Here is a 72089-nt window from a genome sequence, read left to right as displayed (position 1 = left end):
CCGTGGGAGAGTGAGAGAGAGTGTGCTCTCGTGGGTGGCAGATCGGGGCCAAGGGAGGTCGGGTAGCTTGGTGGCGGCCTGAGGAGGCTGGACATGGCGGTCATCAGCCATGGGTGGCGGTGCACGGTGGTGCACGGCGTGCAACCCGTGCGTGCGTGAGTGAGGAGCCGTGAGGTGGAGGGAGAGCTTCTGGCCATGGGTCACATGGAGGAGCTCGGGGAAAGGGAGAGGAGGTCCATGGTGGCCATGGGTGGTCGTGGGTGGCCGCGTACGGCGGCGCACAGGGGGAAATGGGCTAGAGACCCATTTCGGGTACTTGCCGTGGAAGGAGGGGGAGGACTGCTTCATAGGGGCTGGCTTCGGTGGAGGATGATGGCCGGTGGGAGAGGAGCTCGCCGTGGGAGCGGTGGAGCCATTGGGCGGCGCACGGCGGCGCTACGCGCACAAGCCCGTTCGGGCTGTGCACTTCCGAAATGGAGAAAGGGAGAGCGTGAGGGGGAGAGGTCGGCATGGATGGACTCGCCGGCGTGAGGAGCAGCCGATGGTGTCGGCGGTGTGGCCTGGCGACGCACGGCGGCGCCGGGCTGAGGCCTTAAGCCGTTCGGCGTGAGGTGATCTGCGTACTGCGTACGCCGAAGGAGAGAGGGAGGAGAGAGAGGGTTACGGGGAAATGAGAGGGAAAAGAGAGGGGTCTGGGTATTTAACCCAGTCCTTTCGTCTGAGGGTCTACACGACGATCTAACGACGAATAATTAAAACACTGATTTGAAGATGCGTAAAACATTAACTTAATTAAAAGCACTTAGAGGAATTAGGGTAGATATTATTTTAAACTAACTTTAGTTTGTAAAATAATATTCTTCATCATTAATAAATGATGAAGTCTCACTTAACATATTTAAAAGGGTTAAACCATTTATTTAATAAAAGTTCTCAACATAATTTAAATATCATAATATCTTAAATAATTGAAATCATTTTAATAATAATATTAAAAGGATTTCCGGCAATTATAATATTTTTGGAGCTCTTCAATAATATTATGATTGTCGTATTTAAGATCAAATATTAATTCAACAATGATGGAAATACTCCTTATAAATATTTCCAGCATATTTAAAACACTGGGCGTGCCCTAGAAGTCACACGATATCTTTCGAGACACGCTATCATGGTTCGACACGCATAACGTGACTCGCAGTCGGTAGTGAGAAAGGCAGATGATCACATAATCTCTGCCTTTAGGGTTTGCTTACGTCATCAAGACGAAACATACGTTAGAAAGGGAGAAGCGTACGTAAGAAGAAGGAACTGGGTGTTACAAAAAGTGTAAGCGGCAACCCTAGTTTATCAAATTGATGAACTGCTAAACATGAGTATATATAGGTATATCTATTACACAACTTTTGCCGTGAATGTTGCGGGGATAGGGACATTCATGCCATGGAGAAACGGAAGAGTAAAACGCACTAGATAAAGCCCAGCACGACGAGAAAACTATGGGGCTAAGCGATGAACTATGAAGTTGCCGCGTGAATAAATAGATGTTTGAAACAAAACAAAAAAAAACAAAAATGAGGAGAATATAGAGGCATACGTGCATGAGATGATAAGTGCATAAATTTATATAAAAGGGCGATATGAAAACCCTAGAGAAAATGGGGAGACGTGCGTGTGCGTGGAAATAGAGTCGAAGTCGTGCGTGGAGTGGATAAAAAATACACTAGAGACGTGCAAGATCATGCATGCCATGGACAAGAGGAAAACTTGGGGGTGAAAAATAAACGGAAAAATAAAATGTGCGGGGAAGTTGACGTGTGAAAAATAAATAAATAAAATTGAGCTTGATTGGATCCGGGTGTTACACAATATTTCTTAAATAATAAAGGCAAGAGAAACAAATCGACAAAAAAAAATAAATTGAAAGAGAGAAGAACAAGAAAATCAACTTCAACTTGAAGTCCCAACATCTCCCATCAACTTCAGCTTGCCAGTCTCAAATCACAAAAGTATGTGCATCTTAAACTTGAAATGTAGAGAGTGAATTGTGGTCTCTAAGATCCAAGTAGAGAGTGTCATGTTGAAATTGGGTCTAAAATATGGAATTGAAAGTTGAGAGCTCCTATAAAAATAGTGCAGTGGTTCTTTTCAAACACTTTTTTGTAAGTAATGAATTGTAGTAAAAATGCAAATAGGAACACCCTCATATTGTACTAGAAGTATACAAGAGCAACACCCAAAAGCACAGAGTATTTCAAACTTGATTCTTAAAACACTCCCTGCTACTAGAAATCCATATGGTAGAAGGCCGACTTGCCATCTTTTGCAATCAATTTCACTACAGTACCTATTGCTCTTGCTAATTGTCTACCATTTTCATATAAGAATGCCACGTATGGACATGCCTAAGGACAAATTGGTACCCCTAATAGAATAAGTGGAAGCCAAACAAAAAAATTTGACACAGTTTGCCATCCTCGACTTTCATCAGACACCCAAAGAGGGACTCCACTAGTCAAGTTCTAGTGAAGATCATTCGATCAATACGACTCCAATAAACGTTACACAATTCCTTTCTTAAGGTTCAAGGAAATGGCAGAACACAAAAAACTTGAATAGAAAAAGACAAAAAAAAGTTAAAAAATAAAGAGGCAAATTAGTAAGATCAATGGACGGATAGAGAGAGAGAGCTTATTGAAATGGAGACTGGTTGGAGGAGTTGGCGGAATACCTTGGGCTACGGTGGCTCAGTTGAGACAACCAAATCATGGAGGCAGATAGATTTATCAGGTCCGATCGGTTAGATTTCATTAAATCTCAGTCCAAACATGGAAAAATTACAGGTTTACAACCCATAATTTCTGCTGAGGAAACCATAAGAAAACTCCAAGAAAAAACTACAATACCCAAAGAAAGGGTATGAAAATAATACTGAAAAGAGGATTCAATACTTAATAGTGAGCATTTACGGACTTTGCACCTCACTTCAAAGGTGAGAGATTTAGCGAAAAAACAAAAGAAGAAGCAAAAACGACATCAACCCTAGGTGCCATATTCAAAGCTAGAATGCGCCAAGAGAGAGCCATGTGATACTCATCGAACTCAGTTCGGGGAAGGATCCAAACATCCTTAAAAACATCTCTTTTGGACCCAAGTTTCAAACATGCACCCGTGCAATGCCAAAGGACCAGAAAAGCATCTATTTTTAAAAAAATATACTGGAATTGTATAAGGTGCCTTAGAATTCATAACCAAATTTTTTTTCTTAATCTAATCAAATTGAGTAGGGAAATCTATCTGCTCAGATTCCAAGTAAGGAAAATCCCAACCTAAAAGTTGAGAGAGAGAGAGAGAGAGAGAGCAAGAGAGAGAGAGACAGAGAGAGAGAGAATCACAGGCTAGGTGAGGAAGCGACAGTGATAGCACGGCCCCGGGCACAACGTGTGAAGCTGCGATAGCGGGATGAGCATGAGTTTAGAGAGAGAGAGAGAAGACTGAAATATAAACGGGGAGGATCGGGATGGGGGAGAGGAAATAGAGGTGAAAGTTTAATTGTGACCTTTTGCAGTGACTATTGTCGTCGCAAAAAATCTCAAAGTATGAAATATTTTAAACGACAGTTCACATTTGCCAAAAAACATTCAAATGCCAATAGGTTATTTTCGGCCAAATTCTTTGCGGCTATAATATTATCACTGAAAAAGTACCTTTTTCAGGTTAATTTCTTACTCGCCAAGCACAAAAGTTTGAAACAGTAAAAACTTTCTTTTTGTCCAAATTGTAGTTGCTGGAAACTACCGTAGCCACAACAACGACTCTTTGTTGTAGTGGAGCTAACGATCTTAACATGGACTAGGTAGATAATCATAATTTGAAGCCATTGACCTTATTATATTTACTATTTCTTCTATGTAAGGTTAGATTTTAAGTCTTTTAGAATACGTTATATCCAAGTAAATGGTGTGGCGCACTCGACCCCCACGTGTGATTTGGTGGAAATCGTGACACCGGGATGATGACCATAGGGATCATACATCCCATTGTCATGTGCAAGTGTGTGCAAACATTCAAAATGTGTACCATATAAATATTGTAGCAAAAAACTACAAGGGAATCAAAAACTAAGTACCAGAAAGTTTAACAACTATACAACCTGAAAAATAGTCCTCCAAAAGGTTATACAATCATCCGGCTGAAAAATATAAATAAAGCGATAACAGGTCATGCGACAAATACAGATAAGAAATAGAAAACATCAAGCCTATCAGTCCTCCAGCAAAGTAGGTCCCTCCGGCTCTAACTTCTGCTCTACATCAAAGTCTATAGTCCTATAAAATGAAACCCTATATAGGATTACCACAGTGAGATTTCACAATCTAAGTAAGTAATCAACATGCAACAACCGAGAGTTTTAAACATGCATTTATACAACCAACAAAGTAAGACAACCATACATACAAAAGACCACAAAATCATTTCTTCCACCCTTTTCCAAAATAACACATTTAAACAGCACACTCACGCCAAAAACCCCTTTAGCCCAAAACACAACCATCTATTATGCATGCACCATGGTCTCCTCTATGGACCATGCGCACACCCTGGCTTCCATTGTCACACCATCGTCACTACGAGCATTGTCCAGCTCCGAGCCTGGCACGTAACTTGACCAGGCAACCTCTAGCCCCCACCAGTAGAGGGGCCATAGAGTCGACATAAGATCATTACCGTCTTGTCCGAGCCCGTTGTTGCTCGGCGACAACCCAGGGGACGTCACTCAGTTTATTACGCTCTCGAGTGACTAGAAGAGCTCCACTGAGATAATACCTCATCTCTGCTTGGGGTCGTGATATGCACGCATCCACATGATTTTACCAATACACGAAAACCCAATTTTCAATTCACACAACATGGCATAACACAACACAGTTAACAATTAGAACAAATAGTAATTACGGAAAAAAAAATGCAGATGCATCACAGGCAGTATATTGGATGACATGGCATAACACACATCATACTATATACAAAATCACAACAGTCACAATATTCCAGTTTCACAAACCCAACTACAAGTGCAATCTCATCCTCTATCCGGCTCATGACCCAATTTCCAACAAAAATTATGATTATCAACCCAACACTTTGGCGAGCCCAAGGCTCTTCTTAACACAGGCAGACTGCAAACAATATTAGTGATAAATTCATATCTTAAACTTAAGGGTCACGCTGGAGAGTTACTTATCATGCAGACAGCCAAATCTGGAAGATCGAGTGTGCGTCGATCTATGGAGTTCCATGATGGGATGAGTATGCGCGTCTCTACACAGACGGACAAGGATGGTTAGACTAAATCTGAATGCATTTTGAAAATTAAAACACAAAATAAGGGCAGAAGGCTTACTAAGGTGGTGCAAAGAGTGGCAGAGGTAGCTTTGGCAGGATAGAGGGCTACCAGTGGGATTTCTCTCAAATGGGATGTCAGATCTAGGGTCCTAGTGGGTGAAGGAAGAGATTCTCGTGGTGGAGGGTGGCAGAGCATGGCAGGGTAGTGGCCAAATGTGTAGCTCACGGGTTGGGCTGTTTCGAAGGAAAAAGATAACGGGAGTGGGAAGGGGATGGCTAGGGGTGGTTGACGGTGTGGCGTCTATGAGAGACCCACGTGTGGCTTGCAACCAGTGGCATCCAGCAGGTGAGCCATTTCCACTGCTGAAACCGTCACGAGTTGCAAAGAGGAGGAGGAGGAGAATAACAGGTCGCAGAGCTCACGGGTTGGGGGGGGAGCTGGGCAGTGGTGGAGGGGCTCACTGTGGTGGATGTGTGGCACGATGTGGATGGCTGAGAGGGGTAGAGATGCAGCTCTCAGTATGAAGGAGGAAGAAAAAAGAAGAAAAGAGAAAAAGAAAGAGATAAGAGAAAGAGAGGGGTGCGATGCTGGCCCCGATTTAAGGAAGGGAAAAAATTTCACCCTTCAGGTGGAAGGGCTGGGCTTTCTCAAGCACACAGGCTGGGCCCGATTTAAGGATGGCTTGGGCTTGCTCAAGCACACGGGTTGGACGCAAAAGCTGACAACACAACACACAACACACAAATTGTGACGCCCCCAAATTCCGCTTGGGATCGGACGGACATTTGAAGCGTCGAGACATGCAACACAAGATTACCTGCCCCCATTCATGACATATAAGATGCAATATTCCTAACATGCATCTAGCATTATGCAATATTCGCAGCGGATAATTTTTTTCTTTTAGCAATACTATGCACCAAACCGAAATATCCCAAATACTTAAAACATACTTCATACATAATGACGTACTAAACAACTGAGATCACTACATTAGTCCAAAATGGTTGTGATCAAAAGAGTGCTAGCAATTGAACTCCACAAATACAAGTAGTAACCTGAGGTAACTACTGTACTACCATCTACGTCGCACCATCGCTTAGTCGATCATTTCCAGATGGTCGATTCTCGATTCTCCTTCAGATCCTGTAATAAGATCTACCATTCGGGGGGAATGGTAGTTGGGACTACCACAGTGAGATTTGATTACAAATCTCAGCAAGATAACAAGAAACTTCCACACAGGTTAATGATGCATGCATGGCAGTAAAAGCATGAATGCATAATCAAATCATAAGTAATCATAGCATAACTTGACATACAACATGACATAACTGGCATAACTTAAACTGAAATTGAAGCTTAGCATGAACGTGATTTGAAACATAACATGGATTTGAAACATAGCATGAACGTGAACTTGGAACATAACATGGACTTGAAACATAGCATGAACGTGAACATGCATAATTTGAACTTGAACTTGAGCATGACATAACATAAATGTGAACTTGGAACATAACGTGAACGTGAACATAACATAACATGAACTTGAAACATATTCTTGTCTTATGGGATTACCATGATTGCGTGAACGTAAACTTGAACATAACATAACGTGAAACATGACTTGAACTTGGAATCTTATTCAATAAACTTAATCATTAACGTGACCATATGGGTGCTACACAGGTCCCCTTGAGCCGTGTGTCCCTGCCGATTACCGCATCACATCACAGGTTTCTATACCAGCTGTGAGTGCGTTAATACGTACTCCACAGTTGTTGTGGCCCCACGTATTCTACGTGTCACAATTGCTGTGTCTCACTTAGTGTATGCTCCACAGTTGTTGTGGCCCCATACTTCATGCTCCACAATTGTTGTGGCCCCATGAGTTATCTGTTTGTGCCACACTTGCTGTGGACACACGTAACATAATGTGTGACACCATCGGCGTTAGTGCCTGGCGCGCTCCGGTGACCAGCTATTTAGGCCCCATTCGCAACCTGTTGACTGTACTTCGTCAACCAAGGGAATTTTACACCTATTTAGACACTCCAGCGTGAACAAAGGAGTTCCACTAGGATATTACCCCATCCTAGCACTTAGGGTCGTGATTGACATGAATAACTTAATTGGCATACATGACATTTCGTAACGTGACGTAACATGAACGTGACATAAAAGACAGAAATCTTGACGTAGCGTAACGTGACATGAACGTAAGACGACAAACATGACATACTTTGAAACATAAATATAACAGACAACATTTCATAACATGGCATACATGTAACAGGCAACATTTCGTAACATAGCATACCATGTAACTGACAACATTTCTTAACATGGTGTAATATGTGACCGTGAATATTACGTGACATGAAATACATGTAACAGATGGCATACTTAACTTAACATGACATACTTGCAACGTATAGCAATACGTGATAGAATATCTTGTGTACAGATGAATAATTCATGACAGAATAAATTCTGTGTAACAGATAAATATGTAATGATTTGGCATGGCACATATGATAACATGCATACATACAATTTAGTTCCCTTACTTATCACACATACACATTAAATTGATAGTAAGTTAAAAGCTAACTTACCTCAATCTTCGCGCTTCGAGACAAAACTCAAGTGCGATCACGAGAAACTGAAAGTAGCGACTTCTAAAAATTAGAACTTAATCACTAACAATTAGGAAATATGGAAAAATATCAACTTAGAGTAAAATTACCATTTTACCCTCTACATGTGGGAAAATGACCATTTTACCCCTAACATAAGGATTTTGCATCCTAACTCCAAAAATCACAAAAATTTACATACCTTATGTAAATTTAGTCCAAAACTCAAATATCAATTCAGAAAAATTTAAAACTAAACACAACCCTCAAAACTCTATATGGCCGAAACTTACAAGGCTATTTCTCTTGATTTTGTTGTAATTCTTTCAAATCTCAAAACTCATGATTAAACTAAAATTTTTCTTCTACTACACTCATAACATATTCTTAAGAATAATCATGTTTTGAATCATGAACAAAAGTCATCAAAATCACTAAAACCATACTTGAACTTTTTGGTTTCTCTTCAAAGTTCAAAACAGAATTTTGTTTCTAACTTGTTTTGATCAACCTCTTGATCCATGACTTATAAAGAAGTGATCTTCAAACCAAAACATCACATGGTTCAAAAAGGTGTCCTAAAACAGATCCAAGCTTCAAACTCAAGATCACATGGGTAAACATCAACCAAAACATAAATTTAGCCAAGAACATCATCACTTTGGCCTAACCGAATATCTCCTTGCATAAAATTTCATATCTTCGAAACTAACGTCAAATATCTTCAAAATAACATTCTAACATGTATATAAGATGCTTAGGATCTTCCAATAAAAATATCAAAGCCATTGGAGTAAGATTAAACCATAAAAGATTTAAACTTTATCAAAACAGAAACTGTTTTTCCTCTTCCAGTTTCTAAGTTTCTAGACCTAAGAAAATATTTCACCAAAACTTTTAATCATGCAACAAATCCTCAACCAATAATCATATACACATGTTAACAGTACTCCATAAAAGTTCGGACCAAGATCTATTCATTAGCTTGGTCAAAAACTCCAAAATATAACACACTCTTCAGTTTATCGCCCAGAATGACCTTTCTGGGGTCTAAACAACTTTTGACCAATCAAATGATCTCCAAATGGAACGAATAAGGTATCCACGTAAACTAGACTCCAAAAGAAAGAACTTTCATGAAGGAAGCTTTGCGAGAAAAACACTTACAAAATCTTCGAAACAGGCGTTCAAAAGAGGTACGAAAAACTGTCCGAGAGTGTCTTTTGTGTTTTATGAAGGAAAAGTGTAAAGGAGAGCTGCTTTTCGTGGGAAGTGGACTGAAGAGCCTCTTACACAAGTTATGGGAAGTGATAGTACTGAAGGAATGGTTGAGTGTTGGCATTTTCTTCTTATAAAAATCAGACCAAGATCTTTTCTTAAGGTGGAGTGTAAGAGTGAAAGAGTTAGGTGGCCCTTTGGCTTTGTCTTTCAAGAACCTTCTAGGCCCTTCTTGTACAGATCTGGCCAGCCAAGTGGGGGCACAAAACTTAGCCATGAAGCAATGCTAATGGTGACCAATTTCGTGGGCCTTAATGGGCCTAAACCGAATGGGCCTAAATTTTGGGGTTTAAAAAGGGTTTGGGTTGCTATCAAGCCCAAATCCAATATCACTTGGCCCAATCAATTTTTCAAGGTTAACAAGGTTGGATAATGATGTTCTAACACAAATATGAATGATTAATAGCATGTGGAAGTGATTTAATCAAGTGATTAAACACAATGCTAGAAATCGGATTAGAAAGGGTTTAGAGGCCAACTTTAGGGTTTTGGAGAAACCGTTTAGGGTTTCGATTTCAACAAAGCTTTTGGGCTTTCAATTGGATTTCCACTATTTAGGGTTTTACTAGGATGGAAATCCTCTTTGGTCTGGCACAATTTGATTGATCAGACGAAACAAAGTTTGCTTAGGTGGCATGATCTCACACTTTGATTCCTTCAAATCCAACAAACATTCCTCAAGGTGCCAAGTGTAACAGCCCGCTAGAAATTCATTGGCGGAATTTCTATTGACTTTAGGAATCTCATGAAAATCCCATAAGTTTTTACGAATCGACCTATTGCATAGGTTTTAGTCTGTCAACATAGTCAGTGTTATCACTCACTATGCTGCTAGAAATATGAGTTTTATTTATTTGAGGTGGTTAGAAGTGTCAGAATGCATTATGGTCTACACCATTACACTCAGTGGATTATTTAGGATTTTATGGCACAATATCCTATTTTCATAATTCCGGACGAAACGTCTGTTGGAAATTGTGAAATTATTTTTAGGGGCACTTCCAGGTTAAATTTCGGTAAAAGATTTTCACTATAGGTTAATATGAATATTTAGGAATTTTTAGTACTAATTTTATGATTCACTTTTTCGAAGTGAATAGTAACCTCGGTAAGCGCACCAATTGCAGAGTTTCGAAATCAGAGTGTGGAATGTCCAAATTGGATTAGAAAAGTTTTATTTGGATACTTGGCAAGATCTTAGCCACACTTAGTGAATAATTTTAGACACTTGGCACCATAAGGAATTCAAGGTGTGAATCATGTCCCAAAAGCATGGTTGAAATCCTAGTGAAATTCCCTAAACCCTAAACGGTTTCCCCAAAACCCTAAAGTTGGCCTCTAAACATTTTCTAATCCGATTTCTAGCATTGTGTTTAATCACTTGATTAAATCACTTCCACATGCTATTAATCCTTCAAATTTGTGTTAGAACATCATTATCCAACCTTGTTAACCTTGAAAAATTGATTGGGCCAAGTGATATTGGATTTGGGCTTGATAGCAACCCAAACCCTCTTTAAACCCCAAATTTTAGGCCCATTCGGTTTAGGCCCTTTAAGGCCCACGAATTTGGTCACCATAGGATTGCTTCATGGCTAAGTTTTGTACCCCCACTTGGCTGGCCAGATCTGTACAAGAAGAGCCTAGAAGGTTCTTGAAAGACATAGCTAAAGGGCCACCTCACTCATTCACTCTTACACTCCACCTTAAGAAAAGATCTTGGTCTGATTTTTATGAGAAGAAAAGGCCAACACTCAACCATTCCTTCAGTCCTATCACTTTACATAGCTTGTGTAAGAAGCTCTTCAGTCCACTTCCCACGAAAAAGCAACTCTCATTTACACTTTTCCTTCATAGAACACAAAAGACACTCTCGGACAGTTTTTCGTACCTCTTTTTAATGCCTGTTTCGAAGCTTTTCTAAGTGTTTCCTTGCAAAGTTTTCTTCATAAAAGTTGTTTCTTTTGGAGTCTAGTTTACGTGGATATCTTATTTGTTCCATTTGGAGATCATTTGATTGGTAAAAAGTTGTTTAGATCCCAGAAAGGTCATTCTGGGCGATAAACTGGAGAGTGTTATATTTTGGAGTTTTTGACCAAGCTAATGAATAGATCTTGGTCCGAAATTTTTATGGAGTACTGTTAACATGTGTATATGATTATTGGTTGAGGATTTGTTGCATGATTAAAAGTTTTGGTGAAATATTTTCTTAGGTCTAGAAACTTAGAAACTGGAAGAGGAAAAACAGTTTCTGTTTTGAGAAAGTTTAAATCTTTTATGGTTTAATCTTATTCCAATGGCTTTGATATTTTTATTGGAAGATCCTAAGCATCTTATATACATGTTAGAATGTTATTTTGAAGATATTTGATGTTAGTTTCGAACATATGAAATTTTATGGAAGGAGATATTCGGTTAGGCCAAAGTGATGATGTTCTTGGCTAAATTTATGTTTTGGTTGATGTTTACCCATGTGATCTTGAGTTTGAAGCTTGGATCTGTTTTAGGACACCTTTTTGAACCATGTGATGTTTTGGTTTGAAGATCACTTCTTTATAAGTCATGGATCAAGAGGTTGATCAAAACAAGTTAGAAACAAAATTCTGTTTTGAACTTAGAAGAGAAACCAAAAAGTTCAAGTATGGTTTTAGTGATTTTGATGACTTTTGTTCATGATTCAAAACATGATTATTCTTAAGAATATGTTATGAGTGTAGTAGAAGAAAAATTTTGGTTTAATCATGAGTTTTGAGATTTGAAAGAATTACAACAAAAAGCAAAGGAAATAGCCTTTGTAAGTTTCGGCCATATAGAGTTTTGATGGTTGTGTTTTGTTTTAAAATTTTATGAATTGATATTTGAGTTTAGGACAAAATTTACATAAGGTATGTAAATTTTGGTGATTTTTGAAGTTATGATGCAAAATCCTTAAGTTAGGGGTAAAATGGTCATTTTTCCACATGTAGAGGGTAAAATGGTAATTTTACTCTAAGTTGATATTTTTCCATATTCCTAATTGTTAGTGATTAAGTTCTAATTTTTAGAAATCACTACTTTCAGTTTCCCGTGATCGCACTTGAGTTTTGTCTCGAAGCGCGAAGATCGAGGTAAGTTAGCTTTTAACTTACTATCAATTTAATGTGTATGTGTGATAAGTAAGGGAACTAAATTGTATGTATGCATGTTATCATATGTGCCATGCCAAGTCATTACATATTTATCTGTTACACAGAATTTATTCTGTCATGAATTATTCATCTGTTACATAAGATATTCTGTCACGTATTACTATACATGCTATACATTGCAAGTATTTCATGTTAAGTTAAGTATGCCATCTGTTACATGTATTTCTTGTCATGTAATATTCATTGTCACATGTTACGCCACGTTAAGAAATGTTGTCTGTTATATGGTATGCCATGTTACGAAATGTTGCATGTTACATGTATGACATGTTATGAAATGTTCTCTGTTACATTTATGTCTCGAAGTATGTCATGTCTGTCGTCCTACGTTCATGTCACGTTATGTTACGTCAAGATTTCTGTCTTTTATGTCACGTTCATGTTACGTCACGTTACGAAATGTCATGTCTGCCAGTTAAGTCATTCATGTCAATCACGACCTTAAGCGCTAGGATGGGGTAATATCCTAGTGGAACTCCTTTGTTCACGCTGGAGTGTCTAAATAGGTGTGAAATTCTCTGGGTTGACGAAGTACAGTCAACAGGTTGCGAATGGGGCCTAATTAGCTGGTCACCGGAGCGCGCCAGGCACTAACGCCGATGGTGCCACACATTATGTTACGTGTCTCCACAGCAAGTGTGGCATAAACAAATAAGTCATGGGGCCACAACAACTGTGGAGCATGAAGTATGGGGCCACAACAACTGTGGAGCATACACTACGTGAGACACAGCAATTGTGACACGTAGAATACGTGGGGCCACAACAACTGTGGAGTACGTATTAACGCACTCACAGCTGGTATAGAAACCTGTGATGTGATGCGGTAATCGGCAGGGACACACGGCTCAAGGGGACTTGTGTAGCACCCATATGGTCACGTTAATGATTAAGTCTATTGAATAAGATTCCAAGTTCAAGTCATGTTTCACGTTATGTTATGTTCAAGTTTACGTTCACGCAATCATGGTAATCCCATGAGACAAGAATATGTTCCAAGTTCATGTTATGTTATGTTCACGTTTACATTATGTTCCAAGTTCACATTTATGTTATGTCATGCTCAAGTTCAAGTTCAAATTATGCATGTTCACGTTCATGTTATGTTTCAAGTCCATGTTATGTTTCAAGTCACGTTCATGCTAAGCTTTAGTTTCAGTTTAAGTTATGCCAGTTATGTTATGTTGTATGTCAAGTTATGCTATGATTACTTACGATTTGATTATGCATTCATGCTTTTACTGCCATGCATGCATCATTAACCTGTGTGGAAGTTTCCTGTTAACTTGCTGAGATTTGTAATCAAATCTCACTGTGGTAGTCCCAACTACCATTCCCCCCGAATGATAGATTTTGTTACAGGATCTGAAGGAGAATCGGGAATCGACCAACTGGAAATGGTCGACTAAGCGACGATGCGATGTAGGTGTTAATACAGTAGTTACCTCAGATTACTACTTGTATTTGTAGAGTTCAATCTCCATCACTCTTTTGATCACAACCATATGGATTAATATTGTGATCTCAGTTGTTTAGTATGTCATTATGTATGAAGTATGTTTTAAGTATTTAAGATATTTCGGTTTGGTGCATAGTATTGCTAAAAAGAAAAATTGTCCGCTGCGAATATTGCATAATGCTATATGCATGTTAGGAATATTGCATCTTATATGTCATGAACGGGGGCAGGTAACCTTGTGTTGCATGTCTCGACGTTTCAAATGTCCGTCCGATCCCAAGCGGAATTTGCGGGCGTCACATAGCATAGTGAATGATAACACTGACTATGTTGATAGACTAAAACCTATGCTATTGGTCGATTCATAAAAACTTATAGGGTTTTTACGAGGTTCCTAAAGTCAAATAGAAATTCTACCAATGAATTTCTTGCGGGCTGTTACACAAATCCCCTTCCCCAACCCATTACACCAAAAGGCCCAAACCAAAAAAGAATAATAGAAGTAAAATACAAAGAAATAAAATATAAATAAATAAATAAAATAATACTATTAAATAAATAAAACACACAAATTTTGAGTTCTCACAAATGGTTTGGGTAGCATTCTTGATCTAACATTTTCTTTCTAACAAATGCAGGAGGTGGAGAAAATGGTCCATCTCAAGGCTAAGGGAAGTACCAACAAGGATGGTTTAACTCCCCGACAATTGTTTAGGAAGAACCACGAGAACCTGATAGAAAAGAGAGAGAAATGGATGAAGGACACACCAACGTCATGCACTGTGATGGCGACTTTCATTGTTACCATTATATTTGCAGCGGACTTTACCATTCCAGGTGGTAACGACCAAACTACTGGCTTTCCAATTTTCTCAAAGAAAAAAGCTTAGAATTCTCCTCCTAAAGCTCGAACACTAACTTCTTCAGCCTCTCCACCTCCTTCGTCCGGAGGTCCAGCGACTCTTGTAAGTTATCTTATGCCTCCCTATAGAGTGCTACCTTGAGGCGGTGCTGGCCGACCTCCTCCAGCTACTTCACCAGGTCATAATGAAGTTGGGCCTTTGGGCAGCGAAGCCTAGCAATCCTCTTCTGCCCTCACCAACGACTGAGGTCCATCTTGAAGAGGATCTCCTCCAGCTCGTCTTTCTCGTTGCTCACCTGCCTGGCGTGCCGTTTGGCTATGTTGGACATGGAACAGAGTGCCCGATTTTCATCTTTATAGCTCCCTGGTCTTCCAAGATGAGAGTCACCAACTGCTCACCCCTGACAAAGAAATAAGACGAGTCAACGATAAGGAAAAGAGATAGAACGGATGGACTTAGCGCAGGCTCTCTCGAACCCAAACTCAGCCTGTGGGACCTCACCGTTGCCAGCCTTGTGAGACAATCGCGCACGCCCCAATCTGGCCCCCTGCCTAAAGGGGAGCGACCTAACCCTTTAGGCAGGGGGCCAGATGAGACCCCAGCACCGCCAGCTATGCTATCCTAGGGCGCCTCAACAGCTTTCTCCTTGGCACCACCCTCAAGACTTGTTCTGACCTTGGCCTCTACTTAAGCCATGACCGCCTCCACTTCCACCATCACCATCTCTACCTCAGTCTCGAGTGGGACCCCCAAGACCTCCCTGACCTCCACTGTCAATTTCGGCCTCAATCTCAGGCGAGACTACCAAAACCTCCCAAACCTCCACTGCTGTCACCACGGCCTCAGTCTCGGGCGGGATTGTCGAGACCTCCTTGTCCTTCACTGACATTGTCAGAGCCTCTATCAAGAACTCATTGGCCTTCACTAACGCCACCATGACCTCAATCTCGAGTACGACCACAGGACCCTCGCCAACCTCTAGGGGGCTTTTGTCGTGGTGACTTCATGCTCAGGCGAATAATCAAAGGGGGACTCAAGGATGGAGACCCTATCCTCATCAAGATTGAAGACATCCTCGCCCTCTACAACATGCTCACCAATCTCTTGGGAGGGAATCATCTTTATATTAACTTCAAGAGGCAGAATGACGAGAGGGGGGATCTCACAGACCCCCCTAGGATTGGCAGAGAGCCCCATACAACAACAACACAAGCATCTCCTCAGCCCAAGTAAGGGTCTCAATCTTCCCCACGTTGCCTGGCAGGGTAGGGGAGGATACGGCCTGAGAGACGAGAGGGGGGATCGCACGGACCCCCCTAGGATGTGTCTGCGATGCCCGTCTTACTTGGCAGGGTGGAAAGTAGCCTGGTCTTGGAAGCACAAGGTGGCTAGAGGGACGCAATGGCCCCCATAGCGGTCGAATATCATTTCGACCATCGAACGATAATGGGAATGGAGGATCTGTGAGATCCTTAATTAGTGTGCTTTTAATTAGTTATTTACCTATTATTATTGGCTCTTTTATTTTAATTTAATTTTTATTATTGTTAGCATTTATTTTATGATAGTAGTATTGATGGTTGCTTTTTATCATATTTTAAGTTATTATGTTCTATTTTATTTCATTTCTTGTCGTTTCCTTTTGAGTTGGGCTTTTTGTGGTGGTTTGTAGTGTTTTAAATTATGTTGGGCCGTGTGTGTGTGTGTGTGTTGGGGCCCAGCCCGTGTGAGTGAAAGGGAGCCCAGTCGTTTTGGTCACAGCTGAAAGAAACCCATAGGGCTTCATCGCTTTCTCTATTGTGCTGCTAGCTCCCTTCTTCTTCTTTCTTTCTCTTATTCTTCTTGCTGCTGAACCGTGCGCCGCCCACCTCCTCCAATCAAACCATTGCCATGCATAGCTTCTTCTTCCTCCTCGTCTGGCACCGCATTTCCTTCTCCTCACTCCAAGCCTCCATGGCTTTCCCCGTGTCCCTCAGCATCTCCATTTTCACTTTGTGTTGTCTCCTCACTGCCGCGCCACGCTTCCAACGTAGCGACACCTCTCCACTCTGGCCTACACCACTATTCTTTTTTCCCCCTGCCCGTGAGCCATGTGTTGTTGTCTCCCACTTTCTCCCCTATAACCGAGCCTTTCTCTCCTCCATGGCAGCTCGCCGCTACACATGACCGCTTCAGAGTGCCACGCAGCGGACTCGTGGAGATCCCGCATCGTCGAAGCCCACTAGTCGTAGCTGGTACTGCGATGACCGAGCTCCTCAACTTGGGCTATAAATAGTCTGGGCTTCTCCCCTCTAAAATCACATCCCTTTCCAGTGGCTTTAGAGAAATTTCCTCCGAATCGCCGTTGTGTTCCGTTGTGTTCAGCCATAGCAAACCCTCCCCGCCATCCACTTGCACGTAGATCAGTAGCCCCTTCGCAGAAACCCACCTTTGGCTGCTACTCTGCCCTCGTACAGCCATGGTCCACCACATCTGGTGGCACCTCATGACACACACCCATGACGTTACACAGGACCGGTTGACCTTACTCGTTATCTTCCAAAAATTTCCTTGACCACATTGTAAGTAATGTTTCGATACGATCGCTTTGAGATTAAAATAATATTTTTACACTAATGCCTTTCTACAGCTTGGTTGGTTGAACTAGACCTTAGGCCCAATGGAGTGTTGGGGAAATTAAACTACAGTTGAGGTTGGTTTTGGCCATGGGCCAGAAACGGAGGATGGGAAAACACGTGTAGTTGTGATTGTGTTGTGAAACTAGATGATTGAGATTGTTGTGATTTATGTATATGTCTGTTGAGTGATCTGCCATGTCATCCAATATATTGTTTATCATGCATCTATTATTACCATTCACAATGTTTATATAAATGTGTTGTGTAATGCCATGCTATATGAATGGGATTTTGGGTCTATATGTGCTAGTTATAATGTGTGGGTGTGTGTGTATCACGACCCCAAGCCGAGATGAGACATTATATCAGTGGAGCTTCTCTGGTCACTCAGGAGCATAATAAACTGATGTGACGTTCCCTAAGTTGTCGATGAGTGACAACAGGGTTGGACGACACAGTCTCGTGCCATCTCAGTGGCCCTCTACTGGCAAGGCTAGAGGATGCTTGGTCATGCATGTGCCGGGTGAGGAGTTGGGCATCGCCTATTACGAAGTCACATGCATAGACGGTACCTATGGTGTGACAAAGCGAGTCAGGTTGTGCGGATGGTCCATAGAGGAGACCATGGCACATGCTTAATAAAATAAATGGTTAAATATGGGCCAATGGAGTTTTTTGGCGTGAGTAATTAAATGCATCTTTTTGGAAAAAGGGGTGGATTTGTTAATCTATGTTTTATGTGTGGATGTGGAAATATTGGTTATATTAATATGTTTTAATCTCTTGAATGTTGTTTGGTTGCTTACTTATTGAGATTTCATAATCTCACTACGGTGTTTCACCTTACGGTTCCGTCTTATGGAACCGTAGACTTTGATGCAGAGACTGAGTATGAGCCTGAGGGACTAGCTCCGCCGGAGGTGTGACTTGCTGATGTTATGCTGCTTTGGTGATATGGGATTTGTTTCCCCCATGTTATGCTTTCCTTCCTTTATTTATTTTTCCTGTCGGATGACTATATAATCCTGTTGGCGGACATTTGTTGTTGTACTCTTTTTTATTTTTCTAGTACTTAGTATGTGTGCCTCTTTCATTTCTCCGCTGTGATTATTATAATTGTACACTTATTGCATGTTACACACACTCGGAGCACTTATCACAGGGGTGCGTGATCCTTGTAGTCATCATCCTTGTGTCACGACTTCTACCAAATCACTCGTGGGGGTCAAGGGTGCCACAGGATTGCCCAAGAGGGGTTGGCAGAGCAGAGTCAGGGTTGTTGTCCCCAGGCTCCTCAGCCCAAGGCTTCTTCCCTTTCCCTTCCAGTGGTGGACTTGGGGGTCGCTTGCGATCCTGACGGGTAGTGGATCGCATAGGATGCAACAATCATCAAAGCGAGGGTGAAGTACTAACCTATACTAGCTTCCTCCAATAGGGCTTTAGAGTAAATGTCAGCCTAGTGCACCTTCACCTTGCTTGGACGATCTCCAACTGGCTCATCTCCTTCGGGCCCCCATATAGAATGTACTGGGTATTCCCACTGAGTAGTCTGTGCGACTGGGAACTCCCACCCCTTGCTAGATAGAAAGAAGAACCATCGGGGCTAGTCTCTAATCTGGTTGTACCGCTACTCCAAGAGGACCACCAACCGCCCTTGGCAAGACCGGAAACTCCAAGTGCTCCCTCTCTATGTCAACAAGCTGTGGGTTAGAAGGAAGTCCTAGGCAATAAGGTTCGGGTGCTCTAGGTCGACTTCCTCCAGTTCTCAATGCTAGACAATGTAGCAATACACTAGAATCCTCCATGAGTTGGGGTGGAGCTGTAAAGGAGCCAGACGGAGGAAATCCAGCACGTCACGAATTGGTCGGCAGAAGAGGAGCCACAATACGCTGGTAAATATATCAGGGTATAACGCCACCTTCTAGGCGTAACGCTCAGAGTCCATGACTCCTTCACAAGCCTTAGGGACCTAAAAATTGATGGATTCTAGGACTCCAAAAAAGGCTTTTAGTGACCTTAGAAATGTTGGAGTAACCTCCGACATCCAATTGAACCTGTCAAAATGTTGGGATTTGGTGCAAACCTCTGGAAAGTCCATCCCCCTAAGAGTTTTGGAGAATTCAGATGGGCGAGCAGTACGAGAAGTGTTCTTGGGTGCCATGGAAACAAGTAATACAAGTAGGCTATTAAGTAACAAGAGAGGAGAAGGAAGCAAGAAAGCAAGAAGATAGATTCGAAGGCTCCGAAAGAGAGTAAAAGCAAATGGGCTAAATATGGGAAAAGGGCTGAGCTTAAATAGACGCTCGCTTTGATCAAAATCCCCTAGACAACGAACGAACATGTTTTGCGAGAGGGAGAGTGACCAGCTGCAAATCCCACAATACGCACTGAATGAAGCAAAGTGAAAAGGGAAACCGTCAACCATTCCATAGAACAGAGAAGTCATATGGGTGCAATCAAGTGCACATTAATCTGTCAAAGACGTACTGCCAAAATGTCCCTGAAAATAAGGAAATTCTCACCTAACCCGCTCGATAGGAATTAGTGGGGTAATTGGAAAGGATACTCCCCTCTCAGTCCACTGGGTTGGGCCTAGTCAAGACATTAAAGCCTAATTCAACCTAGACCTCAACCTCCCATGGCCCAGGAACCACCAAAAGAGCCCGACCCACAAATTGTGCTAGGTGAAAGGCAATACATCGCGAGGGAAACTAAAAGAAGGTGGAATTAGGGACGCGCTAACCCTGATGCCCACCTATGACACCTAGCATTAAAATATCTACGCCAACAAGCAAACACGAAGCACAGGCAACCCTCCATCTCTGACTATGGGAACGAGAAGTGACAATGACAATCATGCAAAGTCGAGAGCACACTCGGGGAACCGTGCCTCATTAATGGCGCCACCTCAAACACCATGCAACATTAGAAGGCCTGACTGGGGCAATTGTGGGGTGACATAGACCCCTGACACATAGTACGAGATTTTTCTCAAAACCTCGTATAAAGGCCATGCTCCAAGTATGAAGAACTCTCTCTGGAAATTCAGATTCTCTTAGAATTCTCCTAGGAAGATGATTGACTTAGGCATCGGAGCCTTCCTTAACCCCGACCAAGCCCTCTCTTTGTTGTTGTGTTGCAAGTTATTGGACCTCAGCCAGAGTTGCTAGAACCCGGCCCAAGCGATACAAAACACGACATTTCTAGTAATTGTATGTTTAAAGCATTTTAAACATGTTATATTTATTTGGAAAAAAAATAAGAAAGTACTTTTTGAGATACAAATGATATAAAAGGTCATTTGAAAGTTGTATTGTCGTGCATTTGATAAGATCAAATGATAAACATGTAATTATCTTAAAGTTGTATGGGTATTTTAGCTATTTGAAAATCTTATTAAAATTAGAAATACATTCCGCGTTATCTACAAAAAGCATATTTGAGGAAAGTATAAAAATGATACACGTACTTTTAGCTTATTTGAGATAAAAAGTACTTTAATATGTAACATTAAAACCACCAAAATTTAGGGAAGAAGGCACTATATCTACTAACAAGAAAAAAAAAACAAGTAAATGCCCCAAAAAGGGGAAAGAATAGATCAATGTTAATTCGGTCATGTTCTTCATTATCAAAGAAAAATCACACATTGTGTTTTCTCAGACGTATATTTCCAATATCTTGAAACATGATCATAACATTCACAATTAGTTAATGGACTTATTAAAAGTGGTGAGAAAAAAAGATTACAAAAAAAGTGGTGATAACAAACAACTAGCAATTCATTTTACATTTGCTCGTACAAGACAACTACAACTTTAGATGAGGCATTCAGGTATGGTACCACCAAGGCCACGTGGAAACCTCCTTTTCAATGAACATGGAGGTAGGGTAACAGTCATGGAGTCTCCAACTCTCCTCCATACCTTCTCTCTTCGTTTTCTCTGCAACCTTCAATATTTCTTTCCTTCTTGCTTTCTCACTAGCTCTCTCCTCGTGGGCAATATTTTATTCCATTTCTTGATTCTCTTTGCCGATTCTCTCTTCTTTCCCTTCATCCTTCTCTCCCTCTCACGATTTCATCTCATTGCCATCTCTCTCGCTAACTATATGAATGGATTGTTTGATAAAAAATTAGGTCGTACTGTAGTGGTATAAACAATTAGAGTCACCAAACTTTCACACAACGATGATAAGACAAATAGTGAAATAATTGCAAAAATATAGGAAACAAACAATCACACATGACACACACAGAATTTAACGTGGTTCGGCAACGTGCCTATGTCCCAGAGCTACAGGAAATTTTATTCTAAAGGAGATTACAATCACTCAATGAGTTATAAGAGCAACTCTCGACTTGTACAATCCTAACTCTCTCTCCTCTAGGGCTTTTTCTCAATATGCACTCACACTTTGCCTCTCTTTGTTCTCTCTAATTCTGCTGAAAATAGTATACAACAAGGCCAAAATATGACATATATATAACAAAAGGTGATGGAAACCCTAATAGGTAAAACAAGGTCCTGTGCTTGAGCAGCGTGTTAAGCTCATCTCAAGTGAACAACAAATCAACATTGACTCGAGCAGTGTTTCAAGTGATGCTCAAGTGAACACTAGTGTTTGTGCTTTGCTCGAGCCCAACATCATGCGAACCTTTAGCTAGCAATCTGTCGAGCCTTCGCTTGAGCCCACTGTCGAGTGAGCCTGGGGTGAACTCTTGGGTTGAGCTTCACTCGAGCCCACTGTCGAGCCAACCTCGAGCGAGCTCATGGGTCGAGCTTCGCTCAAGCCAAGGTCAAGCGATAGTCGAGCGAACTTTCTATTCTGCGATTTTGTTGCTCACAAACCAGGCTCCACATACAACCTAACAATCTCCCACTCGGAGACTGGTTCTCCACATGCCAATCCTTGTTCCAAGCCCAAGCCTTGTTAGCTCTACAGCTCACAGCTCCTGTTTTGAAGTCAGAAGACACATTGAAGTTGACTCTGACTTCCGTCTCTCACGAACAACACCCTTAGTCAGCACATTCACTGAGGGACTTCCAACCCCAACTGCATTGGGAATTTCTAGTCTCAAACCCACCCTGGCACTCTCAGCCGACTTCCACTTGCTAGATCTCCCACTTCGCAAGCTTTTCCTATTCTTCCATGGCTTACCATCTTCTGTCAGTAGGATATGATTTAACGTAGGTGTCCACCATTGAGCTCCTGCCTTTTTCACAATTCTACGAGCATCAACCCTCGGTATAGATGTCCCTAGAACTTTAGACGCTCTACTCCCATGTCTCATACCTCTATTTTGCACTCTGGTTTCTAGGCTCACATGAAGAACTACAAACTTGACACCTTTTTGCTTCCTCATCTTTTGTGCACGACCAAGCTTGCCATTCTGCAACTTTGTATTTGCCTATACATCACTAGACCCTGATGTTAAATTACCAAGCATTAAAACCAGCGCACCCTTAGTGACCTTCCACGCCCCTCCAAAAAATGCTACTATATGATCTTTGTCGTCAAGTTGTCCCATAAAGATGTGACTTTTCTTTAGATTTGGAACGTGCCTGACTTGTTGCAAAGCCCACACGCTCCCATTCAAAACTACGATGCACACATCGCCCAGTCCTTCTACATCTAGTGCCTTTCCATCAACAGTATACAACTTTCCAAAATCACCAGCAACAAACCTCTGAATCCATCACCCAATCATCAACTAGATTGTGCACTCTAAGAAATAGGGCGTCCTGTATTTCTTTAACCACCGCATTCACAGTGTCATTCCTAGTACTTTCCTAACTTCGATAGTCTTTCTTAATGTGGCCCGACTTGCCACAACCCCAACAAGTTATCTGTTGCCCAGGTCTCGTCTTACTCTTGCCTTTGTTCTTGGACCTGTCAGATCCCCGGCCTAAATCATCAGCACACAAGGCCGTACCCGTACCAAAAAACTCCACAGAGTCCTTTCTACATACCTTCTTAGCAAGAATCATGTCGAGCACGTTATCATAACTCAATTTCATCTTGCTGGCTAAGTTACTCATTGCCATCCTGATGGCCTCCCAACTGTTTGGCAATGATGCCAATAGAATCAATGCTCTTATCTCATCAACAAAATCAATCTCGACCAACAATAATTGATTGGTGATAGTGTTGAATTCATTCAGGCGTTGGGTAACAGGTGTACCTTCTGACATTTTCAGATTGAACAACTTTTTCATCAGATACACCTTGTTATCTGCGAATGGATTTTCACACATAGCAGATAAAGCTTCCATGACATCCGTCGTGGTTCTCTCATTGATAACGTTGTGCGCAACTGATCTGGACAACATCAGCAGAATAACTCCCAAAACATGTCGATTCAACTAGTTTCACTCAGCATCACCCATGCTCTCCGGCTTCACATCGTTCAACCCCGAACTCCAACCTGGAGCTTTGATACCGTTGTAGTGGTATAAACATTTAGAGTCACCACATCCACACACAATGATGATGAGACAAATAGTGAAATAACTACGAAAACACAGGAATCAAGCAATCACACACGACACACACAGAATATTGCGTGGTTTGACAACATACCTACGTAAACAGGGCTACAAGGGATTTTATTCCAATGGAGATTACAATCACTCACTGAGTTACAAGAGCACATCTCTACATACACAATCTCGACTCTCTTTCTCTCTCTCAATATGCTCTCACACTTTGCCTCTCTTTCGTCTCCCTAATTCTATTGAAAATTGTATACGGTAAGGCCAAAATATGACATATATATAAAAAATGGCATTGGAAGCCCTAACAAGCAAAACTAGGTCATTTGCTTAAGCAGCATGTCGAGTGCGCCTCGAGTGAACAACCAATCAATATTGGCTCGAGCAGTGTATATATCAACCAGCACGCGATCGAACATTAGGGTTTGTCCTTCACTTGAGCCCACTATTGAGCGAGCCCCAAGCGAACTATCGGATTGAGTTTCACTCAAGCCGACTATCAATAGTGGGCTCATAAAAGTTGTAGATTATTTCTTGTGATTGTATAGAAGATTTAAAGTTAGTTTTTAGAGCTTTTTCTTCCAACTTTTGTAATGTATAAATAGCAGTAGATTATATGTAATTAAAATTAGATCAATGAGAATGAGATTTTTCTCTACATTGCCTATGCATTTCGAGTTTCTCTTCATGTTTTAACATGGTATTAGAGAAGGACATCTCTCCTGCTATGTTTCCTTGACTTGCAAACAAACTTCATCTCAATAATCATGACATCCTCCTCTTCCCTTGAGGATCAAAATAGTCCTTTCTTCCTACATCACAGTGACAATACTAACACTGTCATTATCTCTCCCCCCATTAACTGGTTCAAACTACATTTCTTGGAGCAGATAATTTCTTCTTTCTATTTCCATAAAAAACAAATCAGGTTTCTTGGATGGCATGATCACCACTCCTGATTTATCAGATTCTTCCTATGTTTCATGGCTAAGATGCAACAATATCCTTCTTGCATGGATCCTAAACTCTGTCTCAAAGGACATTGCATCTAATGTCTTTTTCATGACTTCAGCCGGACAGGTATGGGACAAGCTTAAGGAGCATTTTGCACAACCTGATGAGGCTCGGATCTATCACCTCCAACGCAAGCTAAGTGGCATTGTACAAGGACACCTCAGCTCATCTCAACTCATCTCAGCTCATCTCAGCTCATCTCAACTCATCTCACTACTATTCAGCAACTTTAACTCACAAATCTCACTACTATTCACAACTCATCTCATTACTATTCACAATCCATCTCAGCTCATCTCAGCTCATCTCAAATCATCTTAAGTCATCTTCGAATCCAAACGTCTCGTGATTACTTCACTCAACTTAATGCTATTTGGGAAGAGTTGCATAGCTAGAGACCTCTTCCATGTTGCTCTTGTGGGAAGTGTACCCGTGATGTCTTGAAGAATGTTGGTGAAGTTCAACAAGGAGATTATGTGTTTAAATTTTTAATGGGGTTAAATGACAGCTATGATGCTGTGAGGGGATAAATCATTTTGTTAAGTCCCTTGCCTTCATTGGATAAAACTTTTTCACTAATTTTGCAAGAGGAAAGGCAAAGGAAAGCAAGGAATATAGCTTTGCCCATCTTAGAACCTTTTGTCTTACTTGCCTATCAAAAATTTACAAAGAAAAAGGATAGGTCAGGCTTGGTTTGCCACCATTGTGGCAAGGTTGGATATACAAAGGAGAAATGATACAAGTTGGTGGGATTCCCACCAAACTTCAAGTTCACCAAACCAAGAATTGGAAACACCTCTACTGCACCTTATTCTGCAAATCAGGATGCTGCTCAGATTAATGCCCCAAGCCATGAAGCACCTGCTCCAAGTGTCTCTCAATTGAACCTCTCTCAAGCACAAGCACATCATCTTATGGATCTTGTCAATGCTCGATTTCCTCAACTCAACTCAGGACAGAACCAACCTATACTCCCTACTCCTGCTCCTATCAAATCAACAATTTCATAACCAAATTCCTCAAACATATCCTACTCAAACCTAGCAGGTAACCACCATTGTCTCTCCTCTCTTTCCATGACTAGTAATTACTCTCATTTCAATGATGTGAATCCTTGCAAACACAACTAATCCACTCACTTTAAACACTCTAATGTTTATGTCACACCATGGATCATGGACACAGGGGCCACTGATCACATGGTATGCTCTACCTCTTTCCTTGATAAAATTTCTCCTTGCATACAAGCATTTGTACAGCTTCCAAATAGTACAACGGCTCAAGTCACACAAATAGGAACTGTTAAGCTATCAAGTTCTTTGTTACTGATTGATGTCCTATGTGTACCCTCATTCACCTTTAATCTCATCTCAGTAAGCAAGCTCACTCAAAATCCAGATAAGATTCATGCTGGCCTCTATTATCTTCTGCCTCCCTCTCATAACAGCAACATCAAAACTTCTTTAAATCTTCCAAATCAAGCTCAAGTCAACCAAGCAACTGTTCAACATGATTTTGATCTATGACACTTTAGATTAGGACATTTATCTTCACAAAGAATGGGTTTAATCCATTCTCTTGTTCCTAATGTAAAGCCCAATGACCTACCTCATTGTAAAATTTGTCCTTTGGCCAAGCAGAAACATCTTCCCTTTCTTCCAAGTGTATCCACTAGTTCATTTCCTTTTGACTTAATCCATTATGATATATAGGGCCCATATTCTCAAGCATCAATTCAAGGTTTTCACTATTTTTTAACCATTGTGGATGATTATTCAAGAATCACTTGGGGTTTTTTAATGAAATTGAAATCAGACACAAGACCTAACCTGCAATCATTCGTCCAACTAATACACACTCAATTCAATAGCAAAATCAAGAAAATCATAACTGACAATGGCCTAGAATTTGACATGGCTGATTTTTATAAAAACAATGGCATCATTCACCAAAAATCATGTGTGTATACCCCTCAACAGAATGGTGTTGTTGAGAGGAAACACCAACACCTTTTAAATGTAGTCAGGGCACTCCTCTTTCAAGCTAGATTGCCTACTCCTTTTTGTGGAGATGCCATCTTGACAGCAGCCTATGAGCTCTTTCCATCACCACCCTCCTATGATCATCTTTGAGTTTTTGGTTGCCTAAGTTATGCTAGCACTCCTAAGCACCACAAAACAAAGTTTGAACCTCGGGCTAGGCCTTGCATTTTCTTAGGATATCCTGCAAACATCAAGGGCTACAAGCTCTATGACATAGAGAATCATTCCACCTTCATCTCTAGGAGTGTGATCTTCCATGAGTCTACTTTTCCATTTCACTCCTCCACTCCCTCTTCTCATTCCTCTTTAGACATTCATTCCTCCTTTCCTCAAAATCTGGTTTTACCTCCTCCACCACTAGATGACTCTTTTCACCTTGTCAAAATCTGGTTTCACCCTCTTTTGAACTACCTCATCTTGAACCACCTCATCTTGAACCTGTCCACGCTACTCTTCAATCTGAATCACCTCATCTTGAACCATCTCAGCCTGCTACTTCTTCTACTTCACCCTCTTTTTCACCTCCATCAATACCTCTTCGAAGATGCACCAGAGATAGGCATCAACATGCCTCTCTCCACCAATACCATTGCCAAATAACAAAATCTATACCCCTCAAAACAACCTCTTCATCCTCTACACTTCATCCACTAGATCATCACCTCACATATAAACACCTCTCCCAATCTCACCAATCCTTTTATGTTTCCCTCTCCCTACTCTCTGAACCTAACGCCTATAGTGAAGCTATGAAAATAAAACATTGGCAAGATGCCATGCAAGCTAAACTCAGTGCTTTAGAGGACAATAACACTTGGACTGTTACTGCCCTTCCCCCCAACAAAAATGTCATTGGCTGTAAATATGTCTACAAAGTAAATCTCAAATCTGATGACTCTCTTGAAAGACAAAAAGCAAGACCTGTTGCCAAGGGATATACCCAAAGAGAAATTTTTGACTTCCAAGAAACATTCCGTCTAGTGGCTAAACTCACCACAGTTCGTGTCTCCCTTGCCTTAGCCTCTATTCACAACTATTTTTTTTATCTCAAATGGATGTCCATAATGCCTTTTTACATGGGGATCTTAATGAGGAAATTTATATGGAGATGCCACTAGGTTACCACATACATAGAGAGCAGATTGAGGGGGAGAAATTAGTGTGCAAACTGAATAAGTCCATCTACGGACTTAAACAAGCATCAAAGCAATGGTTATCAAAATTTTCTAACTCCCTCACTTCTATTGGATTTTGTCAATCTAAATCTAACTATTATTTATTCACCAAAGTTAGTCAAAAAGGGTTTCAGCACTCCTAGTGTATGTGGATGACATCATAGTGGGAAGTAATTCTCAAGATGAAGTTAACTCACTCAAAGCTTACCTCCACAACAAATTCAAAATCAAAGACCTTGGACTCCTAAAATATTTCCTAGGCCTAGAGGTTGCAAGATCATCTTCCGGAATCAACATTTGTCAAAGAAAGTACACACTCAAAATTTTGGAAGATGCTGGGCTGCTTGGCACCAAAACAGTCTCTACACCCATTGAGTTAAACCACAAGTTGAGCCACACCACAAATGCAAGTCTGCAAGACCCTACAGCCTATAGAAGACTCATTGGAAGGCTCATTTACTTAACAATTACAAGGCCAGATATCACTTATGTTGTGAATGTTTTGAGTCAATTCATGCAGTCAGCCTATAGAGTTCTTAGAAATCTCAAAGGATCCGTAGGCCAAGGCATCTTCTTGTAATCGAGATCATCCTTACACCTAAAGGCATATAGTGACTTTGATTGGGCTGCTTGCCCTGAGACAAGGAGGTCTGTTACAAGTTTTTGTGTATTCATTGGAGACTCATTGATAAGTTGGAAATCAAAGAAACAAGTAACTGTCTCTAGGTCTTCAGCTGAGGCAAAATATAGGGCATTAGCTTCCACAAGTTGTGAAATCATGTGGCTTCTTGGTCTGATAAAAGAATTTAACATCAATCATGGACAATCTACTCTCATGTTCTATGATAACGAAGCAGCCATCCACATTACAAGGAATCCTATCTTCCATGAAAGAACTAAGCACATAGAACTGGACTGCCACTTTGTTCGAGAAAAGGTCCTAGCTGGAATCATCACTCTAGTCCACATAGCTTCAAAGTTTCAGTTGGCAGACATTTTCACTAAGGCTCTATCAGCTTCTAGTTTTCATTTCTTACTGTCCAATTTGGGAATTCTTAACATCTATGCCCATCTTGAGGGGGAGTCTCACAAAATAAAATGTAATGAGAAGGATTGCAAACAAGAAGGACATGAGGACACTGAGCATCAAAGCTGCAACACACAAAGCAACACATGCACTAGCAAAAGCAAACATGAAGTACACTGCACACTCAAGAAATACATGTAGCAGCAAAAGCAAATAAAGCATACGGCAGAACACAAAAAGCAGAAGGCAGCAGCAAAAAGGAAGAAAGCTTTGGGTTTGAAAATATTTGTGAAAAGCATGGCTACTCACATGAAGTGTCAAGAACTTGATATAAAGCACTGTCTAAACCATGCTGCCCATAAAAGTTGCATATTATTTCTTGTGATTGTATAGAAGATTTAAAGTTAGTTTTTAGAGCTTTTTCTTCCAGCTTTCGTAATGTATAAATAGCAGCAGATTATGTGTAATTAAAATTAGATCAATGAGAATGAGTTTTTTCTCTACACTGCCTATGCATTTTGAGTTTCTCTTCATGTTTTAACAAAGTGCTTAAAGCTCGTGATTATAACCAGACCACAAAGGTTAATTCCGACAAATTACCACGACCAAAAATATTGAACTATCTACCCAATTGTATAGATCAACCCGCTGAGAATGTCTATAAAAAGAGATTCACGTTGTTTTGAAACTACTAACAAATACATCGATATTAAAGAACAAACAGGTAATACACAAATTCTCCCCCTTATTTATTTATTATCACAAAATGATAGGGAGACATGCAATATATATATATATTTATATGGAAGTATAGAGTAATTGTTCATGCAAATTAAGTGACGCAACAAATGTGTCAAAATCACTCAACTGATCACTAGTGCATGAGAATTCGTGAAATTATCAACACTTTTAATATCCCATGCACCCAACTCGCACGTACACATGCATGTTGATAGGTCCCTTAAATGATAAAACTCGAGTAAATGTCCTCTCCGGGTGAGGATGTACCACAATTGTTTGCTGGAATAATTTTTCTGCCCTTTTTATTGATGATCCACGGCTGCTTAAATAGCAGTCCACAAAACTGAAAATGAAAACAGAATTGCCGAAAACAGAGGAAACACCTAGAGCCACTACTAGTGACTGACGCCTACACACTCCACGTTCTAACGGAAATAGACATGCAACAACAGAAAGATAAAATGCAACAACAGAAAGATAAATGCAGCAGAAAAATAGAAACTGACTTCAAGCTACGACTCAGTCCATACACGCATGTGACTTCAACAGTTATGACTCGGTCCATGCACTACGTCCATGCGTTTCCATGCACTTCGTCCATGTCTTTGCACGTTTAACCTCCTCCCATATACTTGGGATTTGGTTTTAGGCCCCTCCCCGAACGTCGTGGCCTATCAATACTCCCCTCCTCAATTGGATCCTTGTCCTCAAGGTCCATATTCGGAAATTGCTCTAGCAACGATTGCTTTGTCTCCCACGTGGCCTCTTCTTTGGGTAGACGTGTCCACTGAACCAGGCTTTCTTCTTCAAATTTGTTTCCTCGTTTGACCCAGCGAGTGTCCAATATTTTTTTTGGTTCAAGAACAATAAGGCCCTCGTCGGTGACTGGCGGCATTTCCGTAGATGGTACCACCCGATCACCCACGAATTTTTTTAGCAGTGAAACGTGGAAGACTGGATGAACTCTGGCTCCTTCTGGCAGCTGAAGCTTGTAAGCAACTGCTCCTATTTTTTGCAAGACTGGGTATGGTCCATAAAAGCGACTAGCAAGTCTCTGGTGAGCACGTTTGAAGATTGATTGCTGGCGGTAGGGATGCAACTTGAGAAACACCATATCCCCAATTTCGAAACTTACTTCCCTTCTCTTTTGATCTGCTGATTGTTTCATGCGATTAATGGAAGTGTCCAAATTTGCTTTTAGTTGACGTAGCAGCTCATTTCTGGACACGAGATTCTGATCTACCTCATGGACCAAAGAGTCTCCACTATGGTAATTGGGAAATAGAGGAGGCAATCGACCATATAAAGCTTGGAACGGAGTCATTCCAGTAGACGCATGATATGTTGTATTATACCATAGTTCAGCCCACGGAATGTAGGTGGTCCACTTGTGTGGCCATTGATGAACGAAGCAGCGCAAATATTGTTCGACACATCTGTTCACCACTTCCGTCTGGCCGTCGGTTTGCGGATGATAGGCGGAGCTGAGTTTTAATTGAGTACCAGACATATGAAAAAATTCTTGCCAAAATCGACTAATAAAGATGGGATCTCGATCACTAATAATCGATTTAGGGAGACCATGCAATTTAATAATTCCTTCCACAAATTTTTCAGCCACGCTCTTAGCACTAAATGGATGAGTGAGAGTTAAGAAATGCGCAGATTTACTTAACCTGTCAACTACGACTAAGATGGTATCCTTGCCGTGGGAAGTTGGTAAACCTTCAATGAAGTCAAGGGAAATATCATCCCAGACTTGACATGGAACGGGCAAGGGTTGCAAGAGCCCAGCAGGGGAAAGTGTTTCTGATTTCATTTTCTGGCATACCTCACAGTGTTTGACATACTCTTGGACGGACTGGTGCATTTTCGGCCAATAAAATTGTTGGGATAGCCGTTTGCATGTCCGTAAGACGCCTGAGTGCCCTCCAATCTTGGTATTGTGTGCCTCATGCAACAGCTTAGTGCGTAATGACTCGCACGATGGAATGACGACCCTTCCTTTAAAGAACAAAAGTCCTTGACGTTGTGTATAGGGTCCTTCGGTTTGAGTCTTGGCCGTCTGAGTAATAGATTGAATATAGCGATCACCTTTGTAAGCCTCTTTAATCTCATCCCATAAAGTTACCGTTGCTACGTGTAGATGATTAATTACTGGGCTGTTTGGCTTGCGTGACAGAGCATCTGCAGCTGAATTCTCACGTCCCGGACGGTAAATAATTTCATAGTCGTAGCCCATTAATTTGGCTACCCATTTTTGTTGCTCCGAAGTTGCTACACGTTGATCCAAGAAATATTTCAAGCTGCGTTGGTCAGTTTGGATAAAAAATTTCTTTCCCAGTAAATAAGGTCGCCATAGGCGAATGGCTTCTATGATGGCAAGCATTTCTTTGGCGTAGGTTGACCATGATTTTTTTGTGACTCCCAGTGCTCGGCTCATAAAGGCAATGGGCTTGCCTAGTTGAGTTAAGATTGCGCCAATTCCTTCGCCTGATGCGTCGGTTTCAATGGTAAAAAAATCATTGAAATTAGGCATAGCCAAAGTTGGGGTAGTGGTCATTGCTTGCTTAAGAGTCGAGAAAGCTGTTTCGGCTTCTTCATGCCATCCAAACTTCCCTTTTTTGAGTAGATTGGTGAGGGGTCGAGCGATAATGCCATAATTTTGAACGAACTTTCTGTAATATCCTGTCAAGCCTAAAAAACCACGCAATTCAGAAATATTAGTAGGTCGTGGCCATGCAAGCATGGCTGCAATTTTTTTGTCATCCACCTTCACTCCTTGAGGCGTAATGATATGCCCCAGATACTCCAATTCTTGATGTCCAAAGGCACATTTACTTATTTTTGCAAAAAATTTATGTTGTCGCAAAATCTCCAAAGTTTGTGCCACATGCACCACATGCTTATCCCACGTTGAACTATAGATGAGAATATCGTAAAAAAAAACCAAAATGAACTTTCGAAGGTGAGGTCGAAATATAGAATTCATGATGGCCTGAAATGTTGAGGGTGCATTACAAAGGCCAAAAGGCATTACGAGATATTCGTAATGGCCATTATGAGTACGAGAAGCAGTCTTATCAATATCAGGAGGATTTACTCTTACTTGGTGATAGCCAGCTCGTAGATCGAACTTTGTAAAATATGATGCGCCATATAATTCATCCAGCATGTCTTCCGCTGTTGGAATGGGAAATCGATCCTTGATAGTGACCTTATTGAGTGCGCGGTAATCCGTGCAAAATCACCAACTTCCATCCTTTTTCTTTACGAGTAGTACCGGCGAAGAAAATGGACTGGTGCTAGCACGAATATGCCCGGAATCCAGCATCTCTTGGACCTGCCTTTCGATTTCTTCCTTCTGAAAATGGGCATATCTTTAGGGGCGCACGTTAATTGGTTCGGTGCGTAATGCAATGATCTACTTCTCGCATAGGTGGTACACACGAGGGGTCTTGGAACACGTCCTCATATTCCTGTAAAACCCGTTGCAAATCTTGATGCTTGATTTCGGAAAATTCACCTTGTACGTTATTTTTCGTGGTCGACGGAATGCATAGTGCAAACAACGTATGGCCCATTCGGCATTCTTTTGACATTTCTTTTAATGTAGCCTCTTGAACATTTTGTTCGTCCAATCCTTGCAATCTGCGGGCTTGCTTATTCCAGTTGAAGTCCATGGTTAATTTCTTCCAATTACATACCACGGAACCCAACATTTCCAGCCATTGAATGCCCAACACTAGATGAAGACCTGATAAAGGTAGAGAGAAAAGGGTGAGGTAAAACTCAGTGCCTTGTAAATTCACCAATACCTCATCGAATCGTCCTTGACATGTTAGTTGTTCGCCATTAGCAACTCGAACGATGAACGGTTCTGTTGGCACCACTGGTAGACGCAGTGAGTTTGCCAAGCGATCACTGATGAAGTTATGCGTGGATCCACTGTCGATCAGCACCATTACTTCGCGGGAGCCCATAGTTGTAGTTATACGCATTGTTCTTGGGGCGGTCCATCCAGTCAATGCGTGGAGCGTGATTTCAGGTTCTAGTTCTGGTTCTTGCACTTCTCCCGTGTCTCCCCCTTGGTCAATTTCCACCGTGTGTTGATCAGTGATGTCCTCACATATCACATTACCCGTGTCCGCGTAGCCCTCCAAGAGTAATAGCTGGGGTTTTTGGCATTTATGCCCCGTTGTAAATCGTTCATTGCAGTTAAAACAGAGACCTTGCACTCTTCTCTTCTGCATCTCGTCCCATGATAAACGCCTGAATGGAGTTGACGAAGTAACGGGGGCTACCCGATTGGTTTGTGGGAGAGTTAGTGGAACTCTTGTAGGTGGTGGTCGAATGAACCGCCGCTGTCTTGTGAGCTGCTCATCTCTCATTCGTGCTAGATTAATAGCCTCCTTGAGGGATTGCGGTTTGAACATCCGAATCCCATCAGAAATTTCCGCCTTCAAGCCCCCCATGAATGTTCCCACTAACGCCTTCTGCGTCCATCCACGCACCCTGTTGCCCAGCTTCTCAAATTCACGTTGATAATCTCTCAACGTTCCTAGCTGTCTGATCCTTGAGAGTGCTTCATCAAAGTCTTCACATTCTGATGGTCCAAAGCGAGCCCATAATTCCTCTTCAAATTGTTCCCATGGAATCGCTCGTCCATCTTCCTGTAACGTTCTTCGAAGCCATTGCCACCACTGGTTGGCTTCCCCTTCTAGATGATAAGCAGCCATGAAAACCTTTTGGTTTTCTACAGTGCCCTGGTATTCGAAAATTGTTCCACTCGGTTGAACCACTCTGTCAGGTCTTCTCCAGAGAAGCGTGGAAATTCTAGCTTGGCTGACTTTGACGAAACGATCGGTCTACCTCCTTCTTGGTTGTCTCGGTGGTGATGGCCTTGATTTGAGGATTCCGGATTGGTGAGCAAAACATTTGAGAGTCGAGTGAGAGCTTCCTCCATCCGCTGTAGTCCTTCTTGAACTGTACCAAGTCTGGACTCCAAGTGTTCGATTAGTTCCTTGTTAGTGCCCATAAGAACCTGGCTGTGATACCAATGATAGGTCCCTTAAATGATAAAACTCAAGTAAATGTCCTCTTGGGGTGAGGATGTACCACAATTGTTTGCCGGAATAATTTTTCTGCCCTTTTTATTGATGATCCACGGCTGCTTAAATAGCAGTCCACAAAACTGAAAATGAAAACAGAATTGCCGAAAACAGAGGAAACACCTAGAGCCACTACTAGTGACTGACGCCTACACACTCCACGTTCTAACGGAAATAGACATGCAACAACAGAAAGATAAAATGCAACAACAGAAAGATAAATGCAGCAGAAAAATAGAAACTGACTTCAAGCTACGACTCAGTCCATGCACGCATGTGACTTCAACAGTTATGACTCGGTCCATGCACTACGTCCATGCGTTTCCATGCACTTCGTCCATGTCTTTGCACGTTTAACCTCCTCCCATATACTTGGGATTTGGTTTTAGGCCCCTCCCCGAACGTCGTGGCCTATCAATACTCCCCTCCTCAATTGGATCCTTGTCCTCAAGGTCCATATTCGGAAATTGCTCTAGCAACGATTGCTTTGTCTCCCACGTGGCCTCTTCTTTGGGTAGACGTGTCCACTGAACCAGGCTTTCTTCTTCAAATTTGTTTCCTCGTTTGACCCAGCGAGTGTCCAATATTTTTTGTGGTTCAAGAACAATAAGGCCCTCGTCGGTGACTGGCGGCATTTCCGTAGATGGTACCACCCGATCACCCACGAATTTTTTTAGCAGTGAAACGTGGAAGACTGGATGAACTCTGGCTCCTTCTGGCAGCTGAAGCATGTAAGCAACTGCTCCTATTTTTTGCAAGACTGGGTATGGTCCATAAAAGCGACTAGCAAGTCTCTGGTGAGCACGTTTGAAGATTGATTGCTGGCGGTAGGGATGCAACTTGAGAAACACCATATCCCCAATTTCGAAACTTACTTCCCTTCTCTTTTGATCTGCTGATTGTTTCATGCGATTAATGGAAGTGTCCAAATTTGCTTTTAGTTGACGTAGCAGCTCATTTCTGGACACGAGATTCTGATCTACCTCATGGACCAAAGAGTCTCCACTATGGTAATTGGGAAACAGAGGAGGCAATCGACCATATAAAGCTTGGAACAGAGTCATTCCAGTAGACGCATGATATGTTGTATTATACCATAGTTCAGCCCACGGAATGTAGGTGGTCCACTTGTGTGGCCATTGATGAACGAAGCAGCGCAAATATTGTTCGACACATCTGTTCACCACTTCCGTCTGGCCGTCGGTTTGTGGATGATAGGCGGAGCTGAGTTTTAATTGAGTACCAGACATATGAAAAAATTCTTGCCAAAATTGACTAATAAAGATGGGATCTCGATCACTAATAATCGATTTAGGGAGACCATGCAATTTAATAATTCCTTCCACAAATTTTTCAGCCACGCTCTTAGCACTAAATGGATGAGTGAGAGTTAAGAAATGCGCAGATTTACTTAACCTGTCAACTACGACTAAGATGGTATCCTTGCCGTGGGAAGTTGGTAAACCTTCAATGAAGTCAAGGGAAATATCATCCCAGACTTGACATGGAACGGGCAAGGGTTGCAAGAGCCCAGCAGGGGAAAGTGTTTCTGATTTCATTTTCTGGCATACCTCACAGTGTTTGACATACTCTTGGACGGACTGGTGCATTTTCGGCCAATAAAATTGTTGGGATAGCCGTTTGCATGTCCGTAAGACGCCTGAGTGCCCTCCAATCTTGGTATTGTGTGCCTCATGCAACAGCTTAGTGCGTAATGACTCGCACGATGGAATGACGACCCTTCCTTTAAAGAACAAAAGTCCTTGACGTTGTGTATAGGGTCCTTCGGTTTGAGTCTTGGCCATCTGAGTAATAGATTGAATATAGCGATCACCTTCGTAAGCCTCTTTAATCTCATCCCATAAAGTTACCGTTGCTACGTGTAGATGATTAATTATTGGGCTGTTTGGCTTGCGTGACAGAGCATCTGCAGCTGAATTCTCACGTCCCGGACGGTAAATAATTCCATAGTCATAGCCCATTAATTTGGCTACCCATTTTTGCTGCTCCGGAGTTACTACACGTTGATCCAGGAAATATTTCAAGTTGTCTCGAGGGGTCACCAGTTGGAGGTGTCAGGACCTCATTTTCCAGAAGGCAATCAGACTGATTGTGTATGGACACCAATATGACCCTCGTAGCAGATACTTACCAAGTAGGTCCTTCTCTTCTGTACTCTCCTATAGACCAAAAGCTACAAACAAAGTCTCCCTTTTTATCAAACTGGAAAAGAAGAGCACGAGGTAAGATAGGTTTGAATGTTGTGTCAAGCTTGTCCAACCCTTATGCTGGAAATGCAACCACCAAAAGGAAGAAAAGAATCAATGGCTCAACAGTTAAACCCACGAGATCTTCAAAAAGACTCAAACAAACTTTGGCAGTGGCTGTTCAACAGCACTGCCCATCTCCATGATCACCTTATGTTGGAACTGTCGAGGGCTTGGGAACCCTCGAACAGTTAGAGAACTCCACCTTTTGGTGAGTCTTAAGTCCCCATCTTTGATCTTTTTAATAGAAACAAAATGTAAAAGAGAAAAAATGGAGTTCATTAGAAATAAGCTAGGTTTTGAGTGCAGTTTCATAGTGGATTGCATAGGTCGAAGTGGTGGCCTAGCTTTTTTCTGGAAACAAGAAACATCTACTGTAACAGCCCGCTAGAAATTCATTGGAGGAATTTCTATTGACTTTAGGAATCTCGTAAAAACCCTATAAGTTTTTACGAATTGACCAATTGCATAGGTTTTAGTCTGTCAACATAGTCAGTGTTATCACTCACTATGGTGCTAGAAATATGAGTTTTATTTATTTGAGGTGGTTAGAAGTGTCAGAATGCATTATGGTCCACGCCATTAGACTCAGTGGATTATTTAGAATTTTATGGCACAATATCCTATTTTTATAATTCCGGACGAAACGTCTGTTGAAAATTGTGAAATTATTTTTAGGGGTACTTCGAGGTTGAATTTCGGTAAACGATTTTCACTGTAGGTTAATATGAATATTTAGGAATTTTTAGTGTTAAGTTTATGGTTCACTTTTTTGGAGTGAATAGTAACCTCGATAAACGCACCAATTGCAGTGTTTCAAAATCACAGTGTGGAATGTCCAAATTAGATTAGAGAAATTTTATTTGGACACTTGGCAAGATCTTAGCCACACTTAGTGAATAATATTAGACACTTGGCACCATGATGAACATTTGTTGGATTTGAAGGAATCAAGGTGTGAAATCATGCCACCTAAGCAAATTTTGTTTCATCTGATCAATCAAATTGTGCCAGACCAAATAGGATTTCAATCCTAGTGAAACCCTAAATGGTGGAAATCCAATGGAAAGCCCAAAAACATTGTTGAAATCGGAACCTTAAACGGTTTACCGAAAACGCTAAAGTTGGCCTCTAAACCCTTTCTAATCCGATTTCTAGCATTGTGTTTAATCACTTGATTAAATCACTTCCACATGCTAGTAATCCTTCAAATTTGTTTTAGACCTTGTTAACCTTGAAAAATTGATTGGACCAAGTGATATTGGATTTGGGCTTGATAGCAACCCAAACTCTCTTTAAACCCCAAAATTTAGGCTCACGAATTTGGTCACCATAGGATTGCTTCATGACTAAGTTTTGTACCCCCACTTGGCTGGCCAGATCTTTACAAGAAGGGCCTAGAAGGTTCTTGAAAGACAAAGCTAAAGGGCCACCTCACTCTTTCACTCTCACACTCCACCTTGAGAAAAGATCTTGGTCTGATTTTTATGAGAAGAAAAGGCCAACACTCAACCATTCCTTCAGTCCTATCACTTTACATAGCTTGTGTAAGAAGCTCTTCAGTCCACTTCCCACGAAAAGCAGCTCTCCTTTACACTTTTCCTTCATAGAACACAAAAGACACTCTCGGACAGTTTTTCGTACCTCTTTTGAACGCCTGTTTCGAAGCTTTTTTAAGTGTTTTCTCGCAAAGTTTCCTTCATGAAAGTTCTTTCTTTTGGAGTCTAGTTTACGTGGATACCTTATTCATTCCATTTGGAGATCATTGGATTGGTCAAAAGTTGTTTAGACCCCAGAAAGGTAATTCTGGGCGATAAACTGGAGAGTGTGTTATATTTTGGAGTTTTTGACCAAGCTAATGAATAGATCTTGGTCCGAAATTTTTATGGAGTACTTTTAAAATGTGTATATGATTATTGGTTGAGGATTTGTTGCATGATTAAAAGTATTGGTGAAATATTTTCTTAGGTCTAGAAACTTAGAAACTGGAAGAGGAAAAACAGTTTCTGTTTTGAGAAAGTTTAAATCTTTTATGGTTTAATCTTATTCCAATGGCTTTGATATTTTTATTGGAAGATCATAAGCCTCTTATATACATGTTAGAATGTTATTTTGAAGATATTTGATGTTAGTTTCGAACATATGAAATTTTATGCAAGGAGATATTTGGTTAGGCCAAAGTGATGATGTTCTTGGCTAAATTTATGTTTTGGGTGATGTTTAACCATGTGATCTTGAGTTTGAAGCTTGGATCTGTTTTAGGACACCTTTTTTAAACCATGTGACATTTTGGTTTGAAGATCACTTCTTTATAAGTCATGGATCAAGAGGTTGATCAAAACAAGTTAGAAACAAAATTCTGTTTTGAACTTAGAAGAAAAACCAAAAAGTTCAAGTATGGTTTTAGTGATTTTGATGACATTTGTTCATGATTCAAAACATGATTATTCTTAGGAATATGTTATGAGTATAGTAGAAGAAAAATTTTGGTTTAATCATGAGTTTTGAAATTTGAAAGAATTACAACAAAATCAAAGGAAATAGCCTTTGTAAGTTTCGGCCCTATAGAGTTTTAATGGTTGTGTTTAGTTTTAAATTTTTCTGAATTGATATTTGAGCTTAGGACAAAATTTACATAAGGTATGTAAATTTTGGTGATTTTTGGAGTTAGGATGCAAAATCCTTAATTTAGGGGTAAAATGGTCATTTTCCCACATGTAGAGGGTAAAATGGTAATTTTACTCAAAGTTGATATTTCTCCATATTCCTAATTGTTAGTGATTAAGTTCTAATTTTTAGAAATCACTACTTTCAGTTTCTCGTGATCGCACTTGAGTTTTGTTTCAAAGCGCGAAGATCGAGGTAAGTTAGCTTTTAACTTACTATCAGTTTAATGTGTATGAGTGATCAGTAAGGGAACTAAATTGTATGTATGCATGTTATCCTATGTACCATGTCAAGTCATTACATATTTATCTGTTACACATAATTTATTATGTCATGAATTATTCATCTGTTACACAAGATATTCTGTCACGTATCGCTATACATTGCAAGTATGTCATGTTAAGTTAAGTATGCCATCTGTTACATGTATTTCATGTCACATAATATTCACTGTCACATGTTACGCCATGTTAAGAAATGCTGTCTGTTATATGGTATGCCATGTTACGAAATGTTGCATGTTACATGTATGCCATGTTATGAAATGTTTTCTGTTACATTTATGTCTCGAAGTATGTCATGTCTGTCATTTTACGTTCATGTCACGTTATGCTACGTCAGGATTTCTGTCTTTTATGTCACGTTCATGTTACGTCACGTTACAAAATGTCATGTATGCCAGTTAAGTTATTCATGCCAATCACGACCCTAAGCGCTAGGATGGGGTAATATCCTAGTGGAACTCCTTTGTTCACGCTGGAATGTTTAAATAGGTGTGAAATTTCCTGGGTTGTCGAAGTACAGTCAACAGGTTGCGAATGGGGCCTAATTAGCTGGTCACCGGAGCGCGCCAGGCACTAACGCCGATGGTGCTACACATTATGTTACATGTGTCCACAGTAAGTGTGGCACAAACAAATAAGTCATGGGGCCACAACAACTGTGGAGCATGAAGTCATGGGGCCACAACAACTGTGGAGTATGAAGTATGGGGCCACAACAACTGTGGAGCATACACTACGTGAGACACAACAATTGTGACACGTAGAATACGTGGGGCCACAACAACTGTGGAGTACGTATTAACGCACTCACAGCTGGTATAGAAACCTGTGATGTGATGCGGTAATCGGCAGGGACACACGGCTCAAGGGTACCTGTGTAGCACCCATATGGTCACGTTAATGATTAAGTCTATTGAATAAGATTCCAAGTTCAAGTCATGTTTCACGTTATGTTATGTTCAAGTTTATGTTCACGCAATCATGGTAATCCCATGAGACAAGAATATGTTCCAAGTTCATGTTATGTTATGTTCACGTTTACGTTATGTTCCAAGTTCACATTTATGTTATGTCATGCTCAAGTTCAAGTTCAAATTATGCATGTTCACGTTCATGTTATGTTTCAAGTCCATGTTATGTTTCAAGTCACGTTCATGCTAAGCTTCAGTTTCAGTTTAAGTTATGCCAGTTATGTTATGTTGTATGTCAAGTTATGCTATGATTACTTATGATTTGATTATGCATTCATGCTTTTACTGCCATGCATGCATCATTAACCTGTGTGGAAGTTTCTTGTTAACTTGCTGAGATTTGTAATCAAATCTCACTGTGGTAGTCCCAGCTACCATTCCCCCCGAATGGTAGATCTTATTACAGGATCTGAAGGAGAATCGAGAATCAACCATCTGGAAACGATCGATTAAGCGATTGTGCGACGTTGATGGTAGTACAGTAGTTACCTCAAGTTACTACTTGCATTTGTGGAGTTCAATCTCCAGCACTCTTTTGATCACAACTATATGGACTATTATTGTGATCTCAGTTGTTTAGTACGTCATTATGAATGAAGTATGTTTTAAGTATTTGGGATATTTTGGTTTGGTGCATAGTATTGCTAAAAAGAAAAATTATCCGCTGCGAATATTGCATAATGCTAGATGCATGTTAGGAATATTGCATCTTATATGTCATGAACGGGGGCAGGTAACCTTGTGTTGCATGTCTCGACGCTTCAAATGTCCGTCCGATCCCAAGCGGAATTTGGGGGCGTCACATCTACCAATTTGTTATTCTACTCCCTTAGCCATATATCTCTCAGAGTTCAAATGGAAAATGATGGAAAATCTTTCATTATCACGGGTTTTTATGGTCAATCTATTATTGCAGAAAGAAAAGAAAGCTGGAACCTTCTAAGACTATTAAAAGTGAACACAGATACTTTCTGGTTGTGCATGGGAGACTTTAATGAGATTACTTCTCATGGTGAAAAGAGAGGTGGCCCTCCCAGACCTTTTAATCAGATGGAAGCATTCAGACAGACCCTTGCCTACTGTGGACTTGGTGATATGGGCTTTGAGGGATCCCTTTTTACCTGGTGCAATAACCGTGAGGGTCCTAGCTTCACAAAGGAAAGACTGGATAGAGGATTAGCAAACAGTGCATGGCAGGACCTATTTGACTCTAATTCAGTTTCAATCCTACCAACCATTTGTTCTGATCACAACCCTCTTCTCATATCCAGTTCCTCATTTATTCCCTCTTTCATCAGAAACAAAAGAGTTTTTAGATATAAAGCTTCATGGGCCAAGCAGAAGAATAGTGAGTTTGTGATTAAAAGGACTTGGCAAGGCTCATTACAATCGGGGTCCAAGGCAGAGGTCACTAGAAGGGGTCTTGAGAGATGCAGATTCCAATTGAGAGAGTGGTATACCTTGATTAGAAACTCTCATCAACAAGAGTTAAATACCAAAACTAAACTGTTGAGATCCTTGCAAACCTCCAACTCTGGGATGGATAATGATCAGATTCGAATCGTTCAGAAGGAATTGGATGTGTCTCTAGAGGCATTGGACCTTAAATGGAGGCAAAGAGCCAAACAGAAATGGCTCAAAGATGGTGATAGGAATACCAAATTTTTTCACAAATGTGCATTGATTAGAAAACAGAAAAATTTGGTACAAAATCTCCAAACTGGTCTGGGACAGAACTTGACAAATCCGGATGACATTGGGTGTGAATTCCAATCAGATTTTAGAGATCTCTTTACTACCTCCAACCCTACAAGCCCTGACCCTCTATTGGAAAATTTCAGACCAACAGTCACTCAAGAGATGAACTCTTCCCTAACAAAAGATTACACAAGAGAGGAGATTGAATTTGCCATTTTTCATATGAATCCTCTAGGCTCCCCGGACCAGATGGATTCCCTGCTATTTTCTTTCAAAACCATTGGCATATTGTTGGGGAGGATGTGGTTGCTGCTGCTCTAGAATTTCTTAATACTAAGTCAAATTTCCAATCAATCAATCATACTTTTATCACCCTTATCCCCAAGAAGAAAATCCCTTTGTTTGTTTCAGACTATAGACCCATAAGCCTTTGCAATGTATTCTACAAAATCATTGTGGCAAATAGGCTCAAATCCATTCTGCCTCTTCTAATCTCAAACACCCAAAGTGCCTTTGTTCCAGGAAGGATGATCTCTGATAACACAATTGTGGCATATGAACTAATGCATTCAATGCAGAACAGAAGAAAGAATCACAAAGAAGCTTTCATGGCACTCAAGCTAGATATAAGCAAGGCATATGATAGGCTAGAGTGGTCTTTTGTTCAGCAGGTACTTCAAAGGATGGGGTTTGCCAAGGAGTGGATTGAGCTGGTCATGCAATGCATCAGCACTGTCTCTTATTCTATTCTTCTCAATGGCTCACCTCAGGCATCATTCAAGCCATCGAGGGGTATTCGACAAGGAGATCCACTCTCACCATACTTGTTCATTCTATGCTCAGAAGTTCTCACTTATGCACTGAATCAATCTGAACAAAACGGACTAATATCTGGCTTCCCAATTACTAGAGGCTCTTTGTCTGTTAACCACCTCTTTTTTGCAGATGACAGTCTGGTTTTTTGTAAAGCACAGATGCAGGAATGGAACAAGCTTCATAACATCATCTCCTTGTATGAATCAGCTTCAGGACAAAGGCTAAACCTTGAGAAGTCTTCAATCTTTTTTAGTAAAAACACAAGGCAAGAGACCCAAAGTTCTATACTATCTATTGCTGGTATTAAAGCCTCGGGGCCTTTTGAAAGATTCTTTGGATTGCCCTCTTACATAGGAAGGAGTAAATCAAGGGCCTTCTTTCCAATCCTTGACAGAATCAAAGCACAAATGAGCAGCTAGAAAACTAACCTGCTTTCCCCAGCAAGTAAAGAAGTCTTGCTGAAGTCAGTCATTCAATCCATACCTACTTACTGCATGGGCATTTTTCTAATTCCAAAAGGCATACTGAAGAACATTAACAAACTAATGCAATCCTTTTGGTCGGGTATCAAAAATCAGAATTCTAAGATGCATTGGCTAAATTGGAAAGGACTTGGGAAAGGAAAATAGGATGGGGGTTTGGGGTTTCGAGATTTTGAAGATTTCAATAAGGCTCTTCTAGCTAAGCAAGGGTGGAGGATCATTACTAAGGATCAATCACTGGCCTCTCGAGTTCTAAAAGCTAAATATTTTCCATCTACGGATTTCTCCTCTACTAGAGTCAAAAGGGGTGAGTCCTTTGTGTGGAAGAGTATCACATCAGGTAGACAGTTACTCTATGAAGGCCTGATTTGGAAAATTGGTAATGGGACCAAAGTGAAAATATGGTCAGATAAATGACTGCCTATCCCAACATCATACAAGTCTCAGTCCCAACCCAAAGTATTGTGTCTCGAAGCTACTGTTAACTCTCTCATTGATCAAGAAACCCATTCATGGAACATACATCTGGTTCAAAATATTTTCACTCCTGAAGAGGCTGCCATTATTTCCAGAATTCATGTTAGTCCTTGTAACAGCAATGATAAGCAGGTTTGGAACTGTACTAAGAACGGGCTCTTCACAGTTAAATTAGCTTACCATCTCCAAGTGTCAATGAATGATATCAGTAAGGGACAAGCTTCAGATACTTCCAAACATGAGGCCCTTTGGAATCGATTATGGAAGCTTAAAGTGCCCATCAAAATTAAAATGTTTCTCTGGAGATCAGCTAAAGAAATCCTTCCCACCAGAGTTAACTTGCACAAAAGGAAAATCATTGACTCACCAATGTGCCCCATATGTTTAATTCATCCAGAAACCGTATTTCATGTTCTATGGATGTGTAAAGCTGCTCAGGATGTTTGGAGTATTAGCTCAAGGAGAATACAGAAAAGTAAAACTGAGGTGGCATCCTTTCATGATTTACTTTCAAACCTCCTTTCCACACTTCCACCAGAGGATCATACTAGTTTAGCTTTCACAGCTAAGGAAATCTAGTTCAGAAGGAACAAGTTCATTTTTGAGTCCAAATTTGCCTCCCCCCAACAGGTTTTAAAACTGGTCTCCTCTAGCATGTCTGACTTGGAAGAGATTGAAAGGAACCAGCAGAGGACCTCTCCTCAGATCCAAGGGACAGCTAGGTGGTGCAAGCCTCCAATCAATTTCTACAAATTAAACTGGGACGCAACCATTGACAAGATTAATTGCAGGGTGGGTATAGGGGTGTCAATAAGAGATTGGCTGGGTCTTGTGACAACAACTCTAAGAAGCCCTTGTAATTCCTTTCCCGATCCACTCTTGGGAGAAGCTTTAGCAGCCTTGCGAGTAGTACAATTTGGTATTGATCTTGGTCTGAAAAATGTCATCTTCGAAGGGGACTCAAAACTAGTGGTGCATGGCATAACTAGTGGATCTGAAGACTGGAGCACGGTGGGCTTCATTTATCAAGATATTAAGAAACTCTTAGGCACTTACAACTCTTGGTTGGTTAGACATGTTCCTAGACAAGCCAACACAGTGGCACATTGTTTGGCAAAAAGTTTTCTAGATTTATCTAAGGACTCAATACATGTAGAAGATTATCCTCTTGAGATTTTAATATGAAGTATCTTTTCTCTCAAAAAAAAAAAAAGAACTATACCCAATTATTCCAGTTTATATAAACCCACTGAGAATGTCTATAAAAAGAGATTCACGCTGTTTTGAAACTACTAACAAATACAATATCAATATTAAAGAACGAACAGGTAATTATGGATGAAATAGAAGAATATTAGTACCAGCTAACATTATCAATGCAACAATATAAATTACTAATAAAAATCACTCAATATTCATGCTGATCTCCCTAGACGTTCCATCACTCTATTCCTCCTTAGTATTACAATTCCTTAGTTTATCACAAATTAATGATAGGGAGACATATATGCATGACGTACATGATGTGCACTGCATGGAAGTAGTAATTGTTCATGCAAAGTGACGCAAGAAATGTGTCCAAATCACTCAACTGATGATCACTAAAGCATGAGAATTCGTGAAATGTTAAAAAAAAAAAAATTAATTTCTCACCCAAGTCGAACATGACATGTAGTTTAGCCACAAACAATCTACTAATTAGGATTGTAACATGACAGTGCATGCACATGCAATTATAACTTATACATATCATAAACTATTATGAAAATATATATGATACATTTTTCATAAGGTATATATATATATATATATACATATCTTACTGACGTGGCTTGGGAACATTTTGGCTCTGTTAGGGTTTTCTCTCTGTGCGTCGAATGGCTGCAATGGAGCCCCTTTTGGGCTCTTCGGGCGCCACAGCGGGAGGCTGTGCTCCTTTGCAGAGATGGTTTATCAATCTCTTTCTCCGCTACCAAAGGTGGAGATCCCGACTCGTCCACCAAAGATTATTGATGGGGAGATTTGCATCATGTTTTCGAGGGAGGACATGGAAAAATCAGCTCAGCCTTTCCGATTCTCTCTAGTGATGAAATTTATGCGACAGAGACCATCTCTAGATGTGATTCGCTCTTTCATCAAAGGCTGATGGGGTCTAGATAAGAAACTGGCGGTATCTAGCATGAGAAGACCATGCAACGTTTTTGTGAGGTTTTCCAATGAACCAGATTTTTTAAAAAGCATTTTCTCGCGAGGTCTGCGATGTTGAGGGGTCTCCTTATCGGATTTTCAACTAGAGTACTGATTTCTTAGAGGAGAAAGAGCCTTCCATGGTTCCTGTTTGGGTGTTTCTTCCAGTTCTACCTCCAAACTTGTATCATGAATGTTTTCTTCGTAACTTGATTATGCCAATTGCTCGATATCTTAGAAGGGGTAACAATACAAGATTTTCCACAAGCACTGATGGTGTTAGGGTCTATGTGGAGATGGATGCTGCTCAGATCCCAATTCCAGGATTCTGGATTGGTGACCACCGATTGCCTTCTAGTCGTTATTAGGAAGTATCATATGAGAACTTGCGGACATTTTGTAAAAAATTTCAATTGCACAGGCATAATTCTAAAATGTGTAAAAAGGTTGAAAGTAAGAAGTTGAAAGATGGCCAAAGTAAGAAGAAGTGGGTTCAAAACAATTCTATGAAAGAGGGCAGTGTGAAGGAGATAAGAGCAAGTTTAATTCCAGAAGGAATTTATAGTGAAACAAAGGAAAGGGAGGGGGGCTGTAGTGATGGAAATGGTGTTAGGAATGATGCCCAAATACAACATGAAGCCCCTTCGATTGAGAACCGGGAGCCGATACTAGTAATTGTTGAGGAGCCTGGGGAGACGTCTCAGGAGAAAGTCTCTAGTGTGCCCCTACTTTCTGAAGGTCTGGTACAAGAGGAAAATAATATTGTGGTTAATACAAGTCCTATGAGGGTTGTGGAAACGCGATTGCAGGAGGATGCTCTTAATCATCTGGAGGTGATGCATATTGAAAATTGCTCTGAGGATGCGGAGTTAGATGAGGAGAATGCCAGTGACAAGACTGGTTTTTCAGATGGTGAAATGGCTACTGTAGTAGCTCATTTATAGAAGGTGCCAGAGTCATTATCGAACATGGAAGAAGGTGAGTATCAACAAGAAGTCGATGGGGGTGTTAAACTAAGGAGTTCCAAAAGGGCTAAATGCAAACCCTCAAAACTAAACTTATGATTAAGCCTACTTTCTTCTGGAATATTAGGGGTCTTGGTACCTCCAAGAAGAGGCTTGGAAAATTAGTGCGGATGTATAAACCAGGGATTGTTGTGTTCACTGAACCTTAGTCATATGTGTCATTTACAAATGAAAATGCAAATGATGGGTAGTGTTTCGAATGAAGCAAATGGTGGAAAGCTTTGGATTTTCTGGGCGGGAGGTGTAAAAGTTAATGTGTTGAAGACATGCTCTCAATCATTGACAGTTAGAGTAAAGGAAAATAATGACTACTGCATTATGTCTTTTATTTATGTGAAATGTCAATATTTACATAGAAGAATCCTATGGGCAATCTTTGCAGTTATAAATCCAAGGATTTATCCTTGGATGGTTGTTGGGGATTTTAATATTATTCGAAATAATGAGGAGCGTAAGGGAGGTCAACCTCGACATGCAGTGGCAATGGCTGATTATAATTCTTTGGAGGATTCTGGCTCAGTGGAAATTAATCATGCTGGAAATAGTCTGTCATGGTGTAATGGACATCATGGTCTCTCAAGAAGTTGGGCTAGATTGGATAGAGTTTTGATAAACACCCCTTTGTTGCTAAGGTGTTCGACTACCTCTATGAAATACCTTTCTAGATTATCATCTGATCATTCTCCCATGATTGCATGGTTGGAAAGTGATAACTCGAAATATGGTTATTCTAGTTTCAAATATCAAAAGATGTGGGAGACTCATTCAGAATTTTGGGAATGTGTTCTCCATTTTTGGTTTGTGGAGAGTGGTGGGGCTAGTATGGTTCAGCTTGTTTGAAAATTGAAAGCTCTTAAATGTGTCTTAAGGGCTTGGAATAAAAGTGTTTTTGGTCTGACTACAGAGAATATAAAGGTCTTGGAGGATCGGGTTTTGGCTCTGGAAGAAAGACTACAGGAAGGGTTTAATAAGGAGGTTGATCTTGACCTGATGGTTACTAAACTAGAATTAGATATGTGGGTACAAAGAGAGGAAACTTGTCTGGCACAACAAGCGAAGCAAAGTTGGCTAAAATTAGGTGAGGCAAATGTCTCATTTTTCCGTGCTCTGAATTCAAAAAAATCTAAGGATGTAAAGGAGATGAGGCTTAGTGATGGGCGCTGGCGACAAAATCTGGAGGAAGTTCATGAGAGGGTAGTGCAGTATTTTAAGGAGTTTTTGGGTTCTCATCATATTTGTAGCCTTCCGAATTTATCAAACTTGGTTGATCCAGTGATTACTGAGTGGGATAATAAGAAGATTATGGAGCTTCCTTCGATCCAAGAGGTGAAAGATGCAGTGTTTTCTATTCCATCGGATAGTAGACTAGGGCCAAGTGGTTTTGGATCCAGTTTTTATAAATTCTATTGGGAGTTTGTTTCCGTGGAAGTGGTGGAGGCAGTGCATGATTTTTTCCGAGGTAATCCTTTACCGAGATTTTTTTCAGCTACTTCTCTTGTACTTATGCCGAAGATCGATAACCCGAAGAGTTTTGAGAAGTTTTGCCCTATCAGTTTTTGTTCAGTATTTTACAAGATTTGTACTAAGATTTTAGTGGCTAATATTTCTCCGTTGCTTTCTCGGTTCATTTCCTTGGAGCAAGGCGCGTTTATTCCTAGGAGAAGCATTTTTGATAATATAAGTTTGACGCAGGAAATGACACATTACCTTCATAGGCCAACTAGGGGTGGCCTATGAAGGTAATGTGTCATGTGGGGTTTTTTGCATTGAGTGGGGTTTTTTGCTACATGTGTTATGTGCCTTTGGATTTTCTATGGAGTTTTGTGGTTTGATCAGAAGTTGTGTGTCTTCTCCTTGGTTTTCGATAACTATGAATGGGTTTCCAAGGGTTTTTTCAAAGGTAAGAATGGACTTCGACAAGGAGATTCCATCTCGCCATCCTTTTCATAGTGGTGGAGGACATTTTTTCTAGATTGCTAAAAGACAAATTTCAGCAAGGTTTGATAAGACCTTTCCATCATCATAGAGACGCTCCTCTTATTTCTCACCTATTATATGCAGATGATATTATCATTTTTAATAATGGCAATAAATCTTCATTAAAAAATATCTCGGAGTCTTTAGAGTTGTATGAAAAATGATCGGGCCAAAAGGTATGTAAGGAAAAATCATTGATTATTTTTTCTAAGCATATCTCTTATGCTAGACGTCGGATGTTGCTTCGATCTACTAGTTTTTCTGAAAGCTCTTTGCCGTTTAAATATTTGGGAGCTCCCATTTTTTGCAGACGGCTAAAGGGTATCCACTTTAACGAGTTTTTGGGGAAGATTAGAGATAGAATAGGAGGATGGCAAGAAAAACTGTTGTCAAGTGGGGCACGACTTCTCCTATTAAGGCATGTCCTTGGGAGCATGCCTATCCACCTATTCTCTATTTTGCACGTTCCAAAGTCCTTAAACCGGTATTGTAGTAATTTCTTTTGGGGCCTCCATGAGAGGAAGACAAAAAAGCATTGAAGGGCATGGGAGGGGATGTGTCGTCCTATAAAAGAAGGGGGTATTGGCTTGAGAAATCTAGAAGACATAAAAAAATCCTTATATATCAAGTTTGCTTGGAAGCTACTCACGGAAGATAATCTATGGGTTCGGTTTTTCAAATCCAGGTTTGTTAGAAACTCTCATATCTCTTTACTTAATCCCTCAATGGGCACAAGAAGATTTTGGCTCGGGTCCTCTCTCTCTCTAAAAAACCAGACCATCTCTCTCTAAAAAGAAAAACCCTCTCTCGTCTGATACCAGTTGGGGGGAAGGGGAGCTTTGGCTCCTTCTTCCTCTTCCTCTCCTCCCTCTGTATCGCCGACAATGCATCTCCGGTGAGTTTTTTGTTTTTCTCCAATTTTTTTTGGCCGAATAAAGGAGGCTAGTCATTTCGAGCTTCTCCAGTGACTATCTTCCTACACGCGCACCACTGGGCGAAACCTCCCCACCGATCTTGCACCAACGTGAGGTTTAAAGGAAATGCGTAGCGCACTCGAGCCACCGTGTTTCATCTTTCCGTCCATGCCGTGCGCAGCAGCTTAGGGCCCAGTGTCTTCGGCATCGCTTGACCGACCGAATGGCTCATTCCCAGCATGGCGCGTGTCTTTCACACACCACTGACATGTTCCTTTTTTAGTTTACCCAATTATGTTTTGTTGGGGTTGTTTGTTGGTGTTTTTGTTGTTGTCTGTATTTCCGACTCTATGTCGGGGTGTTTTTTTTTTGTGATTTGTTTGTTGGTTTTATTTGTAGGAAATATAAAGTGGAATAGGCTATTGGACTTATGTCCATAGCAGTGTTCGTTTACTTCTCCTCTTTGGAGGATGGACTTTGGTGATTGGTTTCTTTACCTCTGTTTTATACAGAGATGGACTCTCTTTTGAGAGTTCTTTTGTAGTTTAGACAATGCCGTCGCAAAGTTATTTTTGTACGGAATGCTTACAACAGATTTTAGGTTGGCTTGTAACTTGAGTCACAGATATAACTCCCTTATGGAATGAAATGATGTCTATTTCCTATATATATAAATAAATAAAAAACCCTCAGTGGGTACGAGTTTTTGGAGGATGGTAATTTGATGCATTACGAAGTTCTTCAGTTTGCAAGATGACGAGTCAAGGATGGCAATTTACCCTTTTGGAGTGATACTTGGTTGGAAGATGGTCCACTTTGTAATGACCTCAATAGTGTTGCTAATCTGTCCTTGAAAATTAAAGAATGCACTTTGGAGATTGGAGGGAGTTGTGAGCTTATAAATAAGTTGGTTGGTCCAAACCATTTGGAGGAAATCTTCAAGGTTTTGGGTAGGAGGAAAAATGGATGTGCTAGTATGGACCCCATATCTTGATGGGTTTTTTTCCACAAAAAGCTCATGGAATTGTGTTCGGATCAAAATGCCAATTGATGATTGGGCTGTATGGGTATGGCATCCTTCTCTTCCTAAATTCATGGCTACTACTATGTGGAAGGGGCTTCATGGTGCGCTGAGTGTATATGATCAAGTGAGAAGAATTGGCATTCCTATTGTGTCAAAGTGCAATACGGTGCTTGCGGTAAGGATTGTGGTAAGCAAGGATGGTGGTAGAGTCCTGCCTATGATTCCAGTCTACGGTGCATGCGGTAGGGATGGTGGTAGTCCTACCTGTGATTCATGGCTACTAATATCCAGTTCGTCTGGTTGAGGTCAAGATCACAAAAGTGGCTACTGGTTTTACTTTTTGACCTGCTAATGAGAGATGGGAACACTTTGGAAAAGCCTTGCCATAATATTGAGTTGCTGGGCCTCTTCTACGGGGAGTATTTTGATGGCAAAGGGATCTTCATGACGTTTGATCTCAATGAAGATGAACTGGGTAAAGGTCCTTCTGCTGATGAAGTAAAAATTAGAGGGGAGTATTTTCAATTTTTATTTTTAAGATCAGTCGGTCATACAGTTTCGACCCGCTTTTGTTTTGACGAGTCGAGTCGAGTCGAGTAGGGTTGGTGCCTTAAATGGGGCCACTTGGGTCTGGTTGGGCACATGCCAGGTGTTTTGAGCTTGGGTTGCAGGCCTACTGAATATTGATTTGGAGATTGTGCTTGAAGAGAACAACGAGGAGAAACATAAGCAAAGCCCACTTCAAGACCTTCAGCTTAGTCACACACCCACCTAGCTCTCTCGATATTCCTTCAAAGAAAATTTTCAGAGAAAAAAAATCCTAGTCCCAAACCCAGATCCGAAAGATCCTTTCAGAGTTTACCTTCATTTTTTCTTGATGGTGAGAATCGTTAGTAGGATTTCTTCTCCAACTACGAAGTTCCAATCCCATTTTTTTTTTCTCACTATCGTTAACAGATTAGGTACTTTTCAGGTGATCAGTTTTGACCGATAGATGATGAAATAAACTCATTATGGATTTTGACCCATTGAACCCGATTTTAGTCGGGTGGACCCTTGTCGGGCTTTTCGGTTTGAACGGGCCAAGCCCTTTTATGCACATGCCTAATCACGACCATCATTCGATGCACAAAAGCTTAGGTGACGAAATAGGATTATTCTTTATAATATATTAAGACGAAATTATGGAAATTGTTAAACTTCACCACACTATAAACAGAACATATTTGCTAAATTAATAAAGAAAAAAAGAAAAAAAGCAGAATATATTTGCTCCGAAAAGAGGTCGAAGTAATTTCGCATTGGCAGTACTGCCACCGCTCATATTGTCCAACACTGCATCGTGTCTAAAACCTTGTACGTAGTCGAGGATAGACGAACGTACAATTGAAGAAATGATATCGACCGCACGGGAAGACTAAGGAGTAGTTCCCCAGATCGAGATTTTGAATTACTACGTAACGTAATCGCTGCAACAGTAATATAAATATATATATTACTGTTTAGAATAATTAAGAATATATTTTTTTTTGCGGAAAAGAAAAAAACTCACGAGTCATTTTCTTTCTTACTTTGACAACTACTACGTACGAGATGAAGACGCGAGTGCAAATATGCATGTTAGAGTTGGTGAGAAAGGCATCAAATTAATCATATCCTGTTACCTGCTCACTTGACTTCAATCAGACAAAAAATAATAGTAACAATGAATTTTTTTTATGCAAGCATTGTGTTATGCAGAGTGCGCGCATTACTAAGGTTAATGTCTATTGAAATCCTCTTACCTGCTCATTTGACTAATTTACTCTTTTTACATGCATGTAATATGTGCGTTATGATTATAATCATAATGCTATAATCATAATGCACCTACTCATATCCTTTCACCTGCTCCTTTGGCCTCGTTCGGAATGCACCTTGCATTGTACATTAATGAGGTAGGTTATACATTTCACATGCTCCTTTGATGTAGTTCGGAATGCACCTTGCTTGGTACATTTGTGAGGTAGATATTATTCTATTTGGATATCAAGAATATCTCAATTGATCTGTGAATAATAGTAAAATAATAATGAATAGTGGTAAAATAGTGTGAGAATATCTGAGAACATTAATGTTTCCAAACAGACTTTTAAGATTCTTTAACGTGCTCCTATAGCCTAATTTGAAATTACATTATATATGATGATAATATACTGATTTTTCTATTTTAATTTAACGAATATCACTTAAAATCTCAAGGCAACATATAATTAATAACCTACATGACTAGAAAATTTTCAACATATATATATATATATATATTTATTAATATTACTTTAGGGTTTATTTTGAAATTCATGGGTTATTTGGCAAGAGAGATTACTTTTGCTTATGCAATTTTTTATTTATTTTCCGAAAAATGGGTCAATGTTAATTTCAAAGGACTAGCGATCGTTGTTTCAGCGGTAGTGGACCAGTGGTGTTCCTTTTCTACCCTAAAGGGGAAGGTTTGAAACTTGAATCGCTCCAACATGGCAAAAGCATTTTTAAAAGCTGACTCATCATCCCTAAAAATAAAACAAATATGTTTAAAAAATAATATCTTATTAAATAATTGTATAAAAGTTGCGTAACACTAACATTTATTATATGGTCTTACAGGTGTACACAGCTGATTGGAAATTTGGAATCAATAGTCTTCATGGGCTTGTTTCACTGTTTCACTATCAGTAGACAAGTAGTTCATAAGGACGTACATGTTAAAAAAAAAGGAAAAAAAGTTCATAAAGATCGTACAGTGTGATTTAACAAAAATACTACTTGTCTCAACCAATGGCCGATCGCGAGAGTCTCGATAATTTTTTTTTTCTAGTTAATGATTAAATAAGTATTTTTGAATAATATTATATATTTTTTTAAAAAAATATGTAACGGCATTAAAAATAAGTAAATAAATTTTTTTTAAAAAAATAAAAATAAAAATAAAAACATGCTTAAAAGCAAACGAACAAAACCATATTGATAAAGGTATTATTTCATGAATACTCTAGCACCCGGCAATTTGGCAGTAATTAAGTCATTACTTTCAATGTGATCGAGCTTTATCTGTTGCAAAGATCACATTGAGCATCTCTCTTCCTCGATACATCTAATACCCTTTTTTCTTTCTTACCCCAATTTCATATACCTTTCAAATTTGGTTATGTTTTATTGGAAGAGGACGGTAGCTGATAAAGTAATTCCTCCCACAGAGAAACAACCGATCAGTACTTCGACCCAGTTTATGCGTTTGATGAAGTACTTGATTGAGTACTTGAAGAGCTATATTGTTGGGGAAATCAACACAGCGGAAGGGATAAAAGCGGTAATAAAAGAGTACACTCATGCACTCAGTGACACCAAAAATTTAACGTGGTTCGGCAACTGCCTACATCCACAGAAAAGAGCTTCACTAATAAATAGTGGAACACAAGAAAATATTACAGAGGAGGAGGATCACACTCCACTCAACTCAACTCTCTTCTTTTCTTTCAGAGCTCTCTCGGCTCTCTCTCTTTTCTTTTCTCCTTGGGTGTATTTCTCTCGCCAGAAGCCTCTTCAATTTATAGATGCATTGCTTCACGTATAAATGCATTTATTGTTGCATTCAATAGGTAGTTGGGCGTTGAGGGTTGAGGGTTGAGCAGCAAGCAGCCATTGTGGACTGCTTGCTTGGGCAGGGATTTCAACATATATATCTTTTTAACAGAACTATAATTCGGGTCGGGCCTAACCGACAAAACCTCGGGTAGACCTACAATATATTAATCGCTGAACGTCATAAGTAGCAATGAAAAAGACCGACCTTTCACAATTCCCATCCTCAAGCATAAAATCTAAACGACCAATATGATGCAGAATTGAAGCACAAACAGATCATGATTCGTTCTGCTGCAACTAGCCTCATCAATGCCAACAAAGCTTAAAAGAACAGAAACTTACGGGCGAGCTCGCGGAAAGTATCTTCATCAATGCCACGGTAAAAGCCGAAGTGGGTATCACAATAAGCATGATATATGTACATCTGAGCATCCTTCTCAATTCTCAAAACCACAACCAAAGCAGACATATTAATCTGAAAATAAAAATGAAACATGCGCGCCCACCCGCCCAATACTCTTTCTAAGGTCTAAACTTAGTGGCAATAACTTCTGGTTTGGAATTTACCACTTGTGGAGGAGCCTCCATGAGCAACATCCAGTGGTGGTTGTCACTGGGAGTGGAAGCCATGACGGAGAGGGAAGTGGAAGTCAAGTTGACGTTGAAGTACTCGCAGTACTTGGTGTGGCATATAAACATGCATATATTAGAAATGAAAGAAGAAGAAGAAGAAGAAGAAAACGAAAAAGAGAGATGTTTACAGTGGTTTGCTTTGGTCGGCGGAATGGGGAATTTGATGTTTACAGCGGGATCTTGGTGTTGCCTTTTGTGGCCGGGCTTTTCTTGCGAATATACGTTACGTACGTTATGGTTGTGGCCGAGGGAAATAATTAAGTCATTATTTTTATTCCCTTTTCGACCATATAATTAATTATGACACTCCCACTCAATAATAAATAATAATAGCAACATGATATATATATATATCAGCATATGTAGATAGGGTACTTAATTAATACGTGAAACCAATTAAGCACAAACGTTAATATATATGATCCGCTGAACATAGATGAAGACAAACATATATAGAAACACACATCATGCATTCATGCATTTATTTAATTTGAAATTAAATACCAAACCAACAGCTGGTTGGTATTTAATCCTAGCGGCGACCTTCCAAAGCTTTTTTGAGACTAGCTTCCATTTCTGCCATTTTCTTCTCAAGCAATGACTTGATCTCATTGATCATGTCTTGCATCAGAGTTTTAGCCCATGCAGGAGGAGGCTCACTCGTAATTCCCGATTGAGCTCCCTTGGTTGGTCGGGATGATTCGCGTAAGTCACGAGTTGAGCCACCTGCTCTGTAAAATACAAAGATTAAACAATATTAATGTACGTATCATGTAGATAAAATTGACATATCGAGTTGATCGATTTTGTGGTTAGCCCTATCGATATTGGCACCTAAAAATTGGTCAAAAGTGCTCAAAGAAAGCTAGCGATGATCATAAGTACCTGAGAATTAATTTCTATAAAATTAAGAGATTCACGTTGTTTTGAAACTACTAACAAATTAATACATCAACATTAAATTAAGAACGAACAGGTAGTAATTATAGATCAATAGAAGATCATCATCAGCACCAGCTAACAAAATCATTAATGCAGCAATAATCACTAACGAAAATCAGTACTCAATATCCATGATATCCCTACTTCTATCAATGAATTCCTCTTTAGTAATTAGTAGTACAACTCCTCCCAAAAGCAAGATAATACACAAATTAATTCTCCCCATTTTTTATTATAAAATTAATGATAAGGAGATGTATGTCATGACGTGCACTATCATTGGTAATCAAATTTTTTGATAATGTATTGAGCATTCGTACTAAAATTATAAAAAAAAAAAAATTTCCCGCCCAAGTCGTATGCACACATGTAGTTTAGCCTTAAACAATTCAGTTAGGATTGTAACGTGACAATGCAAACCAATCATAACTTATACATAACATAAACTACTGCGAAACATGATACTTTTTTTTTTATAATGTACTTGTAATAAATATATTAAGATTAATCACACTAAGAATATCGTTCTCATAATTTATTTACAAGAAAACATTTTGGGCATTTTTCATTTTTCCAATTTTTTTTTTTCATTCTTTCTCTTAAATATATATACAATTGAAAATAAACATGCAATTGAATTATTAAAGGAAAAAACAACAACAAAACGAAAGTATCGTTTGAATATTTGAAAATCAAGATAGTCAAATTAATAATGTGTTTAAAATAAAAAACAAGCAATATCCATATATAAGATATCCATATATGAAAAACAAGACGAGATCATGACATGCCACATGACAAGCTATTTGTTAGAAAACTAAAAAAATCTAAAACATGTTTTAGCTTCAAAAGAATTTAATACATATTAAAAATAAGTGAAAACTTAAAACATGTTAGAAATAAAAAAATAAAGATCTCAAAATATATTAGTATAGCTTCAATAAAATTAAAATATGGAAAGGGTAAGAAAGAGGAAGAAGATTAGCTCAGGAAGGAAATCCGAGAGATCAGGGAATCGGTTAGAAATTGATCATAAACTCAAACCAAATTTCAGAATAGAATTCTTGATTTTTTATTGATTGAAACTATTTAATTTCCATTTACTGATCACTTTTTCAAACACCAAAAATTCAGAGAAATTATTTACGAAAATTTCTTTATGGTGAAACAAATGCAGCTTGTACGTACGACACATGTTCTTCTTCAGCAAGACGACCATATATCATGCAGTCGATGCACAAAAACTTTGGTGAGAAAATATGATTTTTCTTTATAATATTGACCAAATTGAAAGTTAAACTCATGCACCACACCATAACAGAATATATTTGCTAAATTAAAAAAAAAAAAACATGAATATATTTGCTCCGAAAAGATCAGAAGTAATTACTTCTGCTCGTTGCCCGGCATGTTGTCCAAAACGGAAGAGTAGTATCTAATATCTCACTTGGCCGTCGGGTGTTGTGATCAGGGGCAGACGAACTAAAAGAAATGATATCGGCCACACGGGACGGGCTAAGGATACTACTATATATATATATATACACGAACTAACTGGAAATGACCATATCGACCACACAGGACGGCTAAGGACTTGTTTGGATAGAGAATGATTTGATTATCTCATAATTATAACTTTTTTAAATTTTTATACAAAATATAATAAATAATTCAACTTTTTTAAATTCTAAAACAATAATAATATTAAAACATAATATTCTAATAATATTTTATTCTACTCATCTAAAATCATTTCATCTCATCTCACTATCTAAACGAGCCATAAAGATACTAGCTACTATGAGATCAAGAATACTGTTTTTTTTTTTTTTTTCGCCAAAAAGAAGAGGACTAAAGAGTTTTTTTATTTTTTTTATTTTTATTGAAGAATTCTACTCATCATCAACTATTTCCTCTCATACCTCACACCTGCAATTTTTTCATAGGGTATAAGGATGTTTTCCATAGAATGTAAGAGTGTTTTTTATAAGGTATTGTGTATGAAATAGTGAATAATTACTGAGGAGAAGAATTTTTCTTTTTTATTTTGACAACTACCACGAGATCAAGACAATATATAGTACTAGTACATTGTGCATGCAGTTACCGTTGGCAAGGTCATCTGAACGTATCTGACGACATGAGAGATCAGAGGTGAGAAGAAAGAGAGATCGGGGGTGAGAACTGAGATTTGAGAAGAGAGAGAACGCTGGGGGTGACACTATAAAAAAATTGTTTATTTGCAACTAATTAATTATAGTGAAATAATTATTTATAATTAAAATTAGTTACGAATAATCTTTTAATTATAATAAATTAATCACAAAAGCTTGATTTTATTTTTTTCATGAAAAAAATAAATTTGGGTAGTCTAGCGGCCTGCCCCACTGTTCCGCCCGTCGTTCTCCTTCTTAATTACATGACTACTAGTTTACCTACCTGGCGTACGACCTTAATTGTCCCATTTCAATATCTTCAAATTCAAACAAAAAAGTTTGAGTAGTATGCTTTCTTTTAATTGTCTAAACAAAGTTGGGCATACGAAACCAAATGCATGTGACACCAAGCACTAATTGCATTATATCTTCTTTATTTTATGAATCTGTCACCAAGAAGTACTTGAAGCGCTAGATTTATAAAAATATTTATTATACCACGACTTGAACTTGGAAGTCAAGACTCAAGACCATGCAAGTAGTACTGCATATTAATTACATGAGCTGGCGAGGAATACACGATCCAATATTCCAGCTGCATGCACGCATATGATGCGCATTTGGCCAGCTCAAACAAGGGCAATTAATTAAATGCCGTGTGTATATATATATATATATATATATATATATATATATATATATAAACACACGTATATATATATATATATATTAAAATCGTGTTTTTGCTCATGTTTTGTGCAGGAATTCACAAGTAAGAAGATTAGAAATGTAGTTTTCAAGACCTTTAATATAATCAATATTAAAATCAAATACACTTAAATTAGTTTGCTATCTGATAAAAATATATTTTGATGCAATGTTTTCAACATATTTTTTCTAAAACATATTTAACACTTTTCCAATCAATAAGTAATAAAAATTTTTGGTTTAGCAAATCACTTTGAAACTTAAAAGTACATAGTACGATGGATAATATCTCTTTCTTAATAGTACTATAGTTAAACTGTGCAGTATTCTAGACTCCAGAATGGAAGCGAACAATTTGTTCAGATAAGCTTAGTGAAACAATATATTTCAGAATGCCACCGTAACCAAAGTTAGAGGCATCTACTTCAACAATTTTAAAGAATTACAAGGCATGGTTTTTATTTGCTCATCTTATCTGTTGTGTGTTCTCTCCCATCCTTTACTCGGTACTTTCTTAATCTTGTTCAATTTCTATTTATGTTGGCACCACCGTGGTTGTAAAGAATCCCAAAGATCTTATCTGTAAGACCCGTTTTTCTAAAAAAAACGTTTTGGGCATGAGTTGGTAGATGGTTGACCCTAGGGTATGTGTTACAAAATGCAATAGATATAGTGACGAAAGGATTAGTGAGTATTAAGTTTAGTTTTGGTTGATTCCATGATAAACAAAATGTTTAGATCTAATTCGTCATTAGCTCTAAATCTAGTTTGCCCCCTAATATTATTAAAGAGGATGACTTTTCTAGCGAAGAAAATGATAATGTTGATTTTAATAAATGGAGTATTCCAAAAATTGATGCTAAATCTATTTACAAAACTAGTTGGGTTCAATCTACTTTTAAGATTAAGTTTAATGTTAAAACTGTTAAACAAACCTATTCTATTTCTAAAACTCATGAGAAATGTTGTCTGTTTAACAGAAAATCAATTCAAGATTTTCTAGTAAGGTAGAAGATGCTTCATTTTGATCCCCAACAACTTCAGATATGGTTGCTCCTATTTATCACATACAACTTATTGGGATTAATAGAGCTTTTGAAAATAATTTAATTACTTTATATAGTGAATATAGTTTTGCAAAAAATAGTGATAAGAGAATCTTATCATGCTACTTTTTCTGATTCTAAAAAATTACGTGTTAAAAGGAAATGGAAAGAAAAAATGAATGCCCTACAGAAGCACATACTTTTCATTTATTTCCTTGAAAATTATTAAGTTTCTAAGTTTAGTTTAAATATTGTTAAAACCAATTTTTTCAAGAAAGAAGGAAAGATTGTGGTTAAATCTAGCCACCCTCCTTTAGAGACAAATGTTATTTCTCTCATAAGGGAGCAGAAATAAATGCCTCTCCCTTTAAAGTACTCAATTCTGATTCTAAAGCCAACACTTTTATTAAAAAAAAAAAAGATTATTGAACAAAATAATTTTGTCAATCAAAATCTTCATGTCATAGGTCAACAATTGGACCATACTGAATAAAAGGTCGAAAGTCATGTTTCTACTTCAACTACCCAAATTGAAAAACCTATTAAAAAACCTTTGATTATTTTACCAGAAAATAGGCAAGGTCTCAAGACCAAACATGCCAACACTCTAGATAAAATTAATCAAATTCTCGCTAATTTAAAGAAAGAACAGCCTTCTGCCAGTGCTTTAAATAACAAAGGTAAGGAAGTTGTTTCTGGTTTTTCAACAGAAGAAACATCTGATGCCGATTCTTCTAAAAAAAGTTTTTGTGTTACTTGAAAATCATTTTCAAGATATTTGATTTGGAGAAACCTGGGATTAACAGATTTTCTTCAAAAAGGTCCAATCCAATGAGTCTAACAAATAATTGGTATCCTAGACCGACTCCACCTGATTTACAGTTTGAAGAAAGATTTTTTCAAACACAGTTTTCTGTTTCTTCTAATAAATTTTATGAATGGAATATTGATAGATTATCTGAACAAAAAATTCTCAATACCATGAATAAAGCTGATGTCTCCAAATGTTTACAAATGCTTATGTTAATAGCAATAGTCTTAGTTGAACTGAGACAGTCGATTTATTAACTAGATGATTTTCTATTATGCCTCGTATTGGTGGGATAAGCATCTACCAAATGAAGCAAAGGAAACCATTTGAAATGTTGTTAAATATGATGATGAAGGTTTACTTATTTTTGACACAACCATAGGAAGAATGTAATGACCCGATCTTATATTTTATATTTTTAGGAATAAATTATTTTTTTTTAAGCTCAATAAATAAGTTAAAGCCATTAGAGAATTTATCGGATAGATTATTATGTTTAAATTAAGGGTCCATCATTATTATAATTATTTTCTCTCCAAGCTCATGAGTCATTTTCATAATAAAACTCCTCCCTATTGTATTTTTCTTCTATAAATTTCAACAATCCACTCACATGCATATTCACGTCTCCTTTTTATCTAGGGTTTTTTTTTTTCAGGTTATATATATGTTAATACACTCACAAAAAAATGCAAGCCGCAAGTCCTCCACCGTGAATCTTCCTCTCACGCATCAAACCTATGCATGCACGACTTCATCCTTTTCCTCCGCATGCACGTCACTGTGTCTATTTATACACATCATGTACAGCCTTGCACATACTGCCTTTCATATATCCTAGGGTTTTCAGAACAGAAAAGCAAGCCACTCATCACTGCCCTCCACCACCGTCGCTCAGGCAAGCCTTCACATGCGCCCCAAACCGCCAGCCCATAGCACAGAACTAGTCCGAAGGAACCTTCACGTCGCAGTAACAAGTCTAACCCCTGCTTGCACCCGTGACGTAGGAAGCTCCTCCACATCTCCTCCCTCAACCACAGTCCCACGTTCAGTCCCGCAGCATGGCTACCCCAGTTCACCACCTAACGTTCACCCTTCAACACCCCCAGCTCACGTCTCCTCCCTCGGCCTAGCACCACAAAGGACCACCTAGATCTGCCTCGTTGCCCAGCTAGCAGAACCACTAGATGACCTGCCCTTGGAAAAGTCAACAAGCCACTGCCATCCTCCTCTGCTTTTAGCCCTCAAAACAGAGTATTTTTGGAGCCAACTGTAGAGCCAAGTTCCCACCTTTTCAACCGTCACTCCTTGCCGGAAACGTCCACTCCATATGGCCGCAGCTCGGTTACTCTACACCCCAGACCACCACACGTAAGTCCATCTACCTCACGCCCGTGATTCTCACTCTCCGTTCTCCCCCTATCACTCACTGCATGTAGTTCTTCCGTAAACATTCTCTTTGTCTCTCTCTCAGTTACATAGTGGCCCACTCGCTGAAGTCGCCACTATGCCCAGCCTCGAGCCGCCACTAGGTTTTGATCACGGTAAGCCCCTGCCCTTTGCTTCCCGCATAAAACCCAACCCGAATGCATGCAACCCGTAAAATCAATTTTAGGTGGGTTAGTTAAATTACAAAAATGCCCTTTGTATTGTTTTCCCAAAATGCCCATACCCAGTATGTTGATTTTCCAAAAATTCCCATGCCTAATTTCGACGAGTTACTAGACAATGCAAAAAAGCCACTTTATCCAACCTGCACAGAGTTCTCAAAGCTATCATTCATAGTCAAGTTGCTTCACATAAAGGCAGTTGGTGGTTGGACTGTGAAGTCGTTTGATATGGTTGTAAAGCTTTTGCAAGCAGCATTTCCTGAGGCTCAGTTCCCTGCCTCATATAACGAGGCTCGCCGCTTATAACGTGGTTTGGGCTTTAGTTACACAAAGATACATGTATGCCCAAATGATTGTGCATTGTTTTGGAAGGATCATGCTGATAAAGATGAGTGCCCTAAATGTAATGCATCTAGGTGGGCCTCAAGCACAACTAACCAAAAGAGGATACCCCAAAAAGTCCTCCGCTATTTTCCTTTGAAGCCACGGTTGCAAATGTCAAAGAAGACTGCCCAAGCCATGAGATGGCATGTAGAAGAGCGTGTTGATGATCCCAACTTCATGAGACATCCAGCTGATTCTAGGGTATGGAAAGACTTCGATAACAAATATGATTGGTTTGCCCAAGATCCTCGTAATGTCAGACTTGGTCTAGCAAGTGATGGGTTCAACCCATTCAATAACATGAGCAAACCGTACAGCATTTGGCCAGTGCTACTTGTGCCTTACAACTTGCCCCCTTGGTCATGTATGAAAGATCCATACTTGATGATGTCGTTGTTAATCCTCGAACCCAAAGCACCGGGAAATGATATTGATGTGTTCTTGCGTCCCCTAATACATGAGTTGACAGAACTATGGGAAGAGGGAATTCGTACGTATGATGCATACAAACGAGAATCGTTTCAATTGAGGGCAGCATTGCTCTGGACCATCATTGATTTTCCTGCAAATGCAAATCTTTCAGGCTGGAGCACAAAGGGTAAGATGGCATGCCCTACATGTAACTTAGAAACAGATTCACTATGGCTTGTGCATGGCCGAAACATTGTTATATGGGTCATCGTCGGTGGTTGGTGCCAGATCATAGTTGGAGAAGGAAAAAAAATACTTTTAATGGTAAGGAGGAACACCGTCTCCAACCTAAAATGAAAGCGGGACAAGCTTTAATGGAGCAATTACATGAGGTCTCAAACGTGCAGTTTGGTAAATCAACAAAGAAGAGGAAACGTATGCCCAATGAATTTAATTGGACAAAAAAATGTATCTTCTTTCAGCTTTCTTACTGGTTAGATTTGGGATTGCGATATAACTTGGACGTCATGCATATTGAAAAAAATATTTGTGATTCAATCCTGGGAACCTTGATGAATATGGAAGGCAAAAGTAAGGACACCGCCAATGCGCGTAGGGATTTGGAAGATCTTGGACTAAGAAAAGAATTACATTTACAGCATAATGGTAATCATACTTCTATGAGTCTTGCATGTTACATGTTAAATGTAACTGAGCGAAGGAGTTTTTTTGCACGTTTGTCAGAAGTCAAATTTCCAGATGGTTTTGCCTCAAATATTGCCTGGTGTGTCAACATTACTGAAGGAAAAATCATGGGGATGAAGAGCCATGATTGTCATATCTTTATGCAATATTTGTTACCAGTTGTTATTGGTGGGTACCTACGACCCAATATTAGGGGAGCTTTAATAGAGTTCTGCTCCTTTTTCAAAGAATTATGTTCACGAACACTAGACATAATAGTGTTGCAACGGCTTCAAGCTAATGTCCCCATCATTCTTTGCAAATTAGAAATGATATTCCCACCGGCATTTTTCGATATCATGGTGCATCTTGCCATTCATCTTCCAGATGAGGCATTACTAGCAGGACATGTTCAGTACAGGTGGATGTACCCTTTCGAGAGGTATCTGGGTAAGTTCAAGCGATATGTCCGCAATAGAGCCCGTCCAGAAGGCTCAATTGCTAAGGCATATGTTCATGTCGAGTGCCTGACATTTTTCTCTATGTACCTTAATGATATCGAGACTAGATATAACCGAGAGGAATGGAACATTGACTTGGTTGGGCAAACATCTCAAGTGCCAAGTTTATTTGTTTTCTCCCAAAAGGTGCGCTCGTTAGGGGTAGCAAGAATGAAAAAAATTACCTGATGCACTTTTGGCCAAGACCGAGTGGTACGTCCTTAATAATTGAGCAGAGATTGAGGACTATATAGAGTAAGTGCACCCTCTATATCCAATTCAACATTTTATTTTGTTTTATTGTAAGTGGATAACTTATTAACGCATTTAGCTTTTGTAGTGATCACTATAACAAAAGGAAAGAAGAGGACCCCAATAACATCGAGCGTAGGCACCAAAGGTCAATTCCCAACGTGGTTCCAAACACGCGTAAGATTTCCCTTTTTCACTTATAAACATATCCCTTTATAGAACCTTCGAATTTCTTCCTTAATGTTCTCCTTTGTCAAATATCCATGTTAGATTGCCGAGTTGCATGCGAAGACTCCTCCTGAGGTGACCGATGACATATATGCATTAGCATGCGGTCCAGATCCACTAATTGCATCATATGTCGGTTGTATAATGAATGGAATTCAGTTTCACACGAAGGATCTCGAAGGGCATCGCCGCTCCCAAAACAATGGGGTTGTTGTTCATGCCCACCATGAAGGATTGCCAATTGACTTCTACGGTGTGTTGTAGGACATCATAGAATTACGCTATATGGGTTGGCGTAAGTGTTTTTTGTTTAAATGTGATTGGTGGGACATTGGCAACATGAGAAGGGGGATACACATTGGGGATTACTTCACGAGTGTCAATACTTCTAGGCAATGGTATAAAGATGAGCCTTTCGCTCTAGCATGCCAAGCGTTGCAAGTGTTTTACATAAAAGACCCGACTTTGGGGGGAAGTTGGCACACAATACACAAGATAACAAATAGGAATGTTTACAATATTCGCCACAAGACCTCGGACTTGCATGAAGTTGATGATTCTGACGTTGTTGAAACAGAAGACGAGAGTGACACTGATGTTAGGAACTATGGTAATGTTAATGAAACTAACCCAGGCATGCTCAATCCATTGACCCGAGTAAATGAAGACCACTTGCCCGTTGATCCATCAACGTTGTCACCAGAGCAATTGGCTGAAGAAAGTGACGATGAGGCCTTCACTGATGATGAAAACATTAATGGCGCTTTTTGGATGGAGAACATAGATGAGGGGGATAGCGATGGTACTGAATAAAAACCTCGTTTTCATTATTATAGAGATTGTTTCTGATGGTTTATCTTATCCTATTTTAATGATAATGGTTTCTCTAATTATATATAATGTTAATCACTTCTACATAGCTATTTCGATTATTAAATGTTGTGCCCGACTTTCGATTCCACCATACATGCAAATAGATTCCTGAGGATTTCATATACGTATGTTTTTTATTATTCTGTTTTACTACTATTAATTCACCATTAAAAGGGTATATATTTACTTTTGGATTTATATTGCTGACTGACTTGGTTTAAATTTCATCTGTTTGCAGACAACACCTGACTTTACTCACTGGGAGATCATCTCCACACTTTCAAGAAGTTGCATGTGTGAAGGCATTATTTCAATATAACGTGCCCATAGTCTGTATGCTTTCTTTACTTTGACGTGCAATGCTGAAAATTGGTTCTCAACTACAACTGTTCCACCTGATATTCAGCATGTTTCCAAGATATGAAAGCCTTGCATTTTAGAAACCCAACGAGCTTTACTGAATTTAAATTATGAAAGAGTACTCCAACCATCACATTCTTTTAACAATTAATGTCTTTTACATGAGTAAAAGGGGAGCAGCCCTCTTTTACATGAGTAAAAGTGGAGCAGCCCAATACACATGATTGGGCTACTACATAAAGGTCACTACAACCTATCATCCAGTTCACATAAACCCACATGAATTCAAGTAATGAATTTAGTAAGGTACAGATGATAGTGCTGGTACATGGGAAAAACTGAATACGATACAACAAAAAAATAGACTAATGATGCCACTTTATAATACTGACAAGGGAAGATAGATGTGTACAATTGTTCACAGTTTTAGCTGAATGTTAGTTTGCTTGAACTCTAGTCATGAATGGCAGTTAAATACAGCAAGGTATCTACAAATGGACCACATCAAGCAATCCATACAAGTACTTTATTCACTCATTAACAAATTGAAAGCACCAGGAAAATTACCAAATTTAGTCACTATTCAAATTGTGATTTTTATAATATTGTGCTTGGGTCTAAAATATACATGGTCGAATCAGACACGTCAATTTTCTTTTTTATGATATTGGTGTGGATTTTTAGGCTGTCCATCAAGTCCATCAAATTCTTACATGAATCCAATGTAGACAATTATCAATATTATGCTTTACTCTAAATAATTAGTTGCCACATCTAGCTCAAAGAAATATATCTTCTCCTACAAATATTCACCATTCTGGTACATAGAAACAATTGTTGGGCTAGAGGACAGTTGCTTAACATTAAATACAAATCCACACCATTGCAAATGCATGCGTGGTGGTAAGGTAAATTTCATACTGACCTTACCACCATTTTTCAGACCCAATATTTGCACAGTCACTACAAGAAACGGCGCCATTCCCGGCGCCTCAAATCGCTGCTAATAACCATGAAAATCGCTGCAAATGCTACGTCGACAGTCCGTCGCAGTTGTTGCGCCTTTTAAAAAATTCACCAGCGAAACGAAAAAATCGTTGCGAAAAATTTTTATTTGCCGCGATTTTTTGCGCTGCAAATATAATTAATTTCGCCGCAATTAATGATGGGATTTCCCTTTTCTATCGCTGTGAAAAAGTATTTGCAGCACCTTATATTGCTGCTAATACCCAACAAATCGCCGCAAATATCCCATATTTTTTACAGCGATTTCTAGAAACGTTGCAAATAATCTTATTTGCGTCGATATAACGCGTCGCAAAATTTATTCGGGGCGGTACTGTTCGCCACAGTAAATTATTTGCAGCGTTTTTAAGTCTGTTGCCAATTCTTCAGATGTCTTTTATCTTATTTGCGGCGACTTTTTTCCGTTGCAAATAAATGGGCATACACTTTTGGTTTTGGCGACCAACTTTATTCACTGCAGATGAGGAATATGTAATTTTACGGCTAAGTATTAATCGCTGCCAAAAAGTATTTATTGCATTGGATGGCTTTGGCGTCAAAGCTTGTTCGCCGTAAATAACTATTTCAAAATACAAATGATTTTTTCGGCGAACTAGAAATTGCCGCAAAAGTGATTTTGGAACTAAAATATGCAGTATACGTACAGAATGCACAATTTGTTGTGGGTACCTAATTTCCTGCTCCAACTGATTCACAACATTATCAAATAGTACTTTAATCCAATACTTGTAAGCATAATAGCATCTATATATTAATATAAATTGAAGTTGTCATCCAATACATGATCAGTACATCATACCCTTTAAGGTTACTATAAACTGGCATATGGTGCATTAATGGAAGACAATAAAGTCTTACAAATGGGAGCAGCTAATGTCTCTTACAACTTTAAATTACAGATCAAACATCCACAATCCAGGTGATACAAGTATAAACAAATATAAAAAATATTTGTTGGGTGGAGTTCATCCGCAACTTCGCATATCGATCGTTGATGATTTGCGATGACTTGTATATATATTGAGCGACAAAGATCGATCCAGCTGTCTGGAACAGGGTTATCGCCGCAAATATACACTGCCTTCTACATTCGCTGCACAAAAGAAATATCCAAATTGGAAATCTGCAATTAATGTGAAAAAAAATGGTGTACATGAACAAATAATGGGGCAATTAATAGGAAATCTGCAGTGGAGTACACTGCCTTCTACATTATATAATTTTTTTTTGCATAAAACTCACACGAACATATAGCAGAAATGATCTAAAACCTATTAATACATTCTAAACCGAAAAGAGGAAAAGAAATCATGTACATGAACCATGATTTCTTTTCTAGCTAGCTAGCTACCTAATAGTAATATATATTGTTAATCTAATTAAAAAAGCTATTAAAATGGAAGTATATAAATGTATTCAAGATGATTATGATCTGTATTAGATCATGTGGTACACTATATTTGCATATACCACATGCATGCTAAGGAATATGATTTCAAATGTGCATACAATTGTTCATGAAAACTTATTAAACTATCATCTAACCTGAAAGTTAAACTATCAAGCTGCCATCTAACGGATGGGACGTTACATGCTTACGCTAAATGAACTGCAGAAAAAAGGAAAATAGGCATTTATAGCAAACACCTACAAAGCAAACTCATTACCCGTTTACTACCTGAACTGTGAGTCTAGTTTGGAAAAGAACCCTGTATCATCAAGTGCCAGGAATCCTTTAGAGACTGCCAGCAATCTCAACCTGCAACCAAGCATCAAGCAAAATGGTATAAAGTTTTGGTGAACCATTGATTGTTTTGAATTTATTCAAAAATATATACATAAATAAATAAATTTCATGAATGAGCCATTTTTCAATCACAAATGTGGTTTAACTGTAAGGAAAAATTTACATTAAGTCATTTAAAAAGAGAAGCAAATGACTTAAGTAGCACAGGAAAGTGCATCAATTGGTAGGGGGAAAACTCAAGGTGCGGGGTGTGGTTCTGAAGAACTAGGCATCAGTTTGTTAGCAACAAAGCAAATCAAAGTTTGTCAGTAGTTCTGAATAAAGCCAGTTGCTTGTTTCTGTTTATGATGAACTGTTTTTCCAACATATTTTAGGTTAGCAATTTTTTTTTGTAGTATATTACCTATGCAGAGGATGTAAAAAAAAATTTATATTAAAAAAAAAACTCAAAAGATCTATAATCCTATGCAGAGAGATGTTTTGTGAACTTTTGATTCCACGAAAGGAAACTGTTTCATGAACCTGAAAATTTAGTTAACTACAGAGACAGTATTTTATTAAAAAAAAAAAACATACCTCCTATTCAAGACATCATTCCCTGTCCAAGCGATTAGAGGAAATGCATATATGTCTCTTGGGAAGGCCTACAAGTGCAATATAGACATTAAAGTATCAGGAAATCAGTTGTATACATTTTGCAATCCAACATAACACAACTAAAACCTGCATAGAGCCAAAGGTGGTCTTAGAATCATAAAAACCAAAAGTTAACTTAAGGAATTAACATGGAAAGACATGTATTCCTGTTAACCCCTTCAGGTATTACAATTGCATGGGGTGTTAAAAGATATGAGAAATGGATCAGTAGAGGTTTCTTCCCATTGTGTTACTAGAGGCTAAGAAATCCAAAACTCAGAGAATCCTCCCAGAAATAGCCAACAATGCATTGGGATATGGGGGTAAACATATAAGTAAATCACCATGATCAGTACCCTGTGCACATTTTGCATAAAGAAGTTAATGGATCATATCACTGCATGTCTAAAACATACAAAGATACATGCATGACAGATAAGCAGAAGGAAATGGCTTAAAATACACAAATTGACTACAGATATGATTCTTTTCTTTCTTCTTTCATTTTTCGCTTCTAATTTACAGATGATTGAGTTAAGAAAGTTTGAAGATCTTTTACTTTTCCTTCTTTTAAGTCTTCTTTTTTTTGTCCAACCAAAAGAGAACTCAAACTTGGACGGTATATAAAATGACAAGTTATTTCGTTATCCCATTTATCATAGACTTTATAACTCAAAATATACTTTTCTGACTGACCTCTTGATATACAAAAGACAAGTGACTGGAACTACTTAAAATAGAATCAAACAAGTGTTGGAGGATCAATTATTCTAAAAACTTAAACTTAAAAACACAACTCCAACAATACATATCAAGCTAACACAAATTAACGGCACGACCTTGCCTTTATATGTGCAGCCAGAATCTACACATGGAGCCCAGAAACAGAAACAAAAGCAAACAAGTTTCCTAGGACTCAAAACAGATGTTTCGTAGGGAAGACAAACTTTGATACCATGTTAAAGAATCAATAATCATAAAAGTTTAAACTTATAGGAACTCAGCCCCTCAAGGTCTATCAAGTTAAGACACTAACCGAACATCAAAATGATTCATTTTCCATAATTGCATAATCCAGTTTGCAAAACCAAACTATGGTCAATGTACATAAGGTTTAGAAAGAAAGGCATTCAAAAAGTAGATACTCCTTAAAATTACCTAATTAAAAAAAACCCTTCTCATACACAACATACCATCCAAGACACATCAGCTTTCCCAACCCAGCTTGCTCCCACAAAATGGTATGAATTAGCCTGTACAACAAGCAACCAAATGTTGTTATGCATGCCACTACACCCAATCGATATGTATAGTGAAGGCGGTGGCGTAGATACTTACATGTTTGACTCATGTTCAATGAGGCCTAACATCATCTGATAATTTTGACTTGATATTATCATACCTATTTAAGGCCTAATGTGCCAAAACATCTGCTTTCCCAGCCCAGCTTGCTCCCACAAAATATATACATATAACCTTCCATTGGGTAGATATTCTATATATATATAGAATATTGTCAATCCACCATCTTAGGCCAAAAATGCACCACAAAATACCACAAAAAACCTCCCCATATTTTCCCACAAAAAATCTCCTCAATGAGTCTCTCGAAGAGACTCACTGAGGGACGGATTCGCAGCTAAGATGGCCCTCAACATACGATCGGTTTCGTT

At 39.3% G+C, this 72089-nt stretch overlaps 1 protein-coding gene and 1 long non-coding RNA gene across 2 annotated transcripts; one reads left to right on the top strand and one right to left on the bottom strand.

Annotated features, from left to right (window-relative positions):
- Positions 1–56391: 56391 nt before the first annotated feature.
- Positions 56392–58486, bottom strand: LOC108992440. Its single transcript, XR_001996316.2, has 2 exons — positions 58375–58486; positions 56392–56773 (listed from the first exon to the last, which is right to left on the bottom strand). It is a non-coding gene; the product is annotated as an uncharacterized LOC108992440 (long non-coding RNA).
- A 4919-nt stretch (positions 58487–63405) lies between these two features.
- Positions 63406–66038, top strand: LOC108992425. Its single transcript, XM_018966981.1, has 4 exons — positions 63406–63606; positions 63688–64434; positions 64593–65441; positions 65817–66038. The coding sequence occupies exons 1-4, from the start codon at positions 63406–63408 to the stop codon at positions 66036–66038; spliced, it is 2019 nt and encodes a 672-aa protein (XP_018822526.1).
- Positions 66039–72089: the final 6051 nt, after the last annotated feature.

This window comes from Juglans regia, chromosome 5 (assembly GCF_001411555.2).
Source record: "Juglans regia cultivar Chandler chromosome 5, Walnut 2.0, whole genome shotgun sequence".
Classification (NCBI taxonomy): domain Eukaryota; kingdom Viridiplantae; phylum Streptophyta; class Magnoliopsida; order Fagales; family Juglandaceae; genus Juglans; species Juglans regia.
The sequence above is the reverse complement of the archived record's forward strand: the minus strand, read 5'-3'. Positions and strand labels throughout refer to the sequence as shown.

Excerpts from the sequence above, each read along its gene's own strand:
- LOC108992425 (XM_018966981.1), top strand. The coding sequence starts at position 63,406 with ATGCCTAATTTCGACGAGTTACTAGACAATGCAAAAAAGCCACTTTAT. Across the intron at positions 63,607-63,687 it reads TCCCTGCCTCATATAACGAG|GATCATGCTGATAAAGATGA; the intron begins GCTCGCCGCTTA and ends TTGTTTTGGAAG. Across the intron at positions 64,435-64,592 it reads GAAAAAAAATACTTTTAATG|CTTTCTTACTGGTTAGATTT; the intron begins GTAAGGAGGAAC and ends ATCTTCTTTCAG.